General features: G+C 36.3%; 3 protein-coding genes across 6 annotated transcripts; 1 reads left to right on the forward strand and 2 right to left on the reverse strand.

Moving 5' to 3' along the window:
• Positions 1 to 1,289: 1,289 nt before the first annotated feature.
• Positions 1,290 to 6,460, reverse strand: erlec1 (endoplasmic reticulum lectin 1). Of its 2 annotated transcripts, XM_048205474.1 has the most exons (15): positions 6,314 to 6,460; positions 6,070 to 6,223; positions 5,697 to 5,801; positions 5,515 to 5,595; positions 5,183 to 5,260; positions 4,517 to 4,571; positions 4,376 to 4,434; positions 4,077 to 4,300; positions 3,283 to 3,436; positions 2,898 to 3,059; positions 2,756 to 2,815; positions 2,516 to 2,640; positions 2,311 to 2,388; positions 2,153 to 2,228; positions 1,290 to 1,967 (listed from the first exon to the last, which is right to left on the reverse strand). In XM_048205474.1, exons 2-15 carry the CDS (start codon positions 6,196 to 6,198, stop codon positions 1,896 to 1,898), a joined length of 1,458 nt encoding a protein of 485 aa, XP_048061431.1. In that variant the 5' UTR covers positions 6,199 to 6,223; positions 6,314 to 6,460; the 3' UTR covers positions 1,290 to 1,895. The 2 variants fall into 2 exon arrangements, with proteins under 2 accessions (XP_048061431.1, XP_048061430.1); XM_048205473.1 differs by having other exon boundaries at positions 6,070 to 6,376.
• Positions 6,461 to 9,258: 2,798 nt separating this feature from the next.
• agpat4 (1-acylglycerol-3-phosphate O-acyltransferase 4 (lysophosphatidic acid acyltransferase, delta)) lies at positions 9,259 to 21,432 on the forward strand. The gene is made up of 9 exons (XM_048205478.1): positions 9,259 to 9,579; positions 13,109 to 13,327; positions 13,813 to 13,982; positions 14,556 to 14,717; positions 16,442 to 16,595; positions 17,132 to 17,234; positions 17,465 to 17,540; positions 19,334 to 19,532; positions 20,797 to 21,432. The coding sequence occupies exons 2-9, from the start codon at positions 13,141 to 13,143 to the stop codon at positions 20,886 to 20,888; spliced, it is 1,143 nt and encodes a 380-aa protein (XP_048061435.1). The 5' UTR covers positions 9,259 to 9,579; positions 13,109 to 13,140; the 3' UTR covers positions 20,889 to 21,432.
• Positions 21,102 to 60,674, reverse strand: map3k4 (mitogen-activated protein kinase kinase kinase 4). Of its 3 annotated transcripts, none has more exons than XM_048205475.1 (27): positions 60,353 to 60,674; positions 47,208 to 47,383; positions 45,390 to 46,699; positions 42,336 to 42,593; positions 40,835 to 40,987; positions 39,702 to 39,859; positions 39,415 to 39,531; positions 38,383 to 38,482; positions 38,123 to 38,206; positions 37,775 to 38,044; positions 37,514 to 37,663; positions 36,958 to 37,119; positions 35,416 to 35,549; positions 34,777 to 34,855; positions 34,597 to 34,675; positions 34,222 to 34,321; positions 33,739 to 33,867; positions 29,669 to 29,769; positions 29,509 to 29,589; positions 26,663 to 26,854; positions 26,508 to 26,578; positions 26,200 to 26,316; positions 25,953 to 26,112; positions 25,669 to 25,791; positions 24,485 to 24,591; positions 22,780 to 22,959; positions 21,102 to 21,904 (listed from the first exon to the last, which is right to left on the reverse strand). In XM_048205475.1, exons 1-27 carry the CDS (start codon positions 60,373 to 60,375, stop codon positions 21,884 to 21,886), a joined length of 4,635 nt encoding a protein of 1,544 aa, XP_048061432.1. In that variant the 5' UTR covers positions 60,376 to 60,674; the 3' UTR covers positions 21,102 to 21,883. The 3 variants fall into 3 exon arrangements, with proteins under 3 accessions (XP_048061432.1, XP_048061434.1, XP_048061433.1); XM_048205477.1 differs by lacking the exon at positions 60,353 to 60,674 and adding an exon at positions 57,525 to 57,722; XM_048205476.1 differs by lacking the exon at positions 33,739 to 33,867.
• Positions 60,675 to 64,227: the final 3,553 nt, after the last annotated feature.

The raw sequence follows: 64,227 nt of genomic DNA on the forward strand, positions 1-64,227 counted from the left end.
GAAAATATATTGCTTTGTTTTCCCATTTATGTGTTACAATGAAAATGAAAGGAAATGTATTTTATTTACACTGCGAAATACTGCAAAAAATGCGTCTAGACATTCTTATTTCAAGATACATTTATTTGAGAAGCACAATGACATTACTTTTTTTAAGATGTATCAAAATTAAGTTTATAATCCAGAATACAGATAAAATATCTTCCAACATGTTTTCCCTTTGAATAGTTTATTTTTCTTACCCAATTAGTAGTAATTTATTTTCTTAAGTAGGCTATAAACTCACATAATTTTGATAAATGTTTGATAAAAGTCATTATGAAAATTATGTCATTAATTACTTGCCCTCATGTCGTTCCACACCCATAAGACGTTCTTCTTCAGAACACAAATGAAGATATTTTTGATGAAATCCGATGGCTCCGTGAGGCCTGTGTTGCCAGCAAGACAATTAACACTTTCAATGTCCAGAAAGCTACTAAAGACATATTTAAAACAGTTCATGTGACTACAGTGGTTCAACCTTAATATTATGAAGCGACGAGAATACTTTTTGTGCGCCAAAAAAAAACTAAATAACGACTTTATTCAACAATATCTTGATGTGCATATCTAACTGCCAAAGTCACGTGATTTCAGTATGCGAGGGTTCGTTACGTCATAACTGTTTCGAAATTTCAATGGTTCACCACTAGGGGGCGTGACTTTGGCAGTTTGATACACGCTGCCGTATTCTCGTCGCTTCATAACATTAAGGTTGAACCACTGTAGTCACATGAACTGTTTTAAATATGTCTTTAGTAGCTTTCTGGGCATTGAACATGTTAATTGTCTTGCTGACAATGCAGGCCTCACAGAGCCATAGGATTTTTTTTATCAAAAATATCTTAATTTGTGTTCTGAAGATGAACGAAGGTCTTATGGGTGTGGAACGACATGAGGGTAAGTTAATGACAGAATTTTCATTTTTGGGTGAACTAACCCTTTAAGTCAATGTATCTTGATTAAAGATTTAGATATTTGTACTGGAAAACAAGAGAAAGAATATTAAGTGTATTCAATGAGGTGTTTATATGGGAGTATGAATATGAAATGACTTGAAAGATGCATCATATTTTATTCTTAAACTAAACGTGCAAGCTGAGTAACAACCAGCATTGCAGTCAATGCATTTGTCTTGATATAAATGTGTTAAGAGGAGCCCTTCACCAAATACAATGTACATAGGTGAAACTTGCTAGCGGAAATCTTAAAAAGACATGAGTGTTACATAACTCAATGACCCTTCATTTCCAAAAAACTGTTTAATTACATTCAATTTTCATTGCATTCAAGACAGTGTATTTCCCTTGCGATTTGCACTTAATTACTTCGTCATTCACTTCTTTTAAAAACTTTTAATAACCATCTCCAGCTGCACAGTGTTAATGTGAAATTGGACAAAATAAATAATGTATATCTAAAACAGCCGACCATTTTGTTCATCAATTGATTAACAGAACAAGTGAATAATTTGATTAGATTTTAAAGAACAGGTGACTTTCCCACAGCCAGCCACCTAAATGTTACAAAGCATGAAAAAAGCTGAAGAAAAATATTCTTCAACAGCTTAGAGATTTGTAGATAAAAACACTGAGAATTCAGTCCTTGCTGCATCTCCTGGTTTAAAAGTTCCACCAAATCTCCTTGTTTAGGGTTCACAAGGGAAAGTGCAGTCAGCGAGGGACTTTTTGTCAAAGGGTTGAGGTCTGAGATTCAGCATGTCCATGTTATCTTCATGATCTATTGAACCAGACCTTTATTTCTCCCTCTGAGCATCATACCGCGTTCCTCTTCTGTATTGTTCATTCTTTAAGCTACTCTTCATTCCTCCATCTTGGTACCAATCATGCGGGCTAGCTAGGGATTGAAAGAAGTCCATTTTCATCTGCAGTGTCCAAGATCTTGCATATTACAGGGGACTCGACCTGTGGCAGAACGATAACCATGACAAGGGTTATTCAAATGAAACGATCACATCGAAAACTTCCTGTAACATTTAGTAAGCATTAACATCAAAACACAATGTGTTCATTACTGGAAACATGTAGGGTTGCAGTTATTAAATTCGAAATTGCGGTCAAATCTCAAAGTCATTCTATTTGCCACTCACCCCAAGAATATACTGGCAGGTCTGAGGTTCCAGCATGTAAACAGTAACAGCATGAGGAGACTCCGACTCCTTACACCTGAGACAGAACGGGTAGGTGTTAGCGGCGGCATTCACAAAACCTAAAAACCATATGGCGTCACTAAGTATGGATAACTCACTTAAGCTTGACTATAACCTGTCTCGGTTTCCCTGTTAGGTCGCAAACATCTCCATGGCCATAGAAGTGAGATACGACCCTGATGAGATATCAGCAAGACAACATACATGACATATTAAAATCTGTAACATTATATTATATGATAGATAGATATTATTGTTGTTATTTTTTTATTTTTCTTGTATGTGAGGGAAATATAATCATACTTGACTTTCTGTGCTCCATCATCTTTTAAATGATAAGATCGTGCCACGTTTTTCTTGGCCCAGTTCATATGATCCTCAGTGTTCCAGCTGCCCACCACCACAATGTTCTTCCCTTGCTCTTTATCCTTCAACCAAATGCACAACATGCAATTTAATCTCTCTCATAATACAAACATTTACACAATACTAGAAACTGTTATATTTTCTAAATAATAATTCGATCGATTTCACAACTCTTACCTCATGATACTGGTGTACATGCTTTCCATAACAAAATTCATACTTCCACCATCCAACACCCTAGACAGAAACAAAAATATGTTGAGCTGGGAACCCAACTAAAAGATCTACAGATACAGAAGAGAAACCCATCCATCCTCACCCCATGCAGACAGTACGAGCCGCTCAGAAACTCCTTGATCAGCTGTTCATCAGTTAGTCGAGAGATATGGGTGGTGCCAACGGTGACCTGGGATTGACCGCCTACTGTCAGGGGCTTATGGGTAGAGGTATATGCCTCTTCCTTCACTGGAGATTTGTCCTCCTTAGAGAAAGAGACAGAGAGATTACATTTTTTAAACACATAATTTCTAAAAAGAATTTTGTTCATACTACATTTTGCACATAATTGTTCATGTCCTTTAATACAGACCAACTTTAAAAGTCCTTTCGATTCCATTTATAGCAGCAATTATTCAATCACCCTCCTCATATTCCCAAAGTCAGTTGGTGTAAATGCAGAAGATAAAAGGCAGGTTTAGACTCACCCTGGATCCCCTCAAATCCCGTTCGCTGCTTGAGCTGAACGGTGGTTTGAGCAGCTCTTCCTGCTCACGATCCAGCTGGGACAGACTCTGAGGTCTGAGAGGGGAGCCACCCAGAGCCTGACAAAAGATGTCATTCACTGGGGAGGACTTGAACCTGAGGAGACGTGGGCTGGATTATGTCACAGAGGACTAAAAATGTATTCACCACAAACAACACTTTCAGTCGAAACAAAGCAGTAGTTAATATTGCTGCTCTCAGAGCACTATAAACATATAAAATCTAGAACACATTACAACGAGTGAAAATTATGTGATTAGCTTCACTTGTTCAGGTCATGTTATCATATTTCATGTAATGGGCAAATAGGTGTGTCCATTTGTTGACACACACACTCAATAATAGACAGAAACACATAGACAGAAACTATGTCTATACATTTATGCACTTATTTTGTAGGTTAAACTATGTAAACTGTGTGTGTGCATATATATATTTGTTATTATTTTGCTTTTTATAGAGTATATTGCATGTAAAGGAAATATAATACTTGACTTTCTGTGCTCTATCGTCTTTCAAACGATAAGTGACTAGTTTCACTTTTTTCTTTGACTCTGTGAGAACAGGCCTTGTGATGTTATCATATTTCATGTGATAGTGTGTCCATGTGATGACATACATATTCACAAGCAAAAACTAGTCAATAGAAACCAATACCTAATATTTATGCATTTATTCAGTAGGATGAACTGTGATTTTAAATCAGAAACCTTGATTGAGCTGAATGTGTGTGTACCTGTATTTCGGATGAGGACAAAGGAGAGGTGTGAGCACCACCACTTCATACTGACAGGTGATGACCTCAGCGATTGTGAGGATCTCGTGCTTTGCCTCCGGATGGCAGACGTACAGCACTGTGGCAGAGCGAGGTTCGTTCTGTCTCAGAGTGCATTCGGTCCCATGTCCCATCTCTACGGGATAGTATGGCGTCAGCTGACCCTCTATATTCTTCGTTGGCACCTGGGAACCCACAGAGAGTTTTAAAACACCTCATGTCACACACATTTCCTATCTGCATGTCTAACAGGCACAAACCTCTGCGTTGGTGTCTGATGCTTCCTTTTCAGAGTCTCCAGATTTATCAGTTTCTGATTCTAAGAAGCAGATAAAATACATGAGACAATTGACAGAATATGTAAAGCAAAAAATACCAACTTAATCTTAAAATTGCCCAACCTGTACTATCTTTTTTATTCATGGTACCCAGATAGTATTCCTGAACGTTGATCTTCTGAGGGACCAGAGACAAATAAACCACTGAAACGTTTATATTGCTTAGAAATCTCTTTATAATACTCTATCCACATAAACTACCATTCAAATGTTTGGGTTTGGAAAGATTTAAAAATAATAATACTTTTATTCAGCAAGGATGCATGAAATTGACTTTCACATTGTTATAAACAAATTCTATTTCAAATAAATGCTGTTCTTTTGAACTTTCTATTCATCAAAAGAATCCTGAAAAAAATTGTTTTCCCACAAAAATATTAAGCAACACAACTGTTTTCAACTTTAATAATCAGATAATTAGATTGATACTAATAAGAAATGTTTATTGAGCACCAAATTAGTATATTTAGAATGATTTCTGAAGGATCTAAATGAATGTCATTTAAAAAATGTATTAAAATAGAAAACAGTTATTTTAAATTGAAATAACATTTCACAATATTACTGTTTTTGCTGTATTTTTGATCAAATAAATGCAGCCTTGGTGACCTAAAGAGACTTCTTTCAAAAACGTATGAGCGGTAATGCATGCGTTCCTAATATAATATAAGGAACGTTGTAAGGATCTGACATGTTCTTTAACAGAACACATCAAAAACAGCATTTTACCTGCCCCGTCTCCTTGTCCTCATGGTACTGCCGTACATGCTTCCCATGGCACACTTCATATGTCCAGTATGACTCGATCTGCAAGACACACACGTTCATAAGCCTGTCAGAAGGCCAAGTTGTGGCCACAATAAATATAAATCATATGACTATGAAAAGAACAACAAAGAAAAGCAACATAATTTCTTCCTTTGTTGCTTTTTCATTTTGTAAAAACAAGCTTAATTCTGTTTATGCAAAATATTTTCTTCTTTTTAGGGTGAAATGTGACCTAGACATATTTTGTGAGATTCAACCATATTTATCAACAGAAACTGAGACATGAAACTCACTCTGTAGGAGCAGCTGCTCTGTTTGAATAACGGCTCCAGTAGCATGGCTGGACTCGGTCCGCTATACTCCTTCACATCATCCTTCAAAAGAGACAGATAATAAATTGATAAAATAAAACTAAACGTTACACAGAACAGCTCAAGATAATACTCATTTAAAAATCTGCCATGCATAACCACACCTCCGGATTGCTGGACAAAGATGGCAATAAACACTTGTACTTTTCTTTTTCTGCAGTTGTCATGATAACATAGTCCTCTTCTTTGTACAGGCCTCCAGATGTTGGCTGTGGAGAAAATGATATTATTGTATATTAAACTGAATAACTATTGAAAATCCACGCACCAGAGAAATAAACCAGACAGCTCAGCTTAAATACTACACAATGCTGAATACTTATCACACTACAAGACAGCTCAAAACAAAACAGGACACGTCCAGCTGTTATGAAGCGACCTTAGCCAACAAGCTGACAATTAAACAAACAGCACATGCTAGGGTGAATTTACAGCTGTGGTGCGAAATATCGGAGTTTATTAGATGTTTTGACTCACCAGGGTGAAATCTGATCCGGGCCATTTGATTTTGAAGGGGATCTCATCAGAAAACACAGGAGATCCTGCACGATTTGCAGACACTCCGACCCAAATCAAGCCCCAAAACCAGCGCCAAAACACCCGCATCGCCCCTGCTGAGCCTCCAAGAGCGCTATCGGGACATTAGAAAGAGACAGATGGGAGTGAAGTGTCAGAAACGCAAGTACTACAGATAATCAGTGAGATCTAATGACCAACTGACTGCTGATAGTTTGACAGGAGTTAAAACAGGAGCTTGCCACGTCCATTTCCGGTATGAGACGGAAGTTCCTCTCAGCCAATAGCGCGGCTGCGCGAGGAAGGCGCACGAGCCGCTGTTTACGCTGCGAAATCAAATGAATACTTGCAATTTTGGTGATTAAGAAAACATTTTCAAACTAAAAATAGGCATTTGTGTAAGAGGGTCAATATTGTGCTACACAATATTTTAATTCGCACAAATGTATTCATAAGCAAATACTGTCGTCATGTTTCTTTTGAGTTTTTTTTTTTTTTTTTTACATACGTTTATAAATGTTGTTCTTAAATGATTTTTATCCAATAACTGAGTGACAGAATAATATATCATACAGTTTTAAAAAAGCAAAATCACACACTTCTTTACAAAATATCTCGGAAACATCAAAATATCTCTGATTTATTGCTATTTTCCAACAAATTATGAGTCTAGTACACCTACAATTACAGTTTTTAATTAGTTTGTATCTTGTATGAAAACATAATGTAAAGGATATATTTTGGATGTTGCATGTCACTTTGAGATTTCCCAAATGTCTGTATTCTCTATCATGCAGAAACAGTTTAATGGTTAAAATTAGTTATTCACTTTTTTTTGGTAAATCATGTCTTGCTCTAAAAAGAATTTGACTATATTATTATGCAGATGGATAAATATAAGTGTAGTCATATTCAGTGATGATTTTTAACATCATGCATTTCAATCCTATCTTCTCAAGAGGCTATTCCTCTGCGGAGTGGCTTCAGATAACCTCAGTAATTGCTTACATCAGCCTGGGCATCCTTGATAACTTCCATCATATTTCTGCTGGTTCTTCATTCAAAACCATCAACCACAAATTGCTCTCAAAGCTGGCATAGATGGGCCTTTTTTTCACCCACTGGGATTTCAATTCTTGGGTCTTCACACTTCTCCATCTAAAATACATTGCTAATTTGGATGCAATATGTATTGTGAATTCATAAGCAAGCCAGTTTATTCTGAATAGTCTATTATCCAGAATAATGGCAGGCAAAGATTGGTTTAATATCAATTTCCCCTTCTAGTGAAGAGGTTACTATTTCTGTACTCTGTATTACATTTAAATAGCCTTTCCACATGGTTTGTGGATCATTGAATAATAAATTACAGTGGCATGAAAAAGTATGTGAACCACTTGCAGAATCTGTGAAAATGGAAATAATTTTAATAAAATAAGTGAGATCATACAAAATGCATGTTATTTTTTGTTTAGTACTGTCCTGAGAAAGATATTTTACATAAAAGATGTTTAAATTTAGTTCACAAGACAAAACAATAGCTATATTTATTAAAATAACCACATTCAAAAGTTTGTGAACCACTGAATCTTAATACTGTGTGTGGTTACCTGATGATCTACGACTGTTTTTATGTTTTGTGATGGTTGTTCATGAATCCCTTGTTTGTCCTGAGCAGTTAAACTGAGCTCTGTTCTTCAGAAAAATCCTCCAGGTCTTGCAGAAATTTCAGTTTTCAAGCATTTTTGCATATTTTAACCCTTTCCAGCAGTGACTGAATGATTTTGAGATCCGTCTTTTCACACTGAGGACAATTTAGGGACTCAAACACCTATTAAAAAAGGTTCAAACATTCACTGATGCTCCAGAAGGAAACACGATGCATTAAGAGTTGGGGTGTGAAAACTTTTGAACAGGATGAAGATGTCACAATTTTTCTTATTATATTTAAATATCGTTGTTTTTCATTTAGTACTGCCCTTCGCAAGCAACAGAAGATACTTGCATGTTTCCCGGAAGAAACATTAAGTACAATTTACCTTGATATTTGAATTCATTTTTTTTCACCCCCCCCCCGGCTCTTAATGCGTCTTGTTTCCTTCTGGAGCATCAGTGAATGTTTGAACTTTTTTTTAATAGTTGTGTTTGAGTCCCTCAATTGTCCTCACTGTGAAAAGACGGATCTCAAAATCATTCAGTCACTGCTGGAAAGGGTTCAAATATGCAAAAATGCTTGAAAACTGAAGAATCTGCAGGACCTGGAGGAATTTTCTGAAGAACAGAGCTCAGTTTAACTGCTCAGAACAAACAAGAGACTCATGAAGAACCATCACAAAACAAAAAAACAGTCCTGGATCATCAGGTAACCACACACAGTATTGAGAATCAATGGTTCACATACTTTTGAATGGGGCCATTTTAATAAATTCAGCTATTGTTTTGTCTCGTGAACTAAACGCAAACATCTTTTATGTAAAATATCTTACTCAGGACAGTACTAAATAAAAAATAACATGCATATTGTATGATCTCACTTATTTTATTAAAATTATTCACATTTTCACAGATTCTGCAAGTGGTTCACATACTTTTTCATGCCACTGTATGTATTTTCGCGTCACAGCAGGTCTTCTGATGCTTGTGGAGAGCCTCTCTTAATGTCACTGGAAATGAAAGCAAAACCGAGAGTGGAAAGTGGACCTCTGTATTCAATCATACTGCAGTCACTGCTGCTTTGGTACATTTTGATGGCTGAATTTTTGTTTTAGAAGCATTTTATAGTGGGATTCACAGTATTGTATGAAATAAATGTCCAAATTGGGGGTGTTTGCTGGAGAATGTGACAAACAGGAAGTTTTTCTTGAAGTTTCACCTTTAGGCCATCATTGTACCTGAATACATGTGATGTGACAGCTGTCTTGTGAGGCTCTTTGTTAGGTACAACAAAAGCATGTCTCTATGCGGCTATTGAAAAACCTATTCAACATGTATATCTACTAATATTCTCTCCACATGAAACATTCATTTATGTTTCTCTCATAAAAAATGAGTTTCTTTTCAACAGTGATTTGTCTCTGAAATCATCCAGCAGAGGGCGCAACCGCTCTGATAATTTGGGGTTGTGCACCACGTTTAAGGTGATGCCCTTCTGTTGCGTGCTTGGCAATTATTTTCATCTGCCGGTCAGAGTGAACACTGTAAAGCAGTGTAAGCACACTGACTAGAGCAGAGTTGGCTGTGGACAGAGGAAATGACATAATGACCCTCTGAAGTCCCTGCCCACGTTCCAGTGCTCTCGAGCAGCTTCTTGGTGCCGGGGTGTGGTCTCTCACGTTCAGCTCAAAACCAACCTTGGAATCTATCAGCCTGTCCAACTTAACCCTCCTTGAGATTCACATCTCTCGTGCGCTCTCTAATTAGCACCATATGATGAGACGACTGTTCTGCTACTAACCGCGCAAGGGATAAAAGGTAATTTTAACAGCGGTTTTTCTTCTGTTGAAAGATAAAGTGCTGTTCTTTGTGTGCGATCCACATGAGCTCCATGTCTTCTTGATAATTATGTGCAAACCAAATGAAACATTTAACTGAAATACACAAATAACTATGAGAAAGATTGCTACTGTTGCAAAGATTTTTGTTGTTGGTGAACTGACAGCTGTACCTACTGGTGAGATTGAAGTTTATATCAGGTTGATGTGGTAACTTACTCCAAACAAGGCGCACCCTGTAACGTTAGTGTGCACCTTTAGTAGACATTAGTGGAGTTTTCCCGTTTTTTATTTGAACGAATCTTTTAAGTGAACGAATCGTTTTCGTTGAATTCTGTCCACCGACTCACATTTTCGTTCACCTTTCTCTCTTTTGAAGCGCGTGACGGTCTGGCTCAGTTCATAGACTGACTATAGCACGAACCAATAGCTTTCAAGACCGGTTGTGAATGAGCGTTTCATTGGTTGAACCTACTGAACGAACACGCCCCTTCAATGATCTAATGTTTTGAGTCGAGATTCGGAGCGGCAATCAAATTTCGAAAACAGTCATTTATTTTATTTTATATTATTTTATTAAAGGATTAGTTCACTTTCAAATTAAAATTTCCTGATAATTTACTCACGCCCTTGTCATCCAAGATGTTCATTTCCTTCTCTCTTCAGTCGAAAAGAAATGAAGGTTTTTGATGAAAACATTCCAGGATTTTTCTCCTTATAGTGGACTTCAATGGGCACCAAACGGTTGAAGGTCAAAATTACAGTTTCATTGCAGCTTCAAAGCGTTTTACGTGATCCCAGACGAGAAATAAGGGTCTTATCTAGAGAAACCATCACTCAGTTTGAAGTAATTGTTATATACTTGCACTAGCATATTGTATACGACAATTTAGTTCAAACCTTGACCTGAGGAGGGCAGTAATACACTTAACAGCGTCTACACTGCTGGAATTCTAATAGAGAAGAAGAAGAGAGCTAGTTCAAGATGAGCATTTATGGTTAAAATAACCATAAATTTAAAACATTTATGTTTTTTTTTTTTTTGAAAATGAGTGATGGTTTCAAAATAATTATTGTTGGTACTTTCTCCCTGTGGAAACCTTTTTTTTAATTAAATCATCATGACATAAACAAACATTCTGTACAAATGCAAGTATTAAACATTGTACATACAGTATAAAAAGGAACCAATTATATAAAAAAAAGAGAGACAACAATTATAATAATTTTAAAAAGAGAAAAAAAAAAGTGCATTCAAGTATAACGATAATTACGATATCAAATAATACATTGTAAAGCTTGCCAGGTATTTGCATAAGGAGAGCTCCTCCAGAAAGCATCAAATCAGTGAACGAATTTGAATGAGTCTTTTTTTAGTGAACCGATTCAAAAGATTTGAGTCACTGGAATGGATACAAATCCTAATTTTTAAAAAAAGACTAATGCAAATAGGTTTGTACATACAGTACAGTCCAAAAGTTTGGAACCACTAAGATTTTTAATGTTTTTAAACGAAGTTTCGTCTGCTCACCAAGGCTACATTTATTTAATTAAAAATACAGTAAAAACAGTAATATTGTGAAAGATTATTACAATTTAAAATAACTGTTTTCTATTTGAATATATTTCACAAAGTAATTTATTCCTGTGATGGCAAAGCTGAATTTTCAGCATCATTACTCCAGTCTTCAGTGTCACATGATCCTTCAGAAATCATTTTAATATGCTGATCTGCTGCTCAAGAAACATTTAATGTGTACAATTGTACAAAATATTTGTGTACAATATTTTTTTTCAGGATTATTTGATGAATAGAAAGTTCAAAAGAACAGTGTTTATCTGAAATCTAATCTTTTGTAACATTATAAATGTCTTTACTGCCACTTTTGATTGATTTAATGCATCCTTGCTGAATAAAAGTATTCATTTCTTTAATTTCTTTTCAAAAAAATAAAAATAAAAATTCTTACTGACCCCAAACTTTTGAACGGTAGTGTATAATGCTACAGAAGCTTTGTATTTCAGATAAATGCTGTTCTTTTGAACTTTCTATTCATCAAGGAATCCTGAAAAAAAAAGTACACAACTGTTTTCAACATTGAAAATAATCATAAATGTTTATTGAGCAGCAAATCAGCATATTAGAATGATTTCTGAAGGATCATGTGACACTGAAGACTGGAGTAACGATGCTGAAAATTCAGCTTTGCATCACAGGAATAAATGACTTTGTCAAATATATTTAAATAGTACACAGTTATTTTAAATTGTAATAATATTTCACAATATTACTGTTTTTTACTGTATTTTTAATTAAATAAATGTAGCCTTGGTGAGCAGACGAAACTTCTTTTAAAAACATTAAAAATCTTAGTGGTTCCAAACTTTTGGACTGTACTGTATATTCATTTAAAAATATTCTCATTCATTCCTACACATTTTAACCATAAATATTTGTAATGGTAACATAGTTACCAAATCAAAGTTCACACTTTTATTTCTGTCACCACTGTGCAGATAACATTGCAGCCTCAAACTAAATGTGCTTATGCCAAAACACACAATCACAAAAATGACACTGTGACATTTCTGTTTTAGCCTTTGCCCTGGGTGCTGAAATACTTTGATGTGTAAGAGCTGACAGTAATGATAGGGACAGGATTAATCTAGCTCTTTATTCTGTCTAATGTTCATCTCAGTTTTCTTGCAAACATTGCTTTTAAATTAAACTATTTACTTTGTTAATTGAGCATCCCACACAGCAAGAAAAAGCACATTCCTTACAAAGGTGTGAAGCTGCTGTGCTGTGATAGAAATAGTACCATTCGCAAGATTCGCAAGAATTTTTTTAGGGATTTTATTACCTTGCTCATGTTCTGCACTTTACAAGCAGTAAACAAACTGATCAACAAACTGAAAGTTTCTATAGGTTTGTTTTATCAGGAAAAAAGGTTGGACTCACTGGCTCAAAGATTTTGGCCACACAAGTTCTTGAGTCAAAATGGACCACTTTTATGGTGCTTTTTTTTTTTTTTTTTGTCTTTTTTTGGTGTTTCATGGTTACTATGAACCTGAAGATTCTTCAAAATCTCAACTTTTTTTCCTCCACTGAAAAAACAACAATAGCATATTGGTTTGGAAGAATAATTAATTTTTGGTGAACTATTCAGGATCATACAGAGAGCCTTTGAGAGATGTAGATGTTTGTAAAAACCACATTGTATAGAATATAATAACTAAACTATTTACAAATTACAATTGCTACAACATTCAAGCTAATGTGGAAAAAGAAACCAAAAAAAAAAAAAACAGGAACTTTTCCTCTTTGTTGCAACCATGCAATTTGAATATTGGCTTGGGTAAATTTTCATATTTCAAATACAGTTTTCACATGTGCAACATATATTTTGAGGTGCTATCCAGCTTTATTTATAAAAAACAATCTTGTGGTTAATATGATAGAGCTGCCAAAGTTATTTATATTAATCTGTTTTTCTATCTCTGCACAGGGTTTTGTGGCGACAGGGGAAGTCAAGACTACATGATAAGGATGGGATTTGTTAAAGTGCTGAAAACTCAGTTGCTGTGCCATCTCATTATCTGTTATGTGTTCCTGGTCAGTGGGTTTATTATCAACCTGCTGCAGCTTTGTACTCTACCACTGTGGCCCATTAACAAGCAGCTCGCACGCAAGATCAACTGCAGATTGGGTTATTCCATTTCTAGTCGTAAGTCCTGTGTGAGACCTGTGGGTTACTATCCTAACCAGGCATCATGCAACAAGTTTCCTGTATTTATTTTGTCCTCACTGAAAAAGACTGTACTGCATGAAGTGACAAAATCACATAAAATAGTAAAAAAAAAAAAAAACCAAACAAAAAAACAATAAAATGTGTCACAGTCATGGAGATGATGATTATCATCTCTTTCCTGGTTAAGACAGATTGTATTGTACTATGAAGCAGAGATAGATATACACCACCTGAAACCATTATTTCCTGTTTAAAAACCCCAGTATTGCACTGAGGGTAACAAAACAGGAAGTGCATATTTTTGAAAATTGTAAATTGCCTTAATGTCTATTTACATACATACAAGAATGATTAACTTTTTGTACTACTACAGATTTATCAATATGGATATTCATTCTGCATTATGAATATATGCATTATTATTATTCAGTTGTATTTTTTTTTTTTCTGTGTTTGTTCAGAATTGGTGGCATTGTTGGAGTGGTGGTCTGGGACAGAATGCACACTTTACACAGATCCGGAAAGCTATCCTCTCTATGGCAAAGAAAATGCCATTGTTGTCCTCAATCATAACTTTGAGATCGATTTTATGACTGGATGGACCTTCTGTGAGAGATTTGGTATTTTAGGGGTAAGACAAAAACCCCACACCTTAACAAATGTGACCCTGGACCACAAAACCAGTCAGTTTTTTGAAATTTGAAATGTATACATCATCCGAAAGCTGAATAAATAAGCTTTCCATTGATGTATGGTTTGTTAGGATAGGAGTAAAATATTTGGCTGAGATACAACTATTTGAAAATCTGGAATCTGAGGGTGCAAAAAAATTTAATCTTGAGAAAATCACCTTTAAAGTTGTCCAAAAGAAGTCATTAGCAATGCATATCCACTCACAAAAATATATTTTTACGGTAGGATATTTATAAAATATCTTCATGGGACATGATCTTTACTTAATATCCTAATGATTTTTCGCATAAAAGAAATATCGATAATTTTGACCCATACAGTGTATTGTTGGCTATTGCTATAAAAATATCCGTGTGACTTATGACTGGTTTTGTGGTCCAAATGTGTGACCTTAAAGGAGAATGATGTTTTTAAACATGACTATTACTCATTTTTAAGATCCAGTGTCTTCATGATGTTATACCGTATGTTGAATTGTCACACTACAGTTTTTGTCATATTCTGATTTCAGAGCTCAAAGGTGTTGGCAAAAAAGGAACTTTCCTTTGTTCCTGTGATTGGCTGGATGTGGTACTTCCTAGAGATTGTCTTCTGCAAAAGGAAATGGGAAGAGGATCGCAGGATAGTAGTGCAGAGCCTGCGCAACCTTCGGGATTATCCAGAAAAATTTTGGGTATATTTGTAAAAAAAAAAAAATACAATAACATACTGGTGTCAGTGACATTTTATTACATTTCAGATTTCACTGTTTCTTTTAGGATTAGTTCATTTTCAGTTTCACTCATCCTCAAGCCATTCTAGGTGTATGTGACTTTCTTCTTTCTGATGAACACAATCTGAGATATTTTAATGATTATCCTGACGCATCCGAGCTTTATAATGGTTAGCGGGAACAACGAGTATGAGCATTCACATCTAATTTAAAAAGTTATGAAGTAAAATATCTAGCTTCCGCCAGACCACCTTCCGTATTCAAGTTACGAAGAAAGTGTAAACTGGCGTCAGGTCATTTAAAGGGATAGTTCACCCAAAAATGAAAATTTGATGTTTATCTGCTTACCCCCAGCGCATCCAAGATGTAGGTGACTTTGTTTCTTCAGTAGAACACAAATGATGATTTTTAACTACAACCGTTGCCGTCTGTCAGTCAAATAATGCGAGTGGATGGGAACTTCTACTATAAGAGTAAATAAAACTTGCATAGACAAGTCCAAATTAAACCCTGCGGCTCGTGACAACACATTGATATCCTAAGACACGAAAGGATCGTTTTTTACGATAAACCAAACAGTATTTATATCATTTTTTACCTCTAATACACCACTATGTCCAAATGCGTTCAGCACTCGCTTAGTGAGGTCTGATCGCGCTCTGACAACGGCAGTGATGTCTCGCGCTTATACTTCAATGAGTGCGAGACATCACTGCTGTTGTCAGAGCGCGATCAGACCTCACTAAGCGAGTGCTGAACGCAGTTGGACATAGTGGTGTTTTAGAGGTAAAAAAATTATATAAATACTGTTCGGTTTCTCACACAAACCGATCATTTCGTGTCTTAGGACATCAATGTGTTGTCACGAGCCACAGGGTTTGATTTGCATTTGTCTATGCAAGTTTTTTTTACTCTTATAATAGAAGTTCCCATTCATTCGCATTATAAGACTGACAGACGGCAACGGTTGGAGTTAAAAATCATCATTTGTGTTCTACTGAAGAAACTAAGTCACCTACATCTTGGATGACCTGGGGGTAAGCAGATAAACATCTCATTTTTGGGTGAACTATCCCTTTAAGCTTTTTCCGTAAGTTGAATAGGGAAGGTTTAGGACGTAGCGTAAGCTTTTTGAACTGCAAGTGTTTTACACTTTCTTCGTATATTGAATATGGAAGGCGGTCTGGCGGAAGCTCGATATTAAAGTCATGTACACCTAGGATGACTTGAGAGTGAGTAAAGCTTGGGGTAATTTTCATTTGAAATTGAACTAATCCTTTAATCTTAAATGCACAATTAGTTAATGGAATAGTTCCTCATGTTTCAAACCTCATATGCTGTTACTTTTGTGGTACACAAAAGGGGAATTTGTGAACAATATGCAGGCAACTCTTTCTATGTGATGACAGTTTGTTAATGCTCAAAAATCCCCATGAAAGTAGTCCATGTGGCATTTAAGTCTTTCACAACAAGAAAAGTCCATTTTTGGGTGAACTATTACCCAACTCTTAACAAATACACTAAGGGTGTGTTCACATGTGGCAGGTTTGGTTAGATTAAAAACGAACTCTAGTGCAATTGCTCTGTTAGTGCGGTTTATCCTGTATTTTTTACAAACACATTCCTAAGCTTTTCTGTCCCTTGTTATATCTCCTATGTGTCTCATATTTATGATTCATCTATAGTTCCTGTTGCACTGTGAGGGCACACGATTCACAGAAAAGAAGCACAGGATTAGTATGGAGGTGGCAGAGAAGAAAGGTCTCCCCAAACTCAAGTACCACCTTCTACCTCGGACCAAGGGCTTTTGTGTCACGGTCCAGAACCTCAGGGGAACGGGTGAGAGCTTCTTGGCCTTTAAGTAATGACAAACCCGTAACAGGAGTGCTTTTCTGGATCTTCCAGTTAGTTAATGGGATAGTTCACCCAAAAATACAAATTCTGTCATAATTTACTCACCCTCAAGTCGTTCCAAACCTGTATACATTTCTTTGTTCTGCTGAACACAAAAGAAGATATTTGGAAGAATGTTTGTAACCAAAGCAAATCTCTCCCCCCATTGACTACCATATTGAGGAAGAAAAATACTATGGTAGTCAAGGGGAGCGAGATCTGCTTTGGTTACAAACATTCTTCCAAATATCTTCTTTTGTGTTCAGCAGAACAAAGAAATGTATACAGGTTTGGAAGAACTTTAAAGTGAGTAAATGATGACAGAATTTTCATTTTTGGGTGAACTATACCTTTAAGACATCACCTTTTTGCTGTTTTTTTTTTTTTAAATTACTGTAAATACATTAAATGAAAGAAGTCTTTTTGACAAATGTAGCCTCTAAGGATTCAGCTCTCTGACTTGGTTTGTGTCTCGTCTGTAGTTACTGCTGTGTACGATTCTACACTTAATTTCAGAAACAACGAAATGCCAACTTTACTAGGGGTGCTCAATGGGAAAAAATACCATGCCGATTTATATGTGAGGTAAGAATGAAAGAAAGAATCATTGAGACTACTTCACACTGCCCTTCGACAATATTTAACAGCATGTTGTTCATTAAATGCTCTGTCTCCTGCTATAAAAAAGTTCAACATGCAATCACCATAATCATTTATAGATGTTTTAGTTTCACTTATGAGTTTTTATATGAATGTGTTACAAGTTAAGACCTTAGGCCTAAGATAAACAGTCAGGCTTTCCTTGTGTTTGTTAGGCGAATTCCTCTGGACTCAGTCCCAGAGGATGAGTCAGAATGTGCAGCCTGGCTTCACAAACTCTATCAGGAAAAAGTAAGTGCATTACCTGCCTTAGTTGGATTTTACGGAAGAGGATTAGGGCCAAGCAATAATAAAAAAATAAAACCATCTCGAGATTAAAGTTGTTAAATTTCGAGAAAAAAGTCGAGATAAAATGTTGAGAATAAAGTCATTAAATTATGAGAAAAAAGTTGTTAAATTATTTAACGACTTTTTCTCGTAATTTAACAAGTTTTTTCTCAACATTTTATCTCGACTTTTTTCTCGAAATTTAACGAGTTTTTTCTCGTAATTTAACAAGTTTATTCTCAACATTTTATCGCGACTTTTTTCTCGTAATTTAACGAGTTTATTCTCAACATTTTATCGCGACTTTTTTCTCGTAATTTAACGAGTTTATTCTCAACATTTTATTTCGACTTTTTTTCTACATTTAATGAGTTTTTTCTCGTAATTTAACAAGTTTATTCTCAACATTTTATCGCGACTTTTTTCTCGTAATTTAACGAGTTTATTTTCAACATTTTATCTCGACTTTTTTCTCAAAATTTAACGAGTTTTTTCTCGTAATTTAACAAGTTTATTCTCAACATTTTATTTCGACTTTTTTTCTAAATTTAACGAGTTTTTTCTCGTAATTTAACGAGTTTATTCTCAACATTTTATTTCGACTTTTTTTCTAAATTTAACGAGTTTTTTCTCGTAATTTAACGAGTTTATTCTCAACATTTTATTTCGACTTTTTTTCTACATTTAATGAGTTTTTTCTCGTAATTTAACGAGTTTATTCTCAACATTTTATCGACTTTTTTCTCGAAATTTAACAATTTTTTTCTCGTAATTTAACAAGTTTATTCTCAACATTTTATCTCGACTTTTTTCTCGAAATGTAACGAGTTTTTTCTCGTAATTTAACAAGTTTATTCTCGTAATTTAACAAGTTTATTTTCAACATTTTATCTCGACTTTTTTCTCGAAATTTAACGAGTTTTTTCTCGTAATTTAACAAGTTTATTCTCAACATTTTATTTCGACTTTTTTTCTAAATTTAACGAGTTTATTCTCAACATTTTATTTTGACTTTTTTTCTACATTTAATGAGTTTTTTCTCGTAATTTAACAAGTTTATTCTCAACATTTTATCTCGACTTTTTTCTCGAAATTTAATGAGTTTTTTCTCGTAATTTAACGAGTTTATTCTCAACATTTTATCTCGACTTTTTTCTCGAAATTTAACGAGTTTTTTCTCGTAATTTAACGAGTTTATTCTCAATATTTTCTCTACTTTTTTCTCGTAATTTAACGAGTTTATTCTAAACATTTTATCTCGACTTTTTTCTCGAAATTTAATGAGTTTATTCTCAACATTTTATTTCGACTTTTTTTCGAAATGTAACGAGTTTTTTCTCGAAATTTAACAACTTTAATCTCGAGATGGTTTTATTTTTTTATTATTGCTTGGCCCTAATCCTCTTCCGTAGGATTTTGTGTTCATCAGTTGTTTATATAGTATTATTATTCATATTCTGACTAAAGTAGTTTTGTGTTTTTAGTAATTGTTATATGATTTTGTCAACTTATCTTTTAATTTATATTTAGCAGCATTTTTTATCTAATAATTTTTTTTTTATAGTTAAGAATAAACCCTGGTGCTGGTATTAGCATTTTAGTTAGTATTAGCATATCAATAGGACACAACCAACTAGAATCTAGTGCTTGTAAAGCAATTCCCCATGAATGGTAACATACACCCATTGGTAATTTCCAAGGGTAATGAACATGGAAATTAAGTGAATTTTTGTGTGTGTGTGTGCTGTCTCACACAGGATGAATTCCAAGAGCATTACAGGCAGACAGGCCAGTTCCCGGGTCCCATTACGAGCCCCCCGCGCCGACCTTGGGCCCTGCTGAACTGGTTATTCTGGGTCTGTTTGCTGGTCTACCCTCTATGCATGCTGCTGCTGCAACTGCTGCTGTCAGGGTCCACCTTCACGGTCGTCTGTACATTTGTCATCTGTTTTGCAGGTACTTGGGATAAGGACAAGGGCATGGGCTGGTTATTTCCTACTGGTGTAACAAATAGCAAAATAAAGAAAAATGGACCTTTAAGATTGCAGCAGGTATTTTTTTTTTGTGGTCAAGCAACTAAGGAATATATATACTGCTCCTATTTTCCTCCAATCTGTTTTTGTTTCCCAAAAAAATGCAATTTAAAGGAGGCCGATTAGGTGCTATGGCAGTAAGTATATCAACCACTTCTATCTAGATTTACAGCATGCTGGTCACTTCTTAAGTGCATGGATTAATGGCACATTTTTATGCATTTGAAGTGCCCTTAAATATCATAGCATGTGAGAACAGGTTTAAAGATTCATTTAAGTTGTAAAAGTTTTATCTAAACACTGAATGCACACAAAAACTAATTTTGAATCTTGAATTACATGATTCAGCTATACTATGAGAAATCATTTATGATTGATATTTTGTTTAAATGAAGCTTTCATTTTCAGCCTTTCATTTATCCTTTGCTTAGTACAGGGTTCCCACACCTATTGACCAAGGAATTTCCATGATTTATGATTACTGAGAAAAAGTAATACTGTACAATAAGGTCTCATTTGTTATCAAGTTAATGTATTAACAATAAGCAATACATTTGATACAGTATAAACATTAGTTAGTTAATAATGTTTTTCACAGTGCATTAACTAATTTAACAAATACAACTTTATATTTTAATAATGTATTAGTAAATGTAAAAACAAACATTAAAAAAAAATATATATATATATAATATATATATGAGTAATGTTCATTTTTAGTTCATGTTAACTTAAGTAGTTAACTAATGAAACCTTATTGTGAAGTGTTACTGTAATTTCTAGTAGATGATAGCCAAGCATAACATGATCTGTACTGTTCTAGAATAAAAAAATACGTATTAATACATTTCCATGACTTTTCCAGACTTCATGTTTCCAGGTTTTCCATGTTCGTGGGAATCATTTTAGTATTATGACAATGATCTAATGCAGTGGTTCTCAGCCTTTTTGACTTGATCACACCCACCGTCCAACAATATTTGAAGCCCCTCCCATACATATTCATTATTTCTGCAGTAATTCATTTTGTCATTCCAGAAGTTTCACAAACTATTTTTCAGTAAAAAGTTATTTAAAGGGGAAAAGGTGCTTTTTAGCATTTTAAATCAGATTATTTTAATATATTAATAATAATATATATGTGGGCACTGGCTGTTGCGCTGACAAATCTGTGCTTTTATTTTCAGTGTCAGTTGGTATCCGCTGGATGATCGGACAGACCGAGATTGAGAAGGGTTCCAACTACGGGAATAAAGACGTGCAGTTGAACAATAACTGAGAGACCCACCAGGGAACAAGATCATGCTACTGTACTCTGATGAGGGCATTTGCACAACAGGAACTGGCATTAGCCAAGTGAAACCAACTCCATAAGAGAAATTTGAGGAACTTGTCACATGAAGCTTTTGGGAAGAGTCGTTTGAATAGAACACTACACCACCCTTTACATGTTTTACATGTTTTTTGTTTTTTTAAAGAAACAAGTAGGCCATTTTTAAAAAACGGTCTGTTTATTAATATTCTTTTTTTAAATATTGCAAACACTGTTGGAGGAGCAGAGAACCAGCAGTTGATGCCTATGCAAGAGCATGTTTGTCACCCGTCCGAGTGCAGCAGCAGAAAGGCGGAGTCAGACTGGCCTCTTCCCTCTCATTGGTTGATTATGCTCTCGTACACCCAGATTGTAAAGGCACAGCGTTGGCCAGCACGAGGCTGAGCCGACGCAACAACTACTTTTAGGCTTAAATATGACTTGTTAACAGTGGGCTCTGCAGCAAGGCAAACAAAAATACCATTTTAATAAAACAAAAATTTAAAACCTTCTCTACTGGGACTTTCAGCCCCAGGTTTGTATGCTTTCTTCAGTGAACACTCATTGAAATTGTACATACAGTGAGTCAATGCCAAACTCTCCCTCCATCTCCCATTCTCCGATGCTTTGTGCGGAAAACGTCCCTTGAATTAATGGTCTCCTAACATGTATTCCCTGTGACTCGTTCACCAAAAAATGGCTATTAAACTTCAGCTTTACAATATGCTTTGTACAAAGAAAAACCCTAACCCTATTCTTACAGTATGTACAAAACACACTTGTCAGAACGACATTTCCATCCCATTTGCTAATGTTACTGTACATGTAAGACTCGCCCTGCTTTAATGTTGCAAGGGTTTCATATTGAGCAGAGCGCGTCTGTTTTTCCTTCGTCCTCCCTCATGCCGTGTGAAGTAGTGCTAGCATTTTTGTAAACGTTAAGAGGATGCGCGTCCTCCCCATCACTCTTCATCCGTGCAGACCTGCAATTGAAAAGATGCGAGATGTTAGTGCCATTTCCATATGTACCTCAATCTCAAGCAGCCAATCAGGTGATAGCGTGTGACTACCTCACCCCTCTATAATAAAATTAGTGATGCACCAAAAAGATTTTTTACACCCAAACCAAAATTAAAGTATTCATATGGCCAAAAACCAAAAATTAATTTTGTTTAATAATCAACAATCAAATAAAATCTGAGTTGCATATAAACATTCAAATTGCACACAAGGCAGTTTTTATATCATTTTTTTTTAACAATATATATATATATATATATATATATATATATATATATATATATATATATATATATATATATATATATATATATATAATGATAATTGTTTCTTCTCCAATTCGTAGTTGAAATATGAACATTTAAACGGCTGTAATAACTTGACAGATTTATAGCCTGTAAAAGATGTTAAACAGCATCAAAACATTTATTGTTTGAATATTGTTATGAAAAATTCTTCCAATTTTATATATTAAAAAAAATAAATCACAAAGCATATTGCGATTATTGGATGTTAGGCTCGCTACAAATAATGTTTATTTGTAGCGATTGATTTTGACTGAAATTTCAGTGCATCATTAAAGTAAATCATTGGTTTATTGCTCAAAATGAGAATTTATTTGTGTCAGTGTCTGGCCTTATGCTTTTATAAGTGTGTAACATGTTGGTGGATGTACTAGAAGTGCTGTTTGGATCTAATTTGAGTAACAGATTGGAAATTTGGCATTCTGTATGAATTTGGCACAGAAAGCAGTGCCTCATCTCCATTAAATGTGTGACCCCATGAATCTGCTTAAGGATATAGTATATAAGGTATATGGGTGAGAGCGGGTTCATACCTTGACAAACGGATGGTCCAACAGGGCACTGGCGGTCCATCGCCGCTTTGGTTCACTCTCTAGGCAATGGGCCAGGAAGTCCTTCCCCTCTGTGCTCAGCTTTTCAGGAATGGGTGGTTTGTGGCCCATTCCCACTTTATACATGATCTGGAAGTTATGCTCATATTCGTGCCAGGGTCTCTGAATTAAACAAACAAACAAACAGGAAGGAAAATGATTTACTTACAGTAGCATGATGTTTGTATTTTTTATAGGGTAACACTTTACTTGAAGGGGTGTGCATAAGACTGACATGACACCTTCATAATCATGACATGACATGTGTCATGAATATGAAGGAGGTTTTATGAATGTTTATGACAACTGTCATTAAGTGTCATTCGCTTAATTATGTCATTTTTAATGCAAAGATGACATTGTTTGAGATGTCCGAGTTATGACAACTTGACATAAACCAATACATCGTAACCTGTCAGTGTCTTTGTCATGACAACTTGACATTATTTAGCTTTATGGGTTAACATTGCATTAAACTGTCATGTAGTTGGTTTTGACATGAGGCCATTATAATAGTGTCATAAATATGTATCTTGAGCTCAAGTACAGTGGTACAAATTGAACTTGTCATTAAAATGTCATTAAGTAACAATACTCTGACAAATAATTTTATAACAGTGTCATGACTATTTTTCATTTCATGTTTTTTTTTTTTTTTTTTTTTTTTAAGTTTCCTCCAACAGAAGGTCAGATAATAGACAATTTCAAATTTCGTAAAAAAGATGACACTGTTATAAAATAATGGTAACACTTTATTTTAGGGTCTTTTAACTAGTTGCTTATTACAATTAGCATTCATATGGCTAAAATATTGGCTGTTTATTAGTACTTATAATGCACATATTAATGCCTTATTCTGCATGATCTTATTCTACATTCTTAATCCTACCCAATACCTAAACCGAACAATTAACTATAATAAGCAGTAAATTAAGAGTTTATTGAGGGAAAAGTCATAGTTAATCATTTATATATGTGTTCCCTATACTGAAGTGTTACCAAAATAATGTAATGTAATGTTAACCCATAAAGCTAAGTAGTTTTTTAAGTTTGCTAATCAATCTGCTATGTCATGTTTATGACAGGTTATGATGTTTTGCTAATGTCAAGTTGTCATGACAAAGACACTGACAGGTTATGATGTATTGGTTTATGTCAAGTTGTCGTAACAAAGACATCTCAAACAATGTCATCTTTGCATTAAAAATGACATAATTGAGCGAATGACACTTAATGACAGTTGTCATAAACATGCATAAAACCTCCTTCATATTCATGACACGTGTCATGTCATGATTATGAAGGTGTCATGTCAGTCTTATGCACACCCCTTCAAGTAAAGTGTTACCTTTTATGGTTCACACACTAAAAACACTGTTGCTAAATGATGGTATTACAAAGACTTCAATACTGGTGAATATAACGTGTTTTGTCGTAATTGGCAGTACCAGTCTGGTTGGTTAGGCATGTGTAGACAAGTCCCAAAAAAATCCTTTCAGGATTCAGTGCTGAGTGGGCGCAGAGCGGGTATGTTTTCACAACAGTACATTACATTATCCTCAAACCAGTTTGGGGAAATGCTGGTACATGGATGAAAAAAAGAATAAGACCAAACAAATACATGCATGAAACATATACCAGGCTTTACCTTTCCAGTGACCATTTCTATGAGAACACAACCAAGGCTCCAGATATCAGCAGCACGACCATGACCTTCACCCTTTGCTCTTGTGATAACCTCAGGAGCCATGTATGCTAGAAATGACAAAGAAAAACTATGTTTTTTGTGGTAATCATCACAATGCGACAGATGCCAGGCAGTGTTATTTTAGGATTATTTATATACTATTATATTTTTAATCATATTTAAAATTGGCTTTTTATATATTTGGGGGGGTGGGGGATGACATTTTTGTTGTGCTTTAGTCACTTTTAAGCTTATTTTATTTCTTATTTTATTGTAGTTTAAGTAATTGTAATTCAACAAACTTTTCATAGCAACATTTCTAATTTTTGTTTACTTTTTTCCATTTAATATTTATACTATGTATATTTTGTTTTAGCTTAATTTTATTTAATGAAAACTATTTTAAATAGATTTAGTTCAAACTGATGCTAGATTGACAAAGTTTGCATTTAAGCTATACAGTATTTAACACTTAAAAGTCCTTTTATATTCAAAATTTCCTATTATATTTCAAACTATTTCTACCAATTCTTGAACTTTAATTCTATTGATACTACTGGTGATAATGAAACTGCTGTTTTGTTACTGTTAACTTAAACTATTAAAAATTGTTTCATTAATTGAAAGGAAGCTGAAATAAAATAAGTAGATCAAGTTGAAGTATGAAAATTACTAAAACTATATACACAAAATTAACTAAAATTAGAATGAAAACAAAATATAAAAATAAAAGCTTATTCAAAATATTAGTAAATACTATAAACATATATAAATAATACTAAAATAATTTTGGAGATGGTATAAAATGATTCAAGACTTACAGGAAGCATTTCGGTTTACCAAATGACCCTTTATCATGAGATATGATTTATCACCATGTAATGGTGATTAAAAAAAAAAAAAAAAACCCTTTGGAAACAACTTAAACTTTTTTATACTTCATTAAAACTAGCGAAATCAGTGGACAAAGGTCTAGACCACCAGCATACTTAACAGAGTTGTACAACAAAAAGTCTTTTGAGATCTACAGTAAAGACTGTTTTGGTATGCCAGGTGTGGCTTCAGGACATGTCACTATACCATTCATAAAGTTTGCCATGCCCTCTGGTGTTTAAACCTGGGAACTACAACTTTGAGCAGCTCACCTGCTGTTCCCAGTGTGCTGTTCACCTCTCCAGGCATCGTCTGAGCATTGTTCTTCAGCTTCACGGAGCAGCCGAAGTCCCCTAGCTTTATTAAACCAGATGATGTAAGGAAGATATTGGCTCCTGGAGAGTAAAAGAAAGAGAAAAATTATTGATGCAATGAATTCTTAACTGACACCAAGACATCCTACCGACTAGCTAATATATACATCTGATTCTCAGAATGATATCTATCATCTTTCATGAAGAAATGAGCAACTGATCTTGAAGCAATAAATGAAGACCTTTAATGTCACGGTGGACAATGCCGTGTTCATGGAGCACGTTGATTGCCGTTGTGATCTGCTTGCTGTAGAGGCGGATGACGTGTTCCTGCAGACCCAGTCTAGACACTTCCTCCAGGGTCCCCTCGTCACAGTACTCCATAAAGATATACATCTCCTCCTGCAGGAAAAAACAAGAGGAACAATGATGCATAAACAAAACTGTTAAGCAGACATTGGCATAACACAAACACACAAAACTTTTTACCCTGTGCAGCTCAACGCCAAAGTATCGGACAAGGTTGGGATGTTTGATTCCTTCAAAGATCTTCAGCTCATCGGCCGTTTCCTTTATGGTTTTGTGATCATTGGGCTGAAAGCGAATCTGGAAGCAAATTGAATTACAATTTACAAAGTGCTTAGTGTACACAAACATAACATACACTGATAAGCCAAAACATTATGACCATACAACCAGTCACAGGTGAAGCGAATATCATTGATCGTTTGGTCATACTACCTACTCTCTGTCTTATGCAAAACCCATGAAATGTCAATTCAGGGATGGGGACATACCTCCTTCATGGCCATCAATTCACCAGTGTCCACATTGATGCAAGTGTAAACCTTTCCATACTGCCCTTCGCCTATAACCAATGAGAAAAAGTGTTAAGAAAATGCAACAGGCACGGCCTCTGCTGTGTAATGTATGCATACTGATGGACACTCACCTATCTTGTTGCCTCTCTGCCATTTGAAGGTGACCTTGCGCAGGCCCACATGCATGACATTATCGTAGGACTTGGGGGTGTTGCACACCTGTCCTATGATGTTTCGCTGTCTCATGAGCATATAGTGCTTGTCGTCGAAAGTGCGTATGGAGCGCCGGACGGCCTCCATAGGGCTTTGACGTGCAGCTGTGTCTGTAGAAAATTCAGAGCAGTGGTTGATATACTGAATATGTACATTATATTTGCAATAATTAAAAATAATAAATATAATAAATAATTCTGTTACAGCGAAAACAAGTAAATAAATGGTTTAAGTATATTTTCATCTATTAAAATATTTAGTTAAAATATAATCTACTGTTTAAAAGTTTGAGGCCGTTAAAATCTTTTAATGTTTTTGAAAGATGTCTCTCATGCTCAAAAGGCTGTTTTTAACAGTAATATTGTGAAATATTATTAAAATTTAAATATATTAATAAAATTACATTTATTCCTGCAATGAAAAGCTGAATTTTCAGCAGTCTTCAGTGTCACATGATCCTGCAGAAATCTTTCTAATATGTTGATTTGGACCTCTACGGAAGAGGATTAGGGCCAAGCAATAATAAAAAAATAAAACCATCTTGAGATTAAAGTTGTTAAATTACGAGAAAAAACTCATTAAATTTTGAGAAAAAAAGTCAAGATAAAATGTTGAGAATAAACTCATTAAATTACGAGAAAAAAACTAGTTAAATTTCAAGAAAAAAGTCTAGATAAAATGTTGAGAATAAAGTCATTAAATTATGAGAATAAAGTCATTAAATTATGAGAAAAAAGTCGTTAAATTATGATAACAAATTTGTAATTTAACGACTTTTTTCTCATAATTTAATGACTTTATTCTCAACATTTTATCTCGACTTTTTTCTCGAAATTTAACTACATTTTTCTCGTAATGTAATGAATTTGTTCTCGTAATTTAACAACTTTTTTCTCGTAATTTAATGACTTTATTCTCAACATTTTATCTCGACTTTTTTCTCGAAATTTAACGACATTTTTCTCGTAATTTAATGAATTTGTTCTCGTAATTTAACGACTTTTTTCTCGTAATTTAATTACTTTATTCTCAACATTTTATCTCGACTTTTTTCTCTAAATTTAACAGCATTTTTCTCATAATTTAATGAATTTGTTCTCTTAATTTAACGACTTTTTTCTCATAATTTAATGACTTTATTCTCATAATTTAATGACTTTATTCTCAACATTTTATCTCGACTTTTTTCTCGAAATTTAACGACATTTTTCTCGTAATTTAATGAATTTGTTCTCGTAATTTAACGACTTTTTTCTCGTAATTTAATGACTTTATTCTCAACATTTTATCTCGACTTTTTTCTCGAAATTTAACGGCATTTTTCTCGTAATTTAATGAATTTGTTCTCGTAATTTAACGACTTTTTTCTCAAAATTTAATAACATTTTTCTCGTAATTTAATGAATTTGTTCTCGTAATTTAACGACTTTTTTCTCGTAATTTAATGACTTTATTCTCAACATTTTATCTCAACTTTTTTCTCGAAAATTTAACTACATTTTTCTCGTAATTTAATTAATTTGTTCTCGTAATTTAACGACTTTTTTCTCGTAATTTAATGACTTTATTCTCAACATTTTATCTCGAATTTTTTCTCGAAAATTTAACTACATTTTTCTCGTAATTTAATTAATTTGTTCTCGTAATTTAACGACTTTTTTCTCGTAATTTAATGACTTTATTCTCAACATTTTATCTCGAATTTTTTCTCGAAAATTTAACTAAATTTTTCTCGTAATTTAATTAATTTGTTCTCGTAATTTAACGACTTTTTTCTCGTAATTTAATGACTTTATTCTCAACATTTTATCTCGACTTTTTTCTCGAAATTTAACGGCATTTTTCTCGTAATTTAATTAATTTGTTCTCGTAATTTAACGACTTTTTTCTCAAAATTTAACATTTTTCTTGTAATTTAATGAATTTGTTCTCGTAATTTAACAACTTTTTTCTCGTAATTTAATGACTTTATTCTCAACATTTTATCTCGACTTTTTTCTCGAAAATTTAACTACATTTTTCTCGTAATTTAATGAATTTGTTCTCGTAATTTAACGACTTTTTTCTCGTAATTTAATGACTTTATTCTCAACATTTTATCTTGACTTTTTTCTCGAAATTTAACAAGTTTTTTCTCGAAATTTAACAACTTTAATCTCGAGATGGTTTTATTTTTTTATTATTGCTTGGCCCTAATCCTCTTCCGTAGACCTCAAGTAACATTTCTTATTAACAACGTTGAAAACAGTTGTGCTACTTAATATTTTTGTCGAAACCATAATACATTTTTTCAGGATTCTTTGATGAATAGAATGACAAAAGAATTTATAATGTTACAAAAATTATATTCAAAATAAATCACTTTGGATCAAATCAATGCATCATGGCTGAATAAAAACATTAATTTCTTATTTTTTTTTTTTAAATTTAAAAACCTTACTGACCCCAAACTTTTGAACGGTAGTGTATGTAGGTAAAAATTTCTGTTTATCACTATGTCTTCTTGTACTGGTGCATTTAAATTAAAATAATTAAATATCATTTATTTAAATATCATTCATGTTTAGTGTTAAAATCATTTCACAGCAATATTTTTGTTTTTACATTAAATATTATAAATAATCAATGACTATTTGACTGAAAATATGGCTCCTCTAGTTGACTGAAATTTTTGACTGAAATTATGGATCCACCCAGCCCTACTTTCGCCTATTATTTTACATGACAAACTCATCATCATCATTTCTTTTTTGACGTGTTCTACCTTTTGACTGGCTGATGAAGTTGCGGAGCTCCCAGCTGCGCCGGGCCGTACTGCTGGGGTCTCCTTTAGGATACGAGGGCTCTAGAAATACAAGAGAAAACTTACAGAATTAGTTTATTAAGCATGACACTTTTTACACATTCAAGTAATGCATCTATACCTTCTCTGTCCTCTGTCGGGCTGGAGTGGCGACTGAGGGATTTAAAATGCAGCTCCGCCGCCACAGATGAGAGACGGTCGTTCTCATGTACATTGGAACCCCTATGTGGCAGAAAAGAGTCAAATTACATATAGTCACTACCTTAATTCAGATAAGAAATCGGTTGAGACACCATTGCATGCAAAAATGAAAATAAAATGAAACATGTTAGATATGATGAGCATGCTTAAGTCTTACAGCAACACAACAGCAGATGGGAAAGCCAGCTCTACTAAAGCGCAACAGTGTTAGAGTCACAATAAGCAGCATTAACCTCTTTCAAATGATATTCAACAACCTCTGCCTCTGATTTTATCATGAAAGTTCATAAGTTATCCGTCAAGCTATTAAAGCCCATTCACACAAAGAACGATAACTATAACGATAAACAGTTCTAAAAATCGTTCTAAATATAAAACTATAGAAGAGTCCACACCACATGCACAGAGAAACAATATCACTGGAATCACTTTCAGAATGATTTCTTCCAGCTGATGACACTGACAGCCAATCAGAAACCATCTTGCTTTAAAGATAACAAGACAACAAAACTGCAGCATGCGCTTAGAATAAACAGAACGATATTGTCTGCTGGTGTGGATGCTAATATAGTTAGCGTTACATTTATAGCTATCGTTCTCTGTGTGACCATGCCTTTAATGTTGTTTGACAGCTTGACAGTTAAGCTAATGAACTATATTGATTATTGTGATTATTATCTTAAAGAAATGATTGTTGTGTTTTATAATACTGCTGCTGCTGGCATTTATTACAAGAGATAAGCCACTCATGCATTACAGTTATTTTGCCATAGTTAAGAGAAAGTTGTGCCAAACAACATTGCTTAACTGTGGTAGAATCACTAGCTGCGTTTACATGGACTCTAATAATCCATTTGTAATAAGTCTAGTAGCACAATCTGATTAAAAAAAAAAAAAGAAGTCACATATAACCACGTCAATTGGAAAGAATCGACCAAACTGGATTTAAAATTCATTCAGATTGTAAAGGGAGGTTTAAACCTTTTCTAATCCATTCGATATGACACGCGAACACTTAAAAACTGAACTTCATGTGCTTACCGTCACCTGATTAGGACCCAAAATATACAAATATTAAGTCTGCTTTTTAAAACAAAGAAAAGGAACTTGGCTATAGTATGCGACAACAGCAGAAAACGGTTTATTCGTGCAATGTGCGCATGCCAAAAATTTAAATCCGATTTGAAGCTTGTGACAAAAACGCACATCAACATCACTTTATTTAGCGTTTATGTAAACACTATGTTCGGATTGATCAATCTGAAAGATTTAATTATGATTGAAACAAAAGATGTCCATGTAAACATAGCTACTGTAATACGTAGCCTCACTTATTGCTTTTATAATGAGAAGGATGTGTTGGGTGGCACATTGGATTTTGGAAGTTGGACAAAGTCTATAAAATACATCAGAGTCCTGAACTTGGATCAGACATTTTTATATTTTTTATATACTAATGAACAATCACAAGTAAAGGTGAGTTGATCCTTAAACAGAACTCTGAGATTTCAGGGTCAACGATGACCCTGATGACAGCGGGACAGGGTGTTAATGCCAATGATGCATGCTAAAGCATGTCTCAACAGAGGCTATCAATACAGAAGTGCTGGACACTGTGAAAGTTGCAAAGGTCATAGTTTACCAAACATTAGTCATTAAAGCAAATCATCTGCGAAGGGCTCATACAGCAATGTGAAAACGCAGACAATTACTGCGGGTTGATTATTCATCCAAACTGGCTGGCAAGGAGTTTGAGATGGAGCACTACATCACTTTCATGAACTGAACTTAAAGGGGTCATATCATACTTTAGGATTCTTTTACATTTTTATCATACATTTTAAGGATGTTTCTTGCGTAATAATTCAGTCTTTAATAATCATTTTCACCATTCTCTGACTCTCAAGTGAATTAAACAGGTCATTTATTGCCATGCATTTTGCTCCAATTCCATGTGAATTGAAATACAGTGCATTTTTCTGCACTTGCGCATAAACTGCAGGTTTGTTTTGTCTAATATAATCTGTGTTGCCTCATCCTGCAATAATACAACACCCGCTTTACATTGTGACATGATCACAAAACAATTATGTACTAAAGTAAACTTTATTTCTAACACTGGGATCCTTCAGAAGCATACGCAGAACAGTAGCTACCAGTGTTATTTTATCATCGAGACACTATTATAGTTTTTATTAAATAATTTTTAGAATTTTTGTTTTCAGTTTCATTTTAAAGGTGCCCTAGAATTTTTTTAAAAAAAGATTTAATATAAGTCTAAGGTGTCCCCTGAATGTGTCTGTGAAGTTTCAGCTCAAAATACCCCATAGATTTTTTTAAATTCATTTTTTTAACTGCCTATTTTGGAGCATCATTATAAACGAGCCGATTCAGGGAGTGTGGCCCTTTAAATCTTGTGCTCCACGCCCCCGAGGCTCGCGATTGCCTTAAACAACAAAAAAAAAAGTTCAAACTGCTAATATAACCCTCAAAATGGATCTTTACAAAGTGTGCGTCATGCAGCATGTCTAATCGCGTAAGTACAGTGTTTATTTGGAAGTTTACATTGATGCTGAATGAGTTTGAGGCTATATGCTCCGTGGCTAACGGCTAATGCTACTCTGTTGGAGAGATTTATAAAGAATGAAGTTGTTTATGAATTATACAGACTGCAAGTGTTTAAAAATGAAAATAGTGACGGCTCTTGTCTCCGTGAATACAGTAAGAAACGATGGTAACTTTAACCACATTTAACAGTACATTAGCAACATGCTAACAAAACATTTAGAAAGACAATTTACAAATATCATTAAAAATATCATGTTATCATGGATCATGTCAGTTATTATTGCTCCATCTGCCATTTTTTGCTGTTGTTATTGCTTGCTTACCTAGTCTGATGATTCGGCTGTGCACATCCAGACGTTAATACTGGCTGCCCTTGTCTAATGGCTTTCATAATGTTGGGATCATGGGCTGGCATTATGCAAATATTGGGGCGTACACCCCGACAGTTACGTAACAGTCGGTGTTATGTTGAGATTCACCTGTTCTTCGGAGGTCTTTTAAACAAATGAGATTTATATAAGGAGGAAACAATGGAGTTTGAGACTCACTGTATGTCATTTCCATGTACTGAACTCTTGTTATTTAACTATGCTGAGGTAAATTCAATTTTTGAATCTAGGGCACCTTTAAAGTTTTAGTAACTTTTGTCATTTGTGTTTTTTGTCATTTTTAATCTATATATTTTTTTGTTACTTTTTATTTCACTTTTAGTTTGTTATTTTAGTATAAGTTAAACTAAATTAAAATTAGAAATGCTGCCTTGACAACCAGAATTTTATCTTTTTTTATTGGTTTAGTTAACTATATTAACCCTGCTTCAGGTGTAGCAAACATTCCCACATTCACAGAGCAAACATTAATCTTACTTTTAGTTCCTCTAGTTTTTAGAAATAATCTATGATATATCTTTCTTATTACCACACTGTAATTGTTCTGATTACCCAATATGCATTGTTGACACGTAAATGTAACCAGTCATTTTAATATATTGGGTTTCTAACATAAGAAACAATTCTATTTTGGCCGTTTGGTTAAACAAATATTTTTCAATATTGAGTTGTTGTAAGAGTTGTGACCGTATGTTTTCACAGTACATCTGTGTCAATCAAAGAAATTTGATTATAGATGATATGACCCCTTTATCATCACAACATCCAGTGTAAAAACAGCATTACACAGAAGGTGCATGCTTTTCTCATGGATTTGGGTAATAAAACAGAACATTTTACAGAAGGAGCAGTCTGTTCCAAGATTTTCTGGTACCCGACGTCTTCTTGGTGTAAAACATTCATAATACATTTCAGATTGTTGCCAATTCACTTATGAACCCAAAACCCACGAGAGATGCTGTTCTGACAAGGATGCAATGCTGAAAATGTTGCAGAGCTTCATTTGGGGTTGAGAATGGGTGGTCCTGACTACCTGATGTCATTGGGCACGCCGCCGGAAGATTTGGTGGCGTGGCCGTGTTCCCCTGGGGGTAATGGAGGGGCGGGACGGGGACCTGGGGGACACAACTGGGTACGCAGATCACACGGGAGACTCCGAGAGCTGTGGTGGAAAAAAGACTGATGGCCTCAGCATTCTGCTTTGGATAGTGTGTGCATGTGTGAAAGTGTTTATTATTAAATAAGGCAGAGCTTTACTCATGTTCTAATGTCAGCATACAGACAAAACACACAACACGACGCACACCCATATGAAGCTCTATGTTGCAGCACAGATTGTGGTTAAAGCATTACAAACTACAGCATTAATAGAAGCGTGACTCAATTAATTAAACCCTCCTCCATTTAAAAAAAACAAAAACAAGGGCATGCAAAGGAAGTACATATTCACAAGAATTATAATGTGTTATTTGTTGCACTAGATGTGCTACTGGTGAAGACCCAGAACATAACCTACCTGAAACCCTCGGCATGAGATGAAGGGATGAAGAGGTATGGGTTTGGCGGATCACTATGGCAACGGGGGACTTTGACAGGACGAGGGCTGTTTCGTGGGCCTGATGGTAGAGTTACATCACGTCATGATCAATTGTTATACAAGAAAAACACAATGATCAAGATAGGCAAGATATTTATTTCTACAAGAACACAGTATTTGAATATGTCTGTTAAAGCGCAAGACGACATGAAAGAGAGCTCAATTCAGTATTTGGTCGCCGTCTGAGAATGATGATGCAACACTGGCCCGTCATCATTACATACACTGGCAGCATAAACTGACAAACACTGTATAAATTACAAACACTGCAGGGCGAGAGAAGAGAACACTTACCAAAGTACATACTGCTGACTGGACTGTGCGGTTTGCCGATAACATGCCCAATACATTCATTCATCAGAGCTTGCAGACTCTATAAGACATAATGTTAATGATTCTAGACTCAATTGCAAAACAGAAACTAAACTCAATATCCAAAACAGATATTAAAACAGCAGGACACGGATATCTCACCAGAAAGTCATCTTCTGGCAAGGCTGATATAAACGCAGCCTCAATCGCTTGAAGAAAATCAAAGCCCTGTGTCGCCCACCTAGAGATTAAAAATAAAATATAACTTCAAATAACATTTGTGAGCATGCTATAAAGAACAAGGTGGAAATATCATTTATTGAGAAAGCAGTTGGAAATGTTTACTTTGAACATTAGCATCTCTGTGGGATGAAACACTGGCTCTTCTCCAAAATCTAGTGAGCTTTCTACGGATGCAGCATTTTAGGACAACATAAACACGCTTCCAAAGCAAAGGCTGTTCCAAAAGGTAGGCAGCATGATAATGCAGGCTTCTAAGATAACTATTTTAGCCAAACTCTGAGGAAACATTGCATGTATCCTTTACAGAAAATGCAATCCCATAATGCACTGCAACAAACTCAAAAATTTATTTTAAGATGGAGAAGCAAAGTATTAAAAATATCAAATATCAGTTTTACTCAGTATTTGTGTGCTATTTGTTTCTAGGCTTATCAGAACTAACTCAATTGCGATCGATTCTGAGGTAGAGTTCAATGATAGACGCCTCAAATTGAAGCTAATTATGTAGGAAGTAGACTGCATGACACCCTACTTGTTTTTGTAGCAGAGCCTACTCACCGTGGACGAGTGCCTCTTCCACTTTCACACTTTGTGAGGACAAAGTTCATCCACTTGCGGGCAAAAGCAATGTAGCGCTCCCCTATTCGTCGTCTGAACTCTCCAGACATCAGCCGAACAACCTCTTTATGGTACTGCAGGATAAAAAAAAAAAAAAAAAAAGTGTATTGAACTGGACTTTTGGAAAACCTGGAAAAACCTTTAAATGTTAGCTTGTTTCATACTTGACACAGTAGCTTTGAGTTTTTTCTACCCCTGACCTTCCTTCTGTCCTATGTTGTTGAGCTCACATGTCTAATTAATGTAAACACTGATGTAAAGACAGCACTTAAGGGAATTAGGGGTAACTAGCTAATTACTAATTAGACTTTTATTAGATTCAAGGAAGCAAGAAACCCATCTTGACGTTTAACCATTAGACGACTACACCACCTCATTACTAGCTCTTTTTAAAAAGGAGGGGAAAAAACAATTTTTGATGGTCCTGGGGCTGTATAAATATATTTGTAAGCTATTTAAAGTTGGCATACAATGGAAATTGCGATCATCTATTCTTCCCTATTGTGATGTAAATCTGAGTTAAATGGTGGGACTTGATTTGTCTATCAGGACAAGTGTGTTTGCAAACAGCGATGACATGTTTTGTGGGCGGAGCCTACCTGGTGACAGAAAATGACAGTTCTGCAGTAGCATTCTATGGAAGTAACGGAATAATTTTAAGTTATCTCCTCAAAATTCTGGCTTTTTCCTTGCAATTCCAAGTTTATATCTCACAATTCTGAGAAGAAAAATCAGAATTGTGTGATTTAAACTCAACATTCGGCCTTTTTTCCTCATTGCAAGTTTATATGCTGCAATTCTGGCGTTTTTTTTTCCTCAGAATTATGATATAAAATCACAGATGTGAGAAAAAAGTCAGAATTATGAGATAAAAATGTTATAGGTTTAAATGTAACTTATGTAAAATGTTATAGGTTTACATTTTTTTATGCTATAACTGTAGGGCTAATACATTTTGCCCCCATATGAACTGCATATTTGAATATTATGTATTATTTACATCTAATTCATGCTTTAATAGTAAACTAATCATCACAGGTTTCATCAGTCCAGTCTGTCTGTTTTTAATGGCTTGCAACCATAAATGTCTGTTTTGCTTTAAAGGTCTTTAACGACGGTTTCTGTAAAAATGGAGACTATCTTTTTTTTTTTCATTTCGATTTTGACATCCAAAGGCACAAAAAGACATTTTCTCTAATACAATGAATCTCGCCCCTTTTCCTCCACTTGTTACCACTGTTTTTCTGCCACCACAATTCACACGTAACTGCAGTGAGTAACTGACGTCTGCTCTCAAATGTTCTATTGGTTGGATTGTTGCCGCCAGTGCACACATCACCAGAGAATAAATTCATTGTGAGGGGGAAATGTTTTTGATTAAAGATTACGTAGGGCAAATTGTCAATTTTGATTTCATGGTGACTTTAATGTGCTGTGGAGCATTCATATAAAAATATACACAGAAATCCATTGGACTCGGACCTCAAAAGCAAAGTTGTAGCCCTGAATCATGGCCTCCCTGTAATACTGCTGCAGTGTGGCCTTCTCTGTCTCCTCCACCTCAGCCTCAAACTCCGACATGAACATGTATTCCACACGGTCAATTGCAGTGTTGATCTTGATGCACAGCTGGAGAGCTTCATTCTGAAAGGACAGAAAATGTTCTTTAAAAGAGCAGCTCAAACCAAATTTGCTTTGCAAACATCCGGTGTGCTGACGCATAGTTATTGGTTTTCAGATCATCACATAAAAACGTAACTCGTGTCTATGGAGCAAAACCAAGATTCGTTGCGCTCCTTAAACCCGGGATTTCCATGTGTATTCGTATTGTGTGAGAAGATTCAAGTGCATACTCCATTTGTTAACTACATCAGCATTAAGTGACACAGACTGAAACTCCTGCTTGATGTAATATGAAAGTGGGTCTCCAAAAACTCCAATGATAGTCAGAAAACAAGTACACATCAGCTGATATATCAGAAAACATAAACTGGGACCACAAAACATAGTTTGTTTTTCTGGGGTTGGTCTCCATCACCTTGAGTTGTTCCAAGGCACAGACGATAAGCGGCTGGCTGGATGTCTGCTCTCGGCTGAGGGTGAGAATTTCTTCCATTGATAGCTGGAAAGCTTTGCGTTGTGTCACCAGGTGGGCCGACTGCATCACAACCAGCAAGAGATTGTCCACCTAGGAATCATATATGACATATTAGAAGAAGCATAACTGAGAAGATCTATATATAATTTTTTTTTTAATATTTAATATATAATAGTACTGTACATATTAAACGAGTCATACCTTCATGGCCCGTAAAGTGTCCACAGTCTCCATCTGAGGCACCAGTTTGAGCACAGTGCCATCCCACTCAGCCCAAGTGCCATCGGCGGTCGAGTCCCCGACTCCATGCTTGCTCATGAGCAGGTAGGCCTCAAATTCTGGGATCTCGTCTGGCTCTTTTGAGCAGTCCTTTCCAGCTGCTGCATTTAGCAGCTGCAAGATGACCAGCCGCTGGTCCATCAGATTACAAGGGACAAACACCTGGAGCTCTTCCAGTCCTGGGATTTGGACCTAAGAAAAGAGACATACAAAATTATTTAGCATCTGTCAATAGCAGCCTATCATTAATATAGAGAAACATGTTATTACTTTGACGTAATTCTTGGCCTTCAGAGCTTGGAGGAGAGAGGGTACTCCACTGGTTAGGCTGAATTCCGCAGCAATCTCAAGATCCTGTATGGGAGTAAAGCAGAATGTTAAAATTGGCCATCACAGTGACATACCAAAGTGTAAATAATAATAATAATAATAATAATAATAATAATAATAATACATTTTATTTATAATGCCCTTTTCTTAAACTCAAAGCACTAAAAGACAGGTGAAAGTGGGTCTACTGGTGAACTCACCTTGCGCAGCATCTTGGCAAAGCCCAGAGCTTTAGATGCTCTTTCCCTGGCTTCATGGAAGAGCTCTTTGAGTGAGCGACTCGTCTCAATCACTGAACGCCTGCAGGGAAAGAAAAAAAAAACAGGGATAAATGCAAAAAAATATATAAAAATGTATTATCAATGTGGAAAATATATATATTAGGGCTGTCACTAGATTAACATTTTTGTTCTGCGCACTGTCCATGGAAGTGATTGAAACACCTGAATATTTATATATATATATATATATATATATATATATATATATATATATATATATATATATATATATATATATATATATATATATAGTTTGGGGTCAGTATGATTTTTCTCTTATGTTCTGCATTTATTTGATTAAAAATACAGTAAAAACAGTAATACTGTAAAATGGTATTACAATTTAAAGTATATAACAATAGAAAACACTTATTTTAAATTATAATTTATTCCTTTGATGGCAAAATTTTCAGCAGGCTTTATTCTAGTCTCATGATTGAAAATGTTGGGGGGGGAAATGTTGCTAAATTTCTCATTATAAATGAGTGTTGAAGAATATTCAAGTTCAAAAGAGCAGCATTTACTTGAAATAGAAAACTTTTGTAACTTTATAAATGTCTTTACTGTTGCTGATGAAATTAACGTGTCCTTGCTGAACAAAATTATTTTCTTTAGAAAACAAAAAATCTTACTGAACCCAAACCTATGAACTTTATATGAAATATTTACAAAAACAAGTCAAAAAACAAGTACTTTTTTGCAAAAGCAACTGTAAATATTAAAACCTACATTTGAAAGGTGAAGTGTTTGACACTAGTGGCACCAACAGAATTGATAATCTATCTATCGCTTCTTCCTATAACCCAACCCATGTTTAACAGATTTCAGATGAGAAACATTTTCTCTGGAATGGATACATCAGATTTGATAAAACGGCACTGAGCACATACTCCAAAGTCTAGTTCTGTGTTTTTAGTGCAGATTACTCATTAAGTGTTCTCTCATACACACCTGATTTCATCTGAGGCAGTGCTATCATCTGCACACTCCCAGAACTCATTGCCACTCTTCTGAAGTCCTGCATCCAGAAAGTCTCCAGTGGATTTCAGCAGCATGCCAGCAATATCACTGAAAAACACAAACATACAGTGATGCTTTTTGCGCACTTTACTTTTGATTTGGCTGTTAATTTGCATCTGTATTCCAACACAAGATTAATAATTTTTCATTTTTCATAAAATCAATATCATAGAAATGCTATTCTTCAAACAGCTAATGCACAGAGAGAAAAGACAAACCAAAAGAGTTTCCCAGACTGGGCTTCTCCACCCCGGATGTATGGAGTGATGACTTTGGAGAAGTTCCACTCCTCCTCCAGCAGGTTCTTCAGGCTGTGGGAGGCTTGAGGCAGCTGCTGCAACATCTGGATCCAGCTGCGCATATAGTCAAAGTACACCTGCATACACAGACACACAGAAGACATTTTTTTTGTCTGTGTACTTTTTTCAAGCTCATCCCAGATCCCTATTGTTCATGATGGAGACGTTGCTGGATTCTTCTGAACAACACTTTTAGGTAACCCTTTATTTCAATAGTCCACTTTAGACATCCTACTAACTATAAGTAACTTTTTACCTACATGTCATCTAACAGAGTATTAATATTGTCTGCTTAATATCCGCTAAAACTTTATGTTGGTCCAATATTCTCAGATTGGTCTCATATGAATGAGGCATTCATATGTGGAAATAAGATTGGATATTCCCGTCAATGCGAGTAATAGTCATTGAAAAAGCAACAGTGGACACCAGCCGCAATCACATGACTGTTTTCAAAGGCACAATGGAGGACGAAGGCTTAAACCAATCTTTTGCTGACCTTTAAAAATGATGCAGAAAGCAAAAGCTTGTATTATTTTGTCTGCGTTCATTGCAAATTGCACCGTTTTCACTTCCTTTTCAGCTTTTCTGGGTCAGTACACCTACCTTGGGTTGTTTCGCCAAGTGTAGCCTATAGTGTAAATGCAGATAGCGGATATGGATCACTTTTAAAAGAAGATGTAAGTTGGTCATTAAAAATTTTTTTTTATAAATCCCAATGTGCACGTGGAAAATCGAGCACGCGCATTTCAGTGCCTTTTTTTGTGCGTACGCAACGTTTATACATCAGGCCCCTGCAGTGTAAATGTGGCCTTACTGTATGTGGCGAGTACAGGCAATGTTTATCATTAAATGCATCATATCAAACTCACGCCATCATAAAGAATCTGGGTCATATTTCACTTGATCTCTGGTGCATTTCATATGGAATTTAGCATAGCAAGATTCACTTTCTCTATGAATCACTGGCACTTTGTCATGAATGTAAAAGCAAAAAAAAAAAAAAAAAAGTTGATGAATAAGATTACAACACTAGTCAGTCCAAAACCCACCTCTAGCATTTTATGGAGATCCTCCTCAAACTCGTCGATGTTGGCGTTAGTCTGTAGACCCTGGGGGTCAGTGACGACGCCTCGCAGCATGAACTGGTAGTACTGCTTCATCAGGAGCCCTCCTTTAAGAACTTCTTTACACTCACGCACCAACTACAATACACACAAATGCACAGCACTCAGTCATTGTTGTAGCCTCTAGGAATCATTTCATGGGATTTAACTTAGTCATGCCGAATGTGTGAATAGTTTTTAAGAGTTTATGAGTGTCAAACACAATGCCCCCAAGAAGCATCACAGATCAAAACAGCCGTAAGTCATAATTATCAATAAATTCAAATCTACAAAAAAAAAAAAAAAACACTATCAGTGTTTTTAGTTTCACAACTAAGCAATCAAAAAAGTAATGCAATTTTATTGATAGACTCGTATGTTGACTTTGTCAGCTGTATTAGCTGATAACCATATCTACTAGGACAGTAGTGGTAGTTCACTGTGTATCAGTTCCAAAATCAATAGCCTTGTCAATGAATAATAAATAAAAAAGAAATATATTATATTATATTATAATATATATATTTTATTAGAGGTCTTCACGAGTCTACTTGGATTTGAAAGGTACGACCAGAGACCTGAGCGGGTTGGTATCCAAAACTTCGACGAGTGCCTCAGACATGGGTCAGGTTTGGTGTTAGTGGCCTCGGGTCTCAGGTAATTTAAAATAAATGTGGTTTTTCCGAATGGACCCGAGAAGACCTGAATAATAAACTTTAATCATCTTATGGTCAGGTAAATAACATTACGCCAAAAGTTATGACGTAATGAGGTTTGACACTGAGTGATTGACATTTTGACATTTCAGCACTTCAGAGAGTATTTGCGAGTTTGTGTTAAGTATATTTTTGAGAAATGCATGTAGAAAAGGAACAAAAGCTTGTAACCTTGCACACCGAAATCCATCTTATAGCAATGAGATCCATGCAGGGCCTTTCTTTTTTGTGTGCAGAAACCCTTCGCCGGAGATGAGGTAAAATAGCGTTGCAGACAACACTAGCAAATCCATGATTTATTAGGCTATCGGTTTAATTTTTATCAACCTATCAAATTTATCTTTCCAATCCACTGGTCACAACTGAAAGCTGAACTAAGAATTAACTTGTAACCATCAGGCAGGAAATAATAATAAATAACTAAATAAATAAATTAAAGTAATGGCGAATCAATCAAATTTTTGATTTTTTCTGACTGACTGCGGGGGCTGTGCACACATCAATGCAGTTTACATTCGAGTCTAGATAAATGCCATTGGGTTGGATTTGGGTCCAATTTTAGTCAGGTCTGTCTCTGGTCGGGTTTTTCTTTTAAAAATGTATTTATGCAAGTTCGGGTTCGGGTAAGAACATATTCGGGTCGGGTACAGATTTTAGGACCTGAGAAGACTGATATATACAGTATATATTAAAAATGGCAGTGTATGTACAATATGTGTGTAAGTAATGACCTGCTTGATGCTAAGCAGGGACGGTTCCCCTGCAGGCCTTTGCTCAAGGCGCAGTTTTAGGCACTCGTGAATAACATTTAGCAGCACACGGCAAAGCACCAAGAAAGCCGGCCGGAATGAGGGCAGGTCCATGTCCATTAGCTCCTCCCACGATACGTGTCCTGACTCTGCCTCCTCTTCCACCTGACCAGACACGTGACGAGATAGCTCTGGAAGGTAGTCACAGTGCTGCAAAGAATAACCCGGGACCACTGACAGCTAACAGGAGCAGAGGAGAATATGGACATGGAAATTCAGTTATCAACATAAAACAGAATACCATGAAATATTGCAGCAATACTGATAAGAAAAAATGAAAAAGACAGAACACTGACATCCAAACCATAAAAGGAAGAGTTCATGCAAATAAACATTATGTAATTATGTACTCACTCTCATGTTGTTCCAAACCCATATGATATTCTTTTTACAATGTGAGTGAAACAAAGTTTTAAGTTTTGTGAACCAGTGATCCGGTCCACAAAACTGGTTAGAATGAGTCATTCACAAATCTGCATAAACAGCATAAAGATAATCATGGGGTGGGCAATATCACCAAAATTTTAATACCACAATACGAGTAATTTTATTTTATCATACAATTTATAAATATAACATTATTGTTATTTTTGCTGGTTGTTTTGATGCCAAAATTTTAGATTACACTGAATTTCATAAAATTGAAATAAAATAAATCACTTCATAATCTTCCTTATATAAAATAAATATACATTAACTCTTATTAAAGCTACAAAAGACATTTTTGTCTTTTGTTGTTTGATTAATATTCAGGACACAGATGGCACCAGGTGTATTAGGCTGCTGTCACTTTAAGACCTAATGCACGGACCTAATATACTGACACACAACTGATTTTATCCTAAATGTTTACGTTTACTTAAGACTAGTGCTGGGTGGTATACCGGTTCATACCGAATACCGGTATTTATTTTTGTTATGATATGAATTTTGATGATACCGCAATACCGGTATGTGTCGCTTAACCAACGTTCGGAACGCGGCGCAGCCCGTCACTTGTTTGAGAGCGTCCCGTTTCACTGTTGCACTGTAGTGAGAGCACAGTTACATCGGCTGTACACTCGTTATTGCGGTGCAATGTGAGATTGAATGAGTGCACTCAATAACGTCCACTATGGTTTCAGACACCACTACAAATGGCTGTCGCCTCAAATAATGCCCTATTTGAGGTTATAAGAGGCGATTTCGGATTCAGCCCTTGATTACAGCGAAGAATTCAAACTAGACGCGGCGCGCGCGAGAGAGCGGTTTCTGCGCGCAGCGCCGTGATGAGATAAACTTTCTCCACATGGATATATAGACCGGAGCGAGCGTGTTTAAGTTTTTTATAGACCCATTTCATATACTCTAGTGCTCTAAACATGAACCAGCAGCGTGTATGCGCACATATTTCATCACGTCTTCTTCAAATGAAATGTAACGTTATGCAAAGGACACTGAACTGTACGTCTGATCACGACCGCGATGACACGATGGGTTATTCTGCTATACAGAAGACGATGTAAGTTAATAAATAGACTGGTCAAAAATTTAACTGCTTTATTCTTTCTGTGTTAAACGTACGTGTGTCATTTGTTCAGAGACTGCAGTGCTCTTAAATGTAACGTTACTGAAAATATCCTTAGACAGTTTAAATGTTCTTCCACGTTTCTCCCTCGTTTTGGCAGTTTGTTGTTATATAGCGTAAGATTTTTAAAATGCTTAAGGTTCCCTCAACTCTTTTATTTTCTATCTCTATGGTCATATTTTAATATTCACGTGTCTGTAATGAGTGTGTTACAGGTCTGTGTTTTATTGGTTGTTGTCTCTCCACAGCATAATTTTGTGGGGCTTTGTAAACCTGTATTAACTCTAGTGTGGAATTTTTCTACAATATTCACTCATCATGACAGTAAAACAGGGCATTCTAGTCAATCTACTGCATTATTTCCTCTCTCAATCAGTAGAAAATGTGGTTAACGCCCGGTCATGCATAGGGGAAAAAATACTGTCATATACCGTGAAACCGATATAATTTCGAAAAATACCGTGATATAAATTTTTGGTCATACCGCCCAGCACTACTTAAGACATAAACAGCGTTTACATTGATACTCGCCAAGACAGTCAAGTGCAATAAACCGCAAAAAAAGAACTCAATTCAGTAGACGCTAGGGCTGGGCGATATATCGCATGCGACTGTCACGTAGTGAGCCGTAGTTCACTGACAAGCTACGCAAGCTACGCAATATCGCGTTCATTATCGAAGGCGATTCATCTGCAATAATGAACGCGATATTGCGTAGCTTGTCAGTGATCTACAGCTCTGTCTATTAAATGGCGCTCCATTTGAAAGCAGGTGATGGCGATTTAGCGGTAATCAGGGAACCGGCTTTACTGACGAAATGCGCGTGACAATCGCATGCGATATATCGCCCAGCCCTAGTAGACGCTGTGCTTTATGTCTGTCAGAACAGCATGCAAGTACCAATTTGAGTTCCGTTTGCTTCTTATAGTGCTTGAAAGGTTTAAAATTGCTTAAAGGGTTTAAACTGGCAAGGCTTAAATGGCACAGCACCTCAACATCACATGAGTGTAACCCAGATAGAGATGATAATCCAAAATCTCTACCGGCCGTCAAATCTGTACTGGTTTATCATGTCTACTGGTAAATCGCCCACCCCTACAGTGAATAATGACCTTTTGACCTTTATGGAACTTCAGGCTCCCATTTATAGCAATAGCATGAAAGGGCAACTAGTACAGATCCTCTTTGTGCTCCACAGAAGCAAAAAAGTCATACAGGTCTGGAACAAAATGAAGGTGAGGTAATGATGAAAAAATTCTCATTTTGGGATGAACTAATCCTTTAAAACAACTTCTCTCATTCTTTCCAAACTGCCATGAAGCCAAAAGAAATGTTTTCGTATTTTCTCTGATATTCCACACATTTAGAACCAAACTAACGTCCTGACAGCACCACAGTTGCTCTCTCACCTCTTGAGCCGGCATGTGACTCAACAGAGCAGTTCTGGACCTCTGCAGCGAGCGGTCCATCAGCTTGTGCAGTCTGAGGATCAGTTTACGCAGTCCCATCTGTTTAAGTGCCTTATCCACAAACGGCCTGTATATAGCGGTGGGACAGTAGCAGGTCTCGTTGTCCCGTGGCAGAAACTCCTCCTCTGACATGAGGCGTGAAAACTTTGGTGTGAGGCAAGGCGACTGCTCCCCATCACTGGTCGCCTCACTCAAGGTCCTATCTTCCCCGTCGTTGTCGGCGGTGAAGGTAGCGGTGGACTCGGTGTCATCCTCGTCATCCTCATTGCCACGGGAACAGCGAGGCGAAGGGATCTCGAAGATGGGCCAGCCGATGCGGGAAAGGTCCCTGAGGCCCAGCACGGTGCCCATTACACGCAGCTTCTGGTTCAGGTCCTGAGTGATATTGAGCCACAAGCAGAGCGCCTGCACCCTGCCCTGGAAATCCCGAGCTGCGTACTTTTCGTAGTCCTTCTGCAAGGTTTGCAGCGATGGATAAAGAGCCTCCACTGACTCCAACAGAGACATGACCCGCTTGACCTGATCGAAAGCTACCCGCTGCCTTTGCAGGTGCTCCCGGCACTCCAGCGCTGAAGAAAGTGGAGCAGCGGCGTCAATCTCTCCCCAGGACGTGGAACAGGTAGTAAAGCTAAACGGATCGTTCCTGCAGTTGGTTTCACCGGGAGAGGAGTTGCTCTCCTCGACCGAGGCGTTGCTCTCAAGCCCGGCTAGGCTGCTATAATCCACTTTGAAGTGCAGAACCTCGTTGATGATGTCAGGTATGGCTTGGCGGGCAGTGTATAGGTACAAGTCCTGCTCCATGACGCTACGGCGGGCATGCCAGGCCTGCAACTCCAACCAGATGACCTCATTGTTCTGGCCCATGAAGGCAGTGTTCTCCAGGCCTCGCTGCTCCTTCTCCTTCTTCTTGGATGACATGGAGGTGAGTTTAAGCAGCAGCCGCAGAGTCTCAAAGAACTTGAGGCGGTCCGCCGGACAGTCTGTGCGTGAGGTCTGCCGGTGGGTACGCACAGGCAGCATGCCCAGGCTCAGGTAGGGCTTGCGGGGATCCATGTTTCTGGAACCGATGGTACTGGACTTGGACACCGAATCCAGCATGAAGGAGCCCTCGAACTTGCTGTCCCGCTCGTTGGAGCGCTGATTGAAGCGCTGCTTCTTTTCCTGCTTATAGCTGTGTTCTTCAGGAGGTTCGGCTGATCTGGCTCCTTCACGTTCTCGTTGAGACAACGGGCTGGAGGAAGACGGCTTCTCTGTTGATGAAAGAGATGAAAGTTGAAGACAGATGACCAAAACCATTTATTACAATAAATCTTTAAACTGTCATACATTTCTAGATCTACTTAATATACTATGCACTGTATTTCTTGTATTATTTACAAGCAATATAATAGAATATTAAAATTATGTGCCATTTTTTTTTCCATCCCCCGAGTTATATACTGATATCTCTGTGAATAGTGCAAACATCTGACTATTGTTAACTCTTTTCATTATCGATTATCAAAAAATGTTCTTAGTTGTTACAGCCCTAGATGTTATTCTTCAATAAAATCTTCAACAATAATCATTGTTTTGCCCCTTATGAATTAACACAGAGCTGGAGGTGCTGCACTTTTCTTTATTTAAACGTCAAATGCATAAATTTTCATTCAACGTGATCTCAAGCGCTTTAATGTTACTCCAGAATGATGGCTGTGCACCACTGATGGGGCCCTAACACCATATGTTTCAGAAACTTGCAACATTAAGGGCTCTCACCTTTGCCCTTTGACCCCTGGCTGTTTCTCTGGTGTTTGTTGGACATGCGTTTCATCTGCCGAGGAGTGCGGGGAGGGGAGGTGCTGTAGAGATTCTCCTCTTCCTGGCTGGGCTCGTCCCAAGACTCATCCACCTCAGTATTCTGCTGGGGCACATCTTTGGACGAGTCCTTGAGCCTGAACAGAATTCAGAACAATCCAAAATATGATTATGGCGATGAACAGCTTTGGTAAACTCCACATTTCGGACATCAAAATGGAAGAATTTAAGAAATCCACAGCAAAGTCAAGAAGCAAGTTATATTGTGTCTACATAGCTAAGGAAATCTTGCCCTCTCATGTGTGAAAAAATTTAAATTAGAGTAGGAAGAACTAGTCAAATATATTACTGTGCTTTAAACTGTCATAACACCAACATTTAACATTTCATATTGCTGAGGCTTAAATACAGATTTGGATATAAAATAGCAGCTCTCATGTTCAACAAGACATGCAAAACTTTAACTGCAAATGTACAATGTCTTCTGTCTCCAAACTAAAGTTTTAATTTTTAAGTTTAATAAAACAAAAAAAAAAAACTCTGAGGGTGACCACTTGAGACACAAGTTTAGAAGAAATGTATTCAAAAACTAAAAGTGAACTAATAAAAGTCTTTTAAGAGCATTACAAAAAGCATCAGAAGAGGACATTCATCCCATAGACAATGAAACGAACAAAAAAGGACTGCATTTGCTAGTGGGAGGGAGCAAACTGGTGCAAAAAACTCCCCATCATGCTGAGACAAACTGTGTATGTAGGTGTATTTGGACACGTGCATGTCTGTGTGTTTGTGTGGGAGGAAAATGATATTGATACGGGGCCATTGTCAAGCAATGAAGGAAAGGATCACTTTCACAGTGGGGTCAGACTTGGGTTGACTTAATCTGTGATTTCACTCACAAAGACCACTCTGAGGAAATCCAGAGTCATCCATCTGCCCCAAACACATACATCAATTCCCCCAAAATCCCCCAGGGAGTCTCCGGGCAGACCAAAAGTCCTCCCAGACACCTGCTGCAGGGTTTTGTGGTCCTCGTGCCAGAACATTCAGACGCAGACTGCCGACACCCCTCACCCCTCCGTTGCCGCCACTTAACACATGGATACCACTGCAAGACCCATCATTTACATTTAGCTTACTCACATCACAAAAAAGAACAACAATTTGGCAATGGCTGCACAATTTGGAGGGGAAAAAAAAAAAATCTAATTGTGACTTTACTGATAAAAAAAAATTTGTGATTTTCTTCTAAAGCTCCAGATTTGCTGTGCTCGTTTGTAGGGCTGCACAATTCGGCGAAACATTTTGTGATTGTGAATCAGTATGACTATAAAATAATAATAATAATTCTTATTAAATAAAAATATTAAAATCAGAAATATTACTAATGTAATGTTTCACTGCAATATAAAACAATTGAGCATTTAAGAAAAATATAATAACAATTTGTATTTATTTTACAGTACAAATGCATAATTACAGTACTAATATTTAAGTCTACCTTAATTTCTTCATTTTCAAACCCTAACCCATGGAGTTTTTGTTTTGATGGAAAACCGCAAGTCGTCCTTAAACCCTATCTTTTCTTGACAACAGCCGGTTTCAAATTGCTTCTCCATGCAAGTTTGGGAAGATATCGCGTTCCCAAATGCACGTTTTAAAGTGACCCAAACTCACAGCACTTGCAGAGATGAGTTCATGTTGACCTGCAATTACTGTAAACCATTGCATGTACAGAAATCAAACTAGTTGCATGCATTGCAGGGTGTTTTTGTGCAAAATTTAGGCTCAAACAGCTTAGTAAAACTCTGAAAAGCTTGCTGGGAGAGTGACAGAATGTTTGTGTTTGAAGGTGCAGCCCTGGGCAGAGTCTAACTGTGACCAAACCCTTCAGGAATGACACAGGAAATGGTGAAATCACCCAGGCTCCGGCTGTTTGTTTGGTTGTCATGACGTATCTTCATTGAACGGTGCTTGAGCTCTAGAGTGGAAAGGTCTAGAGAATTCCGCCTCTGTGCTATCACCGTATTGAGAGGCATCCAACCCGCAGGAACACCGCGGCAGTGCCGAGTGCAACCCCACAATGCACAAAAGCAACACAAGTTGTTGATTTATGACTGCATATGGAGCTCAGGTCCACTGAATAGCTCATCCAAGGTTATTAGGAACAAACTATACAGCAGAGGAATGTTACAGCCTTTGACGAGAGCCATAAACAGAGCTGACCACATCTGCCTCGCTGCAGTCAAGAGAGGGCAGTGAACTCTGACCCCACCCGCCACTGGAGTCATTGTTGCAGCCTGCAGCGCTTCATTGTGTGCAAGCGGCACGTGGACTGAACTGTCTCAGCATCTAATGGCTGGTCGCAGCCGGTCACAGGAATAGTTGATATTGCTGAAATTATTCATATTTACTTTCGACAGCAATACTGTTTTCAGATGCGTTAATCAGGAACATTGTCCCAGGCCCTGTTACGAGCCCACTAAGATCCACTAAGGTATAACAACTCTTTGGACCTGGAGAAAAAAAAGAAAAAGAAAAAAAGGTCCCGGGACCCATGAAGTGAAAATGTGCAAAAGGAAGTGTATAAATTTTTTTCTATGAACTTGACAGTTGAATTTGCAATGTTAAAAAGCCAAATTCTCTCTCCAAAATCAACAGAAAAAAATATATACAGAAATGTTCAAATGTTTGGGGTCAGGTTTTTTTTTTTTTTTTTTTTTTTTTAAAAGAGATCCTTTTATTCAAGCAAGGATGCATTAAATTGATCAAAAGTGACAGTAAATGATGTAAAAAAAAAAAAATGTATCACTATTTCCATGAAAATATTAAGCCAAGTTGAAAACAACGCTTTCAAAATTGATAATATTAAGAAGTTTCTTGAGCACTAAATCAATATATTAGAATGATTTCTGAAGGATCATGTGACACTGAAGACTGGAGTAATGCTGCTGAAAACTCAGCTTTGCCATCACAGGAATAAAATACATTTTAAAATATATTAAAATAGAAAAAAGTTATTTTAAAATTGTAAATACTGTAACAAATCATCCCGTTTATACATAATTATTTTTACTAAAATCACCTTAATTCATAAATTGCCTTAAAAATGGGCTTTATTTTCTTTTTGATTTTGGGTAAAAATATGACCTGGACATTTCTTGACGGTTTTTGTAAGATTCACTCTGGAAGAAAATCAATAAGCTGATAAGGAAGAAAAATGCTATTTTCCCCATGAAAAAATAAAAATCCAACAAATTTACAGAGGAAACATGAACATGTAATAAAAAAGAAGAGAATGGAAATAAATAGAACAATTTGTTAAAGGATGTTCACAGATCAAAACATAAAGGAACACCATGTTTCCAATAACACGGAACAAGTAGTAAAGTCACGCCAGAAACTACCTCTGACATGATGCCTTGTGAGCAATTCTTTGCTACCGCTGGCATGTGCACACATACACACACACACACACACACACACACACACACATTCTTCTCTAACAGCCAGACAACATCCCTGCTGAGCTTCTTGATTTGATGGCAGTGCAAGACACAATGAAGTCCTGATTGGACACTATAGGTTTCCGCTGACACACAGGTAACCGAAGACGAATCATCCATCCATTTATTTTTGGTACCAACAAGGGTTGCAACAAGTAATCAATCAAAACGATAAATTATTTATAAATTATTATTCTGGTCTATGCACTCACTGTTCACAAAGAAGTGCTACATTAAAGTAATGAATTATGATTTTTTATGGAAATAACTTATGTGCTCAGTCACAACATATGTACTCAATGGTATATTCTTATAATGTGAGCACTTAAATGTTCAGAGGTTTGGGGTCAGTAAGATTTTATGTTTTATGCTCACCAAGGCATTTATTTAATTAAAAATCAAAATTAATTTCACAATAAATATTAATATTGTGAAATATTATTACAATTTAAAATATTATGCTGATTTTGCACAGAACACAGTTGTGCTGCTTAAAGGATTAGTCCACTTTTAAATACACTTTTCCTGATAAATTTACTCACCCCCATGTCATCCAAGATGTTCATGTCTTTCATTTCTTTTCGACTGATGAAAGAAGGTTTTTGAGGAAAACATTCCAGGATTATTCTCCTTACAGTGGATTTCAATGGTTAAAGGTCAAAATTACAGTTTCAGTGCAGCTTCAAGGGCTTTAAAAGATACCAGACGAGTAATAAGGGTCTTATCTAGCGAATCGATCGGTCATTTTCGAAAAAAATACAACCGTTTATGCTTTATAAACAAAATATCGCCTTGAACGTACTTTCCGCTTCCGCATTCTTCATAACACTTACGCTGAATGTCCTACGCCTTCCCTATTCAAGTTACGGAAAAAAACGAAACTGGCGCCGCGTTCATTGTGTAAGTAGAATAGGGAAGGCGTAGAACATTCAGCGTAGGCGTTATGAAGAATGCGGAAGCGGAAAGTACGTTCAAGGCGATATTTTGTTTATAAAGCATAAACAGTTGTATTTTTTTCAAAAATGACCGATCGATTCGCTAGATAAGACCCTTATTACTCATCTGGTATCGTTTAAAGCCCTTGAAGCTGCTGCACTGAAACTGTAATTTTGACCTTCAATCTGTTGGTAGCCATTGAAATCCACTGTAAGGAGAAAAATCCTGGAGTGTTTTCCTCAAAAACCTTCATTTCTTTTCGACTGACGAAAGAAAGACATGAACATCTTGGATGACATGGGGGTGAGTAAATTTATCAGGAAAAGTGTATTTAAAAGTGGACTAATCCTTTAATATTTTCATCAAAACCGTGACTTCAAATCTGTTTTTCAGGATTCTTTGGTGACTAAAGTTCAAAAGAACAGCTTTGTTTGAAAATGTTTTATAACATTGTATTTACTGTCACTCTTAATCAAATTAACATGTCTTTGCTGAATAAGAGTATCAATTTAATAAAATAAAAAATAAAACTTACTAAGAAGAAAAAGATTTTTTTTTTTTATAAAAAACTTATTTGCAACTCAGGCACCAAACATGCATCCATATGACCTTTCCCAACAAGCACTAGAAATAAAATATCCAGAATGTTGTTAGTAAACAACTCCACTGGCCTGTGATGTTCCCTTGAGTGTGTTTCTCTGAGCTCATGATTTCATGGAACTGACATTCAATATTTCCTCATAGACATGAAGGTACAATCTAGGAACAAGTGTAATGGTTCTGGTTTGGGTTTTTGCATATGCGGGTTTTGAATCTACAAACAAAGTTAAAAGTGATCTGGGTAATTTCTGCATCACTAGCAGCACCAAATTAAATCGCAGGCCTTTTGTTTGAACAGCCCGAATGAGAAGACAACATTGGATCAACTATTGATGGAAGTTTGTGACAATCAACCTTACTTGCAGCTTTGTTTGGTGCAGAAATTACATTAGAGATTTCTTCTAACATTTCAAAAACAGTTATTTTGTGAATATTCATACACGTAAATCGAATACACTTGGATAAACGTCTACAAATGTGTAAATGTAAAACTGGTTTTTACCGACCTAGCAGCCAGAATTATGTTGTTGTACTGTGCAGTCAACAGTGATGCACTCAGGCCATTACTAAACTGTATTATCAAGCCTATCAAGATCCAGAAAGACTCATCCATTCCTGCACATTTTCCTTATTGTAAAAGCAGCACAAGTGCAGCACTTTGAGGTTTCGGTCTTATTGATTTTCATCCTCCTTATCACAACTTATGTCCACTTCCATGCTAAGAATACATCTGCAAGAAAACAAAATGTCTTCACATTTACGATAATTGCATGACTCAAACTAGTTAAAAGTAATGTTGCTTGTTAAGTTAAATGTTGGCCTCTTAAATAAGATCTCTATAGGCACGAATTAAATATATGATTCATTGCTATAATTGCAGCCTATACAACTTATGCATGGAGCGACTGACGTTGGCAGTGGATGAATGAATGAATAATAGCGCAAAGTCACATTATGAAAAGTGAGTTCCAGGAATGCTAAAGCAGACTTCCTCTAATTTTAAAACAAGCTTTGCTCTATTTCCCATCACTATGCCACAGATTTGTACAATATCATTTCCTGTGTCCACATAATGACCATTTGAGGCCGCAAGGCAGAATGACTTGTGTGTGTGTGAGTGAGAGAGAGAGAATGTCTGTGTGTGTGCATGTGTGGGTGGGTGACATTAAGGCATGAGCATGTGTACCAGAATGGAGTGAGAGTTGCATGAGGGACCAATGAAAAACCACCAACCTTGTCTAGTCAATACCTCTGCATGGAGGACTCAACATAAGCCGCTATTCTAACCTCCACCCCTGGTGCACACCCTCTCCGGACAATTGAAAGCATAATGGAAGGCATTACATGAGAAACTAAAGACTGTTTTGGGAGTTTAGCTAGACAAGTGATCGCTTTAGGATGATATGAGTTACATCTCGGCACTTCCTTCCTCAAAGACACAGTCAAAAAGAGGACACAGTGGGCTGAAGCTCTGCTGGGCAAAGAGATACAGGTGCTCAGCCAACATACAAACCAAAAATACTAACATTGCAACCTAAAAAAGGTGCACAGAGGAAATAAATATCAAAAACATGCGTTATATAAACCACAAGTTCATCCTATTTGGCTTCGGAGAACAGCTGTGTGAACTAATAGGGCTGATCGCATATCCGATTTATTTAATGAATAACCAGTACTATTTTGGCAGTGAAATAAAACTATATTATAAACTATATTTAGAATATTGTTATTTTAAATTCACTTTATTTGGCTAGTATGCAAACTTGTCACAAATGCCCAACAAAATTAAAATGATAAAAATACATATATTTAATAGCATCTCAGTTCAATTTATTTTCATGATTCAGCTGTCCATTTACATGAATCTGCTTTAACAATTTGTTTGCATTATTGCATCAAATTACTGCTTGCCATTTTGCATACTTTCAAAAAATTTTCTTAAATCAGGTAAATGCTGCTTTTTTATTGCCATGTTATTTTGAAACGTGAATAAAAGCCATGTTTGTGTTTGTTTGTGAAAAAAAAAAATAGTGTGGAAAGCATGCCTTGATTATATAACTCGATTTTACGGTGATTTCATGGCAGATAAAGATTCGATTTTCAAATAATACAAACAATACAATAAATAATTCAACTTATTTTGCAAATACATAACTATAAAAGATTCTTTAATTGTATTTGTGTTTAAAACTGTAAATGTTTTTCTGGGTCCATCTTACAAAACATGTCCTTCAAAGTCTCATGAACATTAAAAATTGGACAGACCAAAAACATATGTTTTACACTCAATGGCGTGTTTTTAAGGTGTTTTACTTTACGCTTTAAAATAGAGCTTGCACGATTAATCTTAAAAAAAAGTTGTGATCTCGATTTAAACAACAATGCGAACTTGACAACGAATTGGATGTGTCTATTAAACTTTTTTGAAAGTAACTTAATGCTTAAAAAAAAGACTGTATTAATGACAATGTTACACCAGTAGGTGACGACAAGTGACTTAAAATTATTTGTCTTTGAATCATTCAAGAGATTCATTCAAATACACTGATTCATCCAGTGATGATTAGGGGTGGGACAAAATATCGATAGGGATATCGTTGTCCTTCTCTGTATGATACGAGAATCAATGCCAAATATCGATATTTTAAATAATAAAATAAGCCGCTTTAAACAGATTTCCCTGCTCCCAGCGTCGCTACTTCAATGGAGTGCTCAACACATGAAAGAGGTAAACGTGAACATAAGTTAACTAGTCTAAGAAAAAGAGGTTTTTAACAGGATGGCGGACAGCAGTTTGAGTAAAATAACAGATGCCCCAGTCACGTTTAAGTTCAAAGTTTGGACGCACTTAGGCTTTTATACCATTGATGTGACAAACATAGACGTTCTTCACCGAGCGCTTACACAGACATACAAGGGAGCGTTTGAAAGCAGGCATCTATCGGCGAATATATTAGGGATCTGCTGATAGACGCCTGCTTTTAAATGCTCCCGTGTGAATCTGTAAGAGCTCAGTGAAGAGCGTCAGAGGGTGAGAATCTGCTCAACAGCGCTCAAAATGCTAGGCTATGCTGGTATCGTCACATTTTAAAATACTCAAGTCGGTACCTTTGACAACACTATTTCCAGGGTTATTTTAAGGAAGCTGGTAAACACTGGGATGTTCCCAGATTTAAATAAAAGAGGTTGGTAATTTTTAAATATACCAGGTTTATATAAAACAAGTCGACAAGCAGTTAACTTAGGCTAAATGTGTCAGTTTACACGCAAAGAAAAGTTTAAGCTTTTAAAAAGTATAAGCATAAAATGTTTCATTTACTTAAAATGTTAAATTTAATTTACAGACTGAAAAACTTTCTAACAGTTTGGACTTTAATAAAAAGAGAAAACCTGCACTTAACCTTTTCACTGGCATTTTGTTTTCATAGTTATACAGATATCGCGATGTATCATTATAGGACTGTCTTGCAATATATCGATTATCGCAGAATCGCTGTATTGTGATATTATTGTTATCATGAGCCATGTATCATGATCGTATCGTATCATGAGGTACCCTGCGATTCCCACTCATACTGATTAAACAAGTGAAGTCATTGAATAATTCATTAAAACATAATTAAATATTTTCAAAGTCTGCAGAAATTATCATTTTGTCAGAACTTCTAGTAAATTACACTATTCTCAATTTATCCAGAATCGTGCAGATCTACTTTAAAAATATAATGAATCTACCTGGTAACAATGGCTTAAATGATAGTTCTACAAAAGTCAGAAAAGACGTGGGACTGACAGCAATCTGAAGCATTGCACCATGGACTGTGCAAAGAAATAAATTAATGACTTCCAGCCATGGGTGCCTCCAGGATGTGAGGTCAACATTCTTTTAGTGCACCACGTCCTGGAATCGAGGCATGCTTGTGGTCATAAATGAACAGGGCTACGATTTACAGCATGCTATACAATCACGTAAAAATTAAAAACATCAATTTTGCATGTTCATCAACCATACTGAAGAATAGCTTGTTTAGTGACTGCAGAGTGATCAGTGACATTACTGAATAACATACATCACGTACTAAGGAGGCAACATATACATTCTAGCCACGCTAACTAATTTCACCCTATTAATGCATTTAAAGTTCACCTCATAATGGCCCAGTTCACATGAACTGCACACAGGAAACAAGAACTTAAATGCACAACAAATCTCTGATCTGGCATTCTAAACAAATGATCTCTATCCTTAACACTTACCAAAGAAGCAGTTTATCACAAAGAATTGCTAGGAAGGGCGGGGAGAGCAGGAAAAGAGACACAACAAGGCATTCTTGAGAAGCTGTCGCCGGGCGTTCAGGGCAAACACTTTCGGTGACGTTGCGTGGGGTCATATGAGAGAAAACTATGAAAACACTCCAGCAAAAAATTCCACTGGGCTTTATCAGCTAAAGCCTTGTGCACATGGAAGTGGGCAAACAACACTTTCTGAACATGATCTTAAACAGAAGGACTCAAATGCTGGAGGACAGTGAGGTTGAACACATCATTTATGACAGCAAATAATCCACTGCAAAAAAAAAAAGAAAAAGAAAAAAAGGCATGTGGCCACTGGCCAACAAGAGAAATGGGGGAAATAAGATGCCAGAACAAACTGTACAGTGCACATAGGTCTCAAAAGAACCCCAAACATCAGTGAATAAATAATGCTTTAAAAAAAAAAACTACATTCCCAGAATCAGATGCTGCACGTCAAATCCAAGAAATTCTGCTCAGTTGAGCCCAGACGGGTGATTTCTGGGAATAGCAAATCAAACATTTCACCAACTCACTAAGGGAGTGTGTGTCAATCTGACTCACAGGACTCGTGATGTACCGACTGGATATATTATATTCAATCACGATTCTTGCTTCATATCTGATATCGGATCAACGTCCAACTTCACTAGTAGTGCGTGATGTTTGTTAGAGAACTGTGCAACTCAAGTTGCGCTCGAGGAATTATGCAAATAAACTTGAACACTGAACCGACAATCTCAAAATGTATAATCACACCCAGAGATCGAGACCGGATATAACCGGTGATCTGTCCATGCAACAATGCACTGAAAAAAAAGAGTACACAGCCTCGAAACTTTAGAAAACACACTGCAGAAAGTGAAAGAGAGAGGGATACCGTACATAACTCGCGCGCTAGCGGAGTACAATGATCTTGCATATAGACGCACAATCGCTTTACCTTTCCCACAGGTCTGCTTGTTTCCATTAACGCTGAGTTTTTTTCCCTCAGGAACAGATGTAATCATGCATACGCTTGCTTTGAGGCAACTATTTTCAATCCTTGTGAAAAAAGTTTGCAACTTTAATGTGAAATTCTGCTTCGTGTTGCGCTGCAAAGCGGGATCACTTTGTGGCAGGAAGAGAGTTGCAGCGGTGAATGAATCATTCTAGTGAGTCGGATCTTTTCAATGAATTTGGTTGAACCACTCACCAAACCGATATGAACTAGACTGAATCGGTTCTCAAGTCAACTCATTAATTAATTGAACAGTTCCGATTTGTAAGGTATCAAGAAATAATGGGTGCTTCTTAATACTCTAATTGAGGCTTCCTTGAGGAGTAAGGAAGCTTCCAGAGGAGCACAGGTGTATCCTACGTGCAGAAGTCTTTCTTGTCGAAAAACCTGACGCATGTATCGGATTCACATCGGTCACAATAATTTTAATTTATGCTTTTATTTTGCAGTTTAAATAAACTATACATCCCACATTTTACAAAAGGGCATCTTGCTTTATTATATTTATTATGAATTTCTTAAATAACCAAACAACATAAGGCCAGATTCGTTTTTAAAGGGTTAGTTCACCCAAAAATGAAAGTTCTGTCATTTATTACTCACCCTCATGCTGTTCTACACCCGTAAGACCTTCGTTCATCTTCGGAACACAAATTAAGATATTTTTGTTGAAATCCGATGGCTCCGTGAGGCCTGCATAGGGAGCAATAACATTTCCTCTCTCAAGATCCATTGATGTACTAAAAACATATTTAAATCGGTTCATGCGAGTACAGTGGTTCAATATTAATATTATAAAGTGACGAGAATATTTTTGGTGCGCCAAAGAAACAAAATAACGACTTATTTAGTGATGGCCAATTTCAAAACACTGCTTCAGGAAGCATCAGAGCGTTATGAATCAGCGCGTCGAATCAGTGGTTCGGAGCACCAAAGTCACATGATTTCAGCAGTTTGGCAGTTTGACACGTGAATCATGATTCGATACACTCCGAATTATGCTCTGATGCTTCCTGAAGCAGTGTTTTGAAATCGGCCATCACTATATAAGTCGTTATTTTGTTTTTTGGGTGCACCAAAAATATTCTCGTCGCTTTATAATATTAATATTGAACCACTGAACGAACATGAACTGATTTAAATATGTTTTTAGTACCTTTATGGATCTTGAGAGAGGAAGTGTCCATTGCTCCCTATGCAGGCCTCACTGAGCCATCGGATTTCAACAAAAATATCTTAATTTGTGTTCCAAAGATGAACGAAGGTCTTATGGGTGTGGAACGGCATGAGGGTGAGTAATAAATTGCATTATTTTCATTGTTTGGGTGAACTAACCCTTTAAGTGATGCTCGAGCGATCAAGAATAATCCAATGTACAAATAAGAATTTCTTCGATTCCTCTTTCCTCATTTTCTTTCCTTACATCCTTCCCTCACATTCTACAGGGTACAGCTGAGACGCGAGGAAAGGAAACGAGGACGCACAAATTAGAAGCACCCCTATAAGCGAGATGACTCGTAATGAAATGCATTTAAGGGTTAGTTTGGCCAAAAATTATAATTCTGTCATTAATTACTCACCCTAATGTCGTTCCACACCCGTAAGACCTTCGTTCATCTTCGAAATACAAATTAAGATATTTTGATGAAATCCGATACGTTTTTTATCCTCCATTGAAAGCAACGAAATTACCACATTTAAGGTCCAGAAAAGTAGTAAAAACATCGTTAATATAGTCAATGTGACTGCAGTGGTTCAACCTTCAATTTTATGAAGTGACGAGAATACCTTTTGTGGGCAAAAACAAAACAAAAATAACGAACTTTATTCAACAAATTCGTCTCTCCCTGTCATTCTGCTACACTATTTACATTGCAGAACTTCGTGTTTCCGTCTGAATGCAGGCTCAGTATTGGCCAGCTCTGGTCACGTGAGCAGCACGACACGTGTGTGATGCTGACGCAGGAGCTGGCCAATAATGAGCCAGCGTTCAGACACAGAACACTGTAGTCACTTTGACTATATTAACAAAGTTTTTACTACTTTTCTGGACCTCGAATGTGGTAATTTCATTGCTTTCAATGGAGGATAGAAATCAAAATATCTTAATTCGTGTTCCGAAGATGAACGAAGGTCTTACGGATTTGAAATGACATGAAGGTGAGTAATTAATGACAGAAATTTATTTTTTTGGGTGAACTAACCCTTTAAGCATTGAGAGTGAACTGAGAATTTGACTGATGGGGCAATAAAAGTTTCTCAGCAGAAATGTTAACAATTTTAATTTTTTTCTATGACCATTTTGTCAACGCACATACAAAAAAAAATTGTGTTTTAATGAACACCATTTTACTAGTTTTCAAGCCAAGTTTTTGATTAGCTAATCATGGCAGCAACAAGCTGAAGAGTGACACATGAAATTGCAATAAACACATATATTAATAAATCTATTTTAAAAACGTATTAAACAGGGCCCGTTTTAAAACATGAAATATAAAATGCCGGCGTGTCATAAAAGACTACTGAATCCTTTTCTGAATAAGTTCTCTTGAAACGAACGATTCGCGGAAATGACTCGCTTTCACCTCACTAGCTGTTCGAAGCTGAGACGCGCATGCGCTCTAGTCGCTCCCAATACGGTCTCAATGGGCGCACTATTTGGCGGCGTGTCCTGAATCCCGGCTGTGTAGTTGCGTGATCACACACACATATATGCATACAAACACACATACTCAAACACGCATGCACTGGTTCTGATGCGCTTCTCTTACCTGATCTCATCCGGAGGCTCCATAACCGGGTATGAATCGACGTGATAGCTCTCCTTTCACCCGTGCATGAATCAAAACATGTCCAGGAAAATAAAGGTCCACTTTGCAAAGACTGGTCTATGATATGAGTCCAGGTGCACACTTTATTTCTCTATCCGTCTGCAGAGTTGAGGCTCGCCCGTGTGTGCACTGACGCCATGTTTCCAGCGAGCCGCTGATGAGGGAGTGACACACACTCTACGGCAGCTCGTGCAGTACACCAGACCCGCTGCGACCGACCGGATCACGGCCGCCCCGTTCAGACGCACACAGGAACTGCAGAAAAAAGACCTCACAAAAGATCCCAGATTTGACATGTTTCTAGGACAAATGCTTGGTGCACATAACGTAGAATAATAATAATAATGCACTTTTATAAAGCACACATTTAAAGGACATGTTTCATTTATAACGTTAGCTCAAAGTTCGGTGCACAAGTTGAAAATGCATAATAGCTAATAGTAATGAAAAATCTTATAATGTAAACTGCTTTGATTCTGATAGACATTCGCTCAAGTGTTACTCGTTGGGAAAACGAGGTGTTAGAGAAAACAGAGCATAAACCTATTATTAAAGTGAAAAGGTGTACACCTCAATAGACTGTAAGAAGGAGAGGCAGTTATTCATACTAATGGTATGAAGCTATGTGCCTCAGAGCACAGCCTGATCCTGATGAGAATTGCACAGGTATTTGGAGGTCAATTTATGATTCCAGATCAAGAATGTGAGAGCAACAAAACAGGTCGAAGCAGGAGGTTAATGAACTGTGCAGAGCTCAAGAAACTCAACCAGGATAGAGACTGATAAGAGAGTGTCATATCCAAAACTAGACTGGTCACACAGATTTTTTTTTTTTTTATGCCAAAATTAAACAATATAAGCCTGTGAACAATGAAATACTTTGCAGAGACTGGTGGCTGGGTCATACATGTAAGTATTTTTTTTAATGCTCTGTTGTTTTGTCTTTGATAATTCTTTGACAATTGTAACCTTGTTAGTCAATTAGATTGACCTTTTAAAGCATGCACAATCCCAATTAATTTTTTTAACAAGTTCAGTCCAGTTGAGCAGGAATTCCCGCTTCATTATCACACCACATCAAAGACAATTACGTGTTGCTTTGGTTTGGATTGGAGTTTAAGTTTGTTCAAATAAAAATCCTGTTTAACAGGTGTAAAATACCACAAGGAAAACAAATCTCAAATCCATAAACTGATTAAAACAGTTCACATAGGCAGATAGTGTATTATAACAGCATTTTTCTTTTTAGAAACTCTTAATATGGCTAAACATTTTGAAAGAACACAATTTTGGAAACTGTTTAGCCTTCTTCACTTTGAAAATACAAACATAAATCATTTTTGTGTCTTTGAGTCATGTATCAAGTTTTCCCACTAAGTGGCGCCATTTTTCTATGCTGATATTTTACACTGTTAGAAAAACATTGCTTGAGGTAGTCAATGTCTACTTGACAAGAAACACTGTTCCAGTTTAAACGTTTAATGTCACTATAAAGCCTACACTGACTAATCTGAATACTAGGGGAATTTGCCCCCTTCAAAGTCTATGATGGTTGCAAACGTGGCCTGGTTTCACAGACAGGGCTTAGATTAAGCCAGGAGTAGGCCTTAGTTAAATTACAACATTTCAGAAGCTTTTTAAAATGTGCCTTACATTACTGGCATCTTGACACAAAACAATGGCGCTGACATATTTTAAGATCAGTTCAAGCTGCTTTAAATTAAAGGATTAGTTCACTTTCAAATAAAATTTTCCTGATAATTTACTCACTCCCATGTCATCCAAGATGTTCATGTCTTTCTTTCTTCAGTCGAAAAGAAATTAAGGTTTTTGATGAAAACATTCCAGGATTATTCTCCTTATAGTGGACTTCAATGGAGCCCAAACGGTTGAAGGTCAAAATTACAGTTTCATTGCAGCTTCAAAGGGCTTTAAACGATACCAGACGAGGAATAAGGGTGTTATCTAGCGAAACGATCCATCATTTAAAAAAAAAAAATGTAAATGTATATGCTTTATATAAACAAACGATTGCCTTCCAAGTGCTTCCACCAAAACCGCACTTTCGTATTCTTCAAAAAGCTTACGCTGTATGTCCTACGCCTTTATTCAACTTATGGAACGAACGCAGCGCCAGTTCCATTTTTTCCATATGTAGAATAGGGAAGGTGGACATTCAGCGTAAGCTTTTTGAAGAATATGAAAGTGCGGTTTTGGCCACTGAAGTCCACTATAAGGAAAATAATCCTGGAATGTTTTCATCAAAAACCTTAATTTCTTTTCGACTGATGAAAGAAGGAAATTAGTAAATTATCAGGAAAATTTGATTTGAAAGTGAACTAATCCTTTAAAGGGTTAGTTCACCCAAAAATGAAAATTATCCCATGATTTACTCACCCTCAAGCTATCCTAGGTGTATATGACTATCTTCTTTCAGACGAACACAATCAGAGATATATTTTTAAAATATCCTGGCTCTTCCAAGCTTTATAATGGCATACGGGGGGCCTGATTTTGAAGCAAAAAAAGTGCATCCATCGTAAAAGTACTCCACATGGCTCCAGGGGGTTAATAAAGGCCTTCTGAACTGAAGCGATGGGTTTCCATATGTAAAATATTATTAACTATAATGACTAGCTTCCAGCAGATGGCCGTACGCATCGATTTGCAGGAGAAGAGTAACCTCTGACCCAACACATGACGTAATGACGAATGAGGAAGCACAGAGGATTGAGCAAAACAAAACACCGGTCACGAATTAGAAGACTTAAATGAGAAATTTTAAAGAGAAATGTCTGAGGATTTCAATGTAAGAGAAGAGGAGAAAGTCGACTTGCGCATGTGTATACGGTCATCTGCTGGAAGCTAGTTATTTTAGATTATAAATTTTAAATATGGATATTTTTCATACAAAAACCCATCGTTTTGCTTCAACACACTTCAGAAGGTTTTTATTAACCCCCAGGAGCCGTGTGGAATACTTTTACAATGGATGGATGCAGTTTTTTTGCTTCAAAATCAGGCCTCCCATTCACTGCCATTATATAGCTTATATATTTTTTAAAAATATCTCTGATTGTATTCGTCTGAAAGAAGAAAGTCATATACACCTTGTCTTGGCTTGAGGGTGAGTAAATCATGGGGTAATTTTCATTTTTGGGTGAACTATCCCTTTAAGCTTAAACATGCAGTTTAGTCTGTGACTAGGCTTAAGCCTTTTCTGTGAAACCAGCAATTACAGTCCTGCAACACACAGATCCAATCTTGCTTTGTGCAAAATGATAATCTGCACTGATTTTACCAGCAGTAAACAAACATTTTGCAATCCACCTCCTGTCTAACGTCTTAGTGCTCAGAGGTTTAAATTCCCAATACAGAAATAACACACAATCACACAGAACAGCCTTGAGTCTGTACAGCCTGGGAAAAGAAGATGATTTAAAAAAATAAAAAAGGGGCACATAAAAGTCACAGAAGGCATGTTTGCTTTTGTTCATGATTTAAAGTTTTGGTGAAATCATGCCAATCTTGCCTGTTTTAAGAAGTGAAAGTGCAAACTGCAACAAGGAAAATTAACCAGTTTCTCTAGTTTTGTGTTCCTACAGGTTATCGCTTTCATACAAATGGTTTCTGAATAACAGCCTTGTCTGAGATTTCAACATTTCTGAAGTCAAAATAAAGTTTTTGTTAAGAATGAGTCCAAAGGCAGCCGATTCTATTCTGAAGTCATTTTGTGGCTGTACCATTTAGCAGCTTAACTTTTTCATGCATGAATTATGACAACCTCAGTCAGGATTATTTTCCTGTGTTTTTAT

This window comes from Megalobrama amblycephala, linkage group LG10, assembly GCF_018812025.1.
Source record: "Megalobrama amblycephala isolate DHTTF-2021 linkage group LG10, ASM1881202v1, whole genome shotgun sequence".
Classification (NCBI taxonomy): domain Eukaryota; kingdom Metazoa; phylum Chordata; class Actinopteri; order Cypriniformes; family Xenocyprididae; genus Megalobrama; species Megalobrama amblycephala.

What these genes read in the sequence shown, in the direction of transcription:
- erlec1 (XM_048205474.1), bottom strand. Translation starts at nt 6,198, where the DNA reads ATGCGGGTGTTTTGGCGCTGGTTTTGGGGCTTGATTTGGGTCGGAGTG. An exon ending in CCGGATCAGATTTCACCCTG is followed by an intron (nt 5,802 to 6,069) that starts GTGAGTCAAAAC and finishes TTTTCTCCACAG; the next exon opens with CCAACATCTGGAGGCCTGTA. An exon ending in CAGGTTATAGTCAAGCTTAA is followed by an intron (nt 2,229 to 2,310) that starts GTGAGTTATCCA and finishes GTTCTGTCTCAG; the next exon opens with GTGTAAGGAGTCGGAGTCTC.
- agpat4 (XM_048205478.1), top strand. Translation starts at nt 13,141, where the DNA reads ATGATAAGGATGGGATTTGTTAAAGTGCTGAAAACTCAGTTGCTGTGC. An exon ending in CCAGAACCTCAGGGGAACGG is followed by an intron (nt 16,596 to 17,131) that starts GTGAGAGCTTCT and finishes TCTCGTCTGTAG; the next exon opens with TTACTGCTGTGTACGATTCT. An exon ending in ATTTGTCATCTGTTTTGCAG is followed by an intron (nt 19,533 to 20,796) that starts GTACTTGGGATA and finishes TTTTATTTTCAG; the next exon opens with TGTCAGTTGGTATCCGCTGG.
- map3k4 (XM_048205475.1), bottom strand. Translation starts at nt 60,375, where the DNA reads ATGGAGCCTCCGGATGAGATCAG. An exon ending in CAGTCTGGGAAACTCTTTTG is followed by an intron (nt 39,532 to 39,701) that starts GTTTGTCTTTTC and finishes TGTGTTTTTCAG; the next exon opens with TGATATTGCTGGCATGCTGC. An exon ending in GGAAGAGGCACTCGTCCACG is followed by an intron (nt 34,856 to 35,415) that starts GTGAGTAGGCTC and finishes TTTAATCTCTAG; the next exon opens with GTGGGCGACACAGGGCTTTG.